This window comes from Palaemon carinicauda, chromosome 20 (genome assembly GCF_036898095.1).
Source record: "Palaemon carinicauda isolate YSFRI2023 chromosome 20, ASM3689809v2, whole genome shotgun sequence".
NCBI lineage: Eukaryota > Metazoa > Arthropoda > Malacostraca > Decapoda > Palaemonidae > Palaemon > Palaemon carinicauda.
Window position 1 is genome coordinate 12,959,991 of NC_090744.1, and position 66,652 is coordinate 13,026,642.

The 66,652-nt window shown below is 41.3% G+C and overlaps 1 long non-coding RNA gene across 2 annotated transcripts; it reads right to left on the reverse strand.

The window, feature by feature from the left end:
- Positions 1–15,961: 15,961 nt before the first annotated feature.
- On the reverse strand, positions 15,962–59,693 carry LOC137660154 (uncharacterized). Of its 2 annotated transcripts, none has more exons than XR_011047639.1 (6): positions 59,633–59,693; positions 52,721–52,909; positions 52,296–52,568; positions 39,387–39,582; positions 21,752–21,996; positions 15,962–18,705 (listed from the first exon to the last, which is right to left on the reverse strand). It is a non-coding gene; the product is annotated as an uncharacterized lncRNA (long non-coding RNA). The 2 variants fall into 2 exon arrangements; XR_011047640.1 differs by lacking the exon at positions 59,633–59,693 and adding an exon at positions 53,126–53,238.
- Positions 59,694–66,652: the final 6,959 nt, after the last annotated feature.

Here is a 66,652-nt window from a genome sequence, read left to right on the forward strand (position 1 = left end):
ATCTTCAGTCCTTTATCAGGCGCTGTGAAGAGCGAAACGTGGTACTGGGAACTGATAAACTCCAATTGAGACAAACGGGAGTTTCATTTATGGGTCATGTAGCAAGAGACAAAAGGATTAAAACCAGGACCTGAGAAAGTGAAAGCTTTAGTGGAGATGCCAGCACCTAAAGATGTTGCAGGGGTACAAAGGTTTCTTGGAATGGTGCAGTACCTAGCTAAAATTCTGCCAAAATTAGCTGAACTGACCACTCCTCTGAGGGATCTTTTACACAAGAACCCTGAATTTGTGTGGAAGGATGTTCAAGAAAAAGCTTTCAAAGCTGTTGAAGAGGCAGCCAGTAAAACACTTGTTCTACATTATTATAGTTTAATTTCAGAGGTTACTATTCAGTGTGATGCATCCCAGTATGGAATTGAAAAAGCCCTTTTGCAGAAAGGCCAGCCCGTGGCTTTTGCATCCAGAAGTTTGTCGGAGGCAGAGCAGCGTTATGCACAAATTGAAAAGGAATGTCTAGCTATTGTTTTTGCATGTGAGAGGTTTCCCCATTATGTATATGGACGGGACAAGGTCACGGTGCATTCTGACCACCAACCACTGGAGTTAATTTTCAAGAAACCATTAGCAGCAGCCCCAGCTAGATTTCAGAGGATGTTGCTACATCTGCAGTATTATGCTTTGGAGGTTAAGTATGTCAACGGAAAACACACGTACATTACTGACACATTAAGCCGTGCGTTCTTGCCTAATTGCTCTGAAAATTCTATATTGGTAAATTACCTTGAAACTGTGAAAAATGAGGCTAAAACACTGATTGGAGATACCTTGATGATCACAGATGACAGATTGCAAGAGATAAAAGCTCACAGTGGAAGTGACAGTAATCTTCAAGCAGTTGCAAAAATGATCAGAGAAGGATGGCCAGATGCTAGAAATAAAGCTCCTGAGTGTGCTAGAGCTTTTTATAATTATAGAGATGAACTGCATACTGAAGATGGTTTAGTGTTCAAAGGAAACCGTTTAATTGTTCCTAAGAGTCTCAGGAAACAGATGTTGGACATTGCACATCAAGGACACATTGGAGTGGAGGGTTGTCTAAGAAGGATGAGAGAAGCGCTGTTCTGGCCAGGAATGTCCTCGGATCTGAAAGCATTGGTTCAACAGTGTGATGCTTGTTTGTCAATTAGAGACCCTCCTCCTAAAGAACCGATGAAAAGTCATGAGTTTGCCCTTCGTCCATGGTCAAAAGAAGGAGCTGATCTATGTCATATTGATAATCGGATACTCCTTATAGTAGCTGATTATTCTAGCAGTTTTCTTGAAGTATCAAGAGTAAATAATACGACATCGACTGCCATCGTTAGAGAACTACAAATTATATTTTCTCGTCATGGAATACCGGACCAGTTAGTAACGGATAATGGGCCACAGTTTATCACACCAGAATTCCGTTCTTTTGCAAAGACATGGTCTTTCGAACACATTACTTCTAGTCCCAGGTATGCACAATCAAATGGAAAGGCTGAGAATGCCGTGAAAATAGTAAAGGAAATGTTCAAAAAGTGTAAACTGACTGGAGAATCGGAGTTTTTGGCTTTACTTAATTGAAATAACACGGCAACAGAAGGTATGTTGACTAGCCCAGCCCAAAGACTTATGGGTAGACGTTATAAAACTATCATGCCCTGCATGTCATCATTACTAAAGCCTAGATATCCTACACAGCAAGATTCTTCAGTTATCTTGGAAAAAAAGGACAAGCAGGCCCATTCTATAACAGAGGGACACGTGCATTGAAGCCTATACCCGCAGGAGAGGTGGTACGCCTCAGACTGCCAGGTAGTAAGATATGGACACCTGCGCTTTGCATGGGAGACGTCGCTCCTAGATCTTACAAAGTCAAAGTGGGAAATAGAGAGTATAGAAGAAATCGATGGCAGTTATTGGCTACAGGAGAGAGATGTTCGGATGTGTTGGAGAACACTGGGGTTGATACTGACGAGCAATTGGACGATAATGATCTGGAACAGATCTTACAAGAGCAGAGTTTGATACGGAGCTGTAGTCCACAACAGAAAGAAAAGAGTAAACCTCACCTGAGAAGCGAGGATACCTGTGAGCCGCTTGTCGTTAAAGAAGCCTATTTGGAGGACGATGTTCTAATTACATCCGAGCCTGAAATCCAAAATAGACATTCAATATCAAGAGTAAACCTAAATGTTATGGCATAGATGATTATTGATAGTACATATGTATTAACCCTTTTACCCCCGGGCTCTTTGGAAATTTCCAACCCTTAACCTCCAGGGGGTTATTTTTTCCCAGCACATTTTGCAGTATATTTTTTTCAAATTGCTCTAACAGCCTTAATTTTTGTCATAGAGAGGTCAGGTTGGTCTCATTCTCTTGGAAAATGCCTGAATTTTTCCAAAAAATTATCAAAAATAGGAAAAAAAAATTTCTTATAGCATTTTTTTTGCAAGGACGTACCGGTACGTCCATGGGGGTAAAGGGGTGGGTTTTGTGAAACGTACCAGTACGTCCTTTTGGGGGTAAAAGGGTTAGTTTATTTGTATATTAATGACTGTTTTCAGCATTGGTATTTATATGTAGTTATTTTATTGATTATAAAACTAATTTACTGTACATGCAAACTACTTTTGGAAGAAGGGGTGATGTAACGAGTTGTTGCTCGTTAAGTAGTTTAGCATCCTTTACTACCTAACTATTTATTTATGTAAATAGCTGTTATAATGATTATCTTATATAATGTTATACCTAAGGGCAGTATTCCTTTGGAGTTGGTAGCATTAGCTTACGTTCATGGCTCAACTGTATATTTGACTTATACTAATACAGTCTTGGATTATTATGAAGAAGGTTTACTCTCCAACCTATCACAGTCAAGTATAAGAAGGAGCTCCCCCGCCACTTCTGTCAGAAGCAGAAGGAGGTCCCGAAACCATTCTGCATGGAGCCACATCGGCGCTATTAATGTCATAGATAGGTTACTTGAAAATCTCATCCTGTTGAGGATTCTCCTAAATATGAAGTGTGGGGGAACGCATAATCATCTAGGTGATCCCACAGATGTTGAAAGGCATCTTGAAAGACCGCCTGCGGATTCGGTACTGGAGAGCAGTAAACCGGGAGATTCCGGTTCTAGGACGCTGCTAACAGGTTTATTGTCAGCAAACCCCACAAAGTCAAGACTTTTTTCACTATCCGATGGAAGCTACAATCTGAGCCTGTCTACTCAGCTTGCCTGCCACGACATTAAACTTGGCTGACAGGGGATATTGAGCTGTCTTCTGTTCATCGCAATACTTCTAAAGTCAGCTGGCAAAGTTAACATGAAATAGTACCTCCTTGTTTGTTTAGATATGCCACTATGGCAGTGTTATCACTCATCAACACTACCGAGTGGCTTGAAAGGAGCTGCTAGAAATTTTGAAGGACAAGGAAGGTTGTCCTCAACTCCATGAGCTTTATGTAGCATTTATGTGGGCTAACTCGGACTATAGTTCAGAGACCACATGGTGCAATAAGAGTGTATCACACCCCTCTCTTGATTCTCCCATGAGGAGCATCAATTCGGGCGGAAGAGGAAGAAGATCTACATCACTGAAAAGCTTCGTGTCTGAGACCCACCAACTCGATTCTTCCTTTTGCTCTGGGATCCCTGTTTTGAAACCATAAAGTCTTCAGTTGCCACTGAAGTGACCACATATAAAGACAACTGTCGCGGACCAAGTGTTCTAACAAAGCCAGTGTTCCAGCCGCTGTTGCCACAGGTGAGTTTATGGTGAAGGACAAGCCAGAAAATTGCGTGCCCCTTCCTTGAGTCTTTCCCAACATTCTGAGCAATGGGGGCATGTAGGAGTGTCCTCCTAGGACATCAATGTGCCTGGGCAAATGTGAAAGCTGCACCTGAAAAGACAAACTGGAAAGATTTTAACGTTTAGCTAAAGTCAGTTTACGTGGAAGAAGGAATCTATCTTCGACCACGGCTGGGATCAAAGTAAGAAATGTATGAATGAGCAAGGAGACGGTGCTTCTCCCCGCTACCATTGGTTAACAAACGGGCGGTCGCTTACCCCTTGTTAAGAGTTTTTATAGCTGTATGTCAGCTAGTTTTGTAGGAACAAATCACCTGCAAATATTCGCTCAGGAATGTCAAATATCAAAACAAAATACTTGTAAAGACATCAAATAATTGGCCTAACGATGCATTACAAAATCTTTAAATTCAAGATAAAAAACTTATCCCATAAGCAATGACACCCTTAAGGGGTCTCCCTTTGAAACAATAAAATACCAGACTTATGTCAAAAGAACTTTTACAAAGTTATTTAAATATTAAGAAGTTCTCTTTAACAATAATTACATCATATTCAGTATGAAATTATACAACCTTTTCAACCTACACAAAATATATACTAAATAAACTAAATTGTAATATACTGCAGGAGTGGCCGAGGTCATAAATTTATCAAAATGTCTGATAATCATCTCTACATTAAATCAAAATCTACAATTTTGAATTAAAGTGCATGTGAACATTAATAATAAACCTTCAATTCGATAAATTGATTGAACCTGTTCTTATCATAGGCACATACAAAGGAACATTATATAATCAATCATAAAACCAAGATCTAAGTAACTCTCTTAAATGGAAAATTCTGTTATGTTTCATGAACACAAACTTTATCAAACATGTGATGGAAATTGTTCCATCTCAAATAATAAAGGCCTATGCTTCAACATTTTGCATTTTGAATAAAGGCCATTTCACACTATAGAAAAACAGAGAACTCTGAGCAAGAGGCAACATGTGACATTCAATTAAGATTACTGTACATTTTTTTAAAACAAACCTGATTCTTTTTATATTTCTAATAGGCTTAATGACCCCTATACTTCTTTGCACTACTCTGAGTATCATTCTTTCTCAGGGTTCTCTTGCTTGAGAGTACATTTGGGCACACTATTCTATCTTATTTCTCTTCCTCTTGTTTTGTTAAAGCTTTTATAGTTATATAGGAAATATTTATAATAATGTTGTTACAGTTCTTAAAATATTTCATTTTTCCTTGTTTTCTTTCCTCACTGGGCTATTTTCCCCGTTGGAGCCCCTGGGCTTATAGCATACTGCTTTTTCAACTAGGGTAATAGTTTAGCAAGTAATAATAATAATAATAATAATCAGAGGGAAATGAAAGAGGAACTTCCATATCGTACGGCAGGATTTAAACCGACATGTGGAACTGGCTCGTAAGAAACAATTTTGCCTGGCTCATCCAAAAGAGGAACCACTTCTAAGATGGTTTAGATCTTTCGTCGTCTTGGATCACCGATTAGGTTAGTCCATAAATAAACAACATATGGATGGGCTTAACCCATGAGGTCAAGCTATAGATTAGACCTCGACATGACAGAAAGAAGCCCTAAATATCATGTTGTTTACATTTGTTGACCCGTTAACCTTCCCACTATTGTAGGACCAATCAAAAGTTATCATAATACATTGCATAAGTATCATACAGCCAAGACAGTATGTGATGAGTGGCCACCGACATCTCCCTATATCTCTTTGACATTCAACAATAAACACGCTTGAAGCCAAAACACAAATAAAATCTTCTAAAAAGGTGAAAAGAGCGCCCGCAAAAATCAACCGCACTGTAGCCACCAGCTGCGTAAAAAGGAATAGCGAGGCGGGATCGTATAGGGGCACCTGAAGGTGATAGGATGTGTAACGGCTCCTTACTTATCCTACCCCTTAGACTGTACTTCGGCAAGAAAGGTACTGTACCGGAAAAGTTTACAGTACTCTGAATGTAAGGAATTGTGTGGCATTGGCAATTTGTGAGGTCAGATTAAAAACCAGAGAAAAAAAACATTGTATCATCAATGTAATAAAAAAAAACTCTGGAAAACTGTACTCACAAATTTCCAATGCCACACAATTCCTTAAATGAATCCCAAGTTTTATGGGCTGCCAGCCAAAGAGCCCCCACACACGGTGGGACAAACCTAACCGAAAACATCCCAAGTTATTACTAAGTGCTTGATTGGTGAGATTTGTTGAAAAGGCTCTTGATCTTAATAATAAACCTGGGTTTGTATGTTACACTGTATAACTGTCATCACTTTAGTTGATCAAAGAATCCGGCTGACCTAATAGCTAGAGGTTTACAAGCGGAAAATAAAACTTGTTGGAAATAACCTTTGGTTTGGTGGTACTAGTAATCTGTCGGATCCCACAACTCCGTTCAATGAATCCCCTTTGAAGATAATTTATCCTCTGGGTATAAAATACCTTAATAAAAGGATAAAAATTTCAAGCATGAGATCCCTCTGTGATGCAGTTTTTAAAAGTTTAGTAAGTCCCCTTCAAAACCTCTAAAGATGAGGCTACATTCTCATGGAAAGTATCTCATTCAACAAGGAAGCACTCGGTTTAAAGATATGCAAATTCTATAACTCTATTAACCTTTTCACCCCCAAAGGACGTACCGGTACGTTCCTGCAAAACACTGTTAATTACATATTTTCACATATTTTTGATAATTTTACGAGAAACTTCAGTCATTTTCCAAAAGAATGAGACCAAACTGACCTCTCTAGGACAAAAATTAAGCCTGTTAGAGCAATTTAAAAAAATTATATAGCAAAATGTGCTCAAAATTTAACCTTATGGTGGGGGTAAAATGGTTAAGTGTGTATATCAATATTTCATGTCTGACTGAAATAAAAATTTACTTCACAAACATGTTTGTTGTTCATCAGAGTACTTCAGATATGGGAAATATTATATATTGAGCTTAAAAATCTAATAATGAGGGTCTTCTTAGATTCTATGCCTCCCTACAATCATACAGATGTAGAAACTACAGTAGTAGTACCTCGGTTTACGAGTCATTTAGCATACAGTAAAAGCAAATTGGTATACAGGCACAAAGATTTAAATTAGCTTATGAGCATTGTATTGGTCTAAAAAGCAAAGATTTTACTTAATATTCACCTTTATAATGTTAGGGGTTATAATTTGTTCCCTCAATTCCATTACAAACCTTTAAAAATGAGTTTCTGGGCTCAATCCCTGTGCCGCGCAGTGAAATGCTCCTTAAGCACCATTTCAAAGGAATATAACTGCTAATATTACCAGAGAAAAAATGTAAAGGAATGCTAGGTTGAACTAGCTCGCTCACCTAATGGTGTCGGTATAGACTGGGGCGAAATACCAGAGGTCTCGTACCATTTAGATTTCTCCTCTTCGAAATCCCCCAATAGTGAGGTGCCGTTCAACCTCCCCTGCCTCGCAGACCAGTACTACTAACTCAACCCACGGTTGCCCATCACTCCTTTCAAGCACCTGTTTGATATAAGTCCAAGTTTTTTATTTCGTGTGTTTCATTGGATTTATCATCAACTTTCTCTCGATGGCCGATTCCCAAGATACCCCATCGAAGTTAAGTACCTTATCCATGAGTTTTTAACGAGATTGGGCAGTGTCATCTTTGTTTTTATTATTTAGAAGTGTTTATATATGAGCGGCGTCCCCGTTCTTTCTTTCGCCTCTGCCCTTTGTCTCGTTAGTTCGTCCGTCTTTTATATTCGTTCGATCCTTTAGGAGTTTTTTCCTTATATTCATTTAGTACACCAACTTTATGCTTTCATATAGCAATATTCATTTAGTACACCGACTTTATGCTTTCATATAGCATTTATTTTATGTTATCCTATGATATCGGTGTTAGCGTTTCATCAGGAGTAGGTTATGTTGGTATGCCTGCATTCGTGCATGTTGGTGGATAGCGTCAACATTGAGATTGTTTCGCTAGTTCTAGGAGCTTTAATTTCGACCATCTCACTTATTATTAGTAAAACCTTTTGTTTTATTACGCTCCACCTAGTTTTACGTTTGGTTCGAGTGGGACTCTCGCGTATTTTGTTGTTTTTACTGTTCGATCTACCGCTTCAGTAACTAGGTTGGTACCCCTGCTTTCCATCTGCTGATGGCGTCATGCTTCCTCCCCTACGACTCGCCCGAGTCCCTCTCTCGCCATATTTTTTCTGCATGCCTAACCTTACTTACGTGATTTCGCTTTTATTTCATTAATTATTTTTATGTATTTGTGCATTGATATTATATTTATTGCTTACTCCGTTATGATCATATTTTTGGGATTTTCATGTCATGATTAGGGGATCTCCAGTTGGTAGCCCTGTCTACCACTGCGCACTGGCGATTTCCCTGTACCATTACACCCCCCCCAACAAGTTGGGGAGGTTATTCCATCCCCCCCCCTTCAGTGTACACCCTTCCTCTCACTCGATGGTTGTTGGTTATGATTTACGGGTCAAGTATGCTTGTACCTCAGTCTTCCATCAACGTTCCGACATATTGAGGACTGAGTATACCAACGGGGTATGACTTAGTCTCATTCATTCATACCGGGCGGTTTCGTCTCCCCCCTCCCGTCGCCATCGGTCGGGGAGGGGGAAGGCCGGGACCACCGGGGACTATCACACGTGATTAGTCGGTATATCTGCACCTTGGTGTAACCTTGCTTTTAATTACGGTTGTTAGAATGAGCACTTATATTAGGAGTGTCCTCCCCTACGGTACCTCATGCTATTATCGTCCGTATAGGACTTATTATATCCCATATCATTATTTTATATTCTACATGAATCATTACCTTTGTCCCGGTACCTCAGGTAAGGTAAGGGGGGGTTCCACTGGCTCCCCCCGCGCTCTCCCGTTGTACCCTCCCGTCATCAGACATCGGAGCCGCCGAGCTCTTAACTACATGATCGGTTGACACTGACACGGTTTTGATATATATCCTCCCTCCGGGAGCCCTATTCATTACAGACATTAGTTTTTGATCATAATTGGCGTTTTCTATTTATGTACTTTAAGGATGTATCTTGGGTACTTTAAGTTTACTTTAAGTTACTTTAAGTTTACTTTAAGTTTACTTACCAACCCTGTTCCCCGGCCACGGGGGCCCCGGAACTAGTTATGATTATATATTAATCACTGTTTTTTGCATCCTTTTTCATACCCGGCTCTGCCGGATTGCTATTGGAATAGTCTCAGTTCTCTGCATGTTTAGTCTAAGGCTATACATTTATTTTATTAACTGGCAGGTCCCGGACCCTCCGGGACCCCTTATAGAGAAACTAGTAGATGCTCATGGACTATTCCTTTTACAGGTGGTCCGTTGCCGGATGACAGCCTGCGCGGCCGTCCTTCACCAGCCTTGCGGCCATGCTGTCTGTCGGTCCCACGCGGACTGTGGGATCCAGATGGACGATATTGTGGTATGGCACCCTGACAACTGCCTTATCTGTTATGACCTTATCTCCACCCTCGCTTCAGATTCGGTTAGCCTCTTTCAGTCATTTTTGTATTTACTTCCCTTCACTGGGCGACATCAATATGATAGATAATCATTGACTTCTGTTATGAATCTTCGGGTTCATTTATCATTTTGTCCTCGGGTTTGCTAACCTTATCCCCGTTCTTTCAGAGTTCCCAGGCGGTTAAAACTTCAGCAAGAGCCACTTTGAAATTGTGGGTAGGCGGCTTCGCCCGTAACGTAAAGGCCAGGAAGCCCTACGTCCTCTCAGAAGATTATTGTAGACTTATCTACCCGAACGCAAAATCTTCGGCAGCAGTGCCTAGGCAAGTGGCGGCTCCTATAATTGCTGACATTGCGGAAATCGTAGAACTCAATCTCGTCCAGGATACAGACATCCCTGACGACCCGGACCCCATTGAAGACAATGTTACGGCTCTGACCTTAGACATAGAGCCCATGGTTTTTGACGAACCTGACACAGGTAAGGTTGTAAGTGAGGCAGGTGGGTCTGGCGCTAAGACCTCTCTTCTTAGCCCCTCTTTTTCTCCAACTTCTAATAATTTTTCCTTTCTTGGTTTTGAAGGGAACCACGAATCCTCCCCAAGATCGCTCTCGGTTCCTGCCAAGGTCAAATCTCAGAAAAGACCTTTAGTGAGGACTCGTCAGAATCCTACACTACCTGGATCATCGAAGCCCAAGAAGGCTCCCCTCCCCGGAGCTCCTAGTGACTCGACTAGCACTGCCCCTATGTCTCAGGACCCGGGAGTGCAGTCATCCCCCTTAATTACCACAACCAACCTCGACCCGGAGACCCTCACGAATATGTTGTCGAGGGTCGTTACAGAGCAGATTAGTTCTATACTTTCTGCCGTCACCAGAAGACTAGATACCCTGGAAACTGGACTGCCTCAACAACAGCAGTTCCTCATCCCGGACGCCTCAAAACTTCCACCCTTCACGAAGAACAACCCGTGGAAAATGGCGCTCCACTGTCCTTTCACGGACGGAATGTTGACCATCGAGGGTTTTGGGACCAGGCCCATTGAAGATTTTGAGTTCTTCCCTCCCGGTCTTCAATTTCCTTTCCCCGGCTTCGCCCGGCTTACGGAAGAGGCTCTTGTCCGACTAGATAAGGTCCCTAAAGAGACCGTTATCTTTCCGAAGGAACAGGCTCAGTCTGTTTGGGTTCGAACCTTAAATGAGTGGGGTTGTACAAACACCATGCTGACCCCCCACAAGAGTACTTACACCATGTTTCTTGTGGACGAACAGACCCCCACTCCTTGCGTCACCAAAATGGTTGAATTAGCCCTTCAGGCAGTGACCGAAGATAAGCCTTTGCCACAACTCCGGGAGACAGATCCTACATCTCTGCTGTTCCCATCAGATAATGAATGTTGGCTTAACATTCAATCGACATTCACTTCTGGTAAGCTGTCCGCGGACTGTGCATCGACGCAATTCAGTGAACGCCTCCCAAGACTACCTGAAACCTTAATCCGACTCGAGTTCGAGTCCCGGTCTAGGTTTAGCCGGAGCCTCAACATCTCGACTATGGCGGAGATGTTTTCTCTTACTTATGACGAGGAACACTCTTTTAAAGTTATGACTAAAGCCACCCTGCAATCTTTGTTAGCAGACTGCTACGACTTCTTGGTGACCAAAAGACGTTGCCGTAAGCATGTCTTATCTGAAGCCACTATCCGCCATGAGCCAAATAAGCTCATTAAAGCCTCTGCTTGGGGTCCGGACCTTTTCCCGGAGGACATGGTCAACTCGGTATTGAGCGAAGCTGCCAGAGTGAACCAGAGCCTCAAAGTCCGTTGGGGTCTCACTCCCAAACGGAAGTTCGAACAATCGAGCATTCACTCCCGGGGCAGAAAAAGGCTACGCCCTTATAGCTCTACCCAATTCCGCCAACCTATTCAAGTAGTCCAGTCGGCCCCGGTCTCTCAGGGCATCCAACCCTCCACCTCCAAGTCTCAGCCCCAAGTGAAGTATGTCCTCGTCCCTGAAAACCAAGTGGCTTCGAACTCGTTTACCTCTCCTGTTTATAACCCGGTCTATGAGTCCCGGTTTTCCTCCCAAGGATACCAACGAGGCAGGGGCCCCGGTTCGAGGGGTTCTTTTCAGAACAGAAGCAAAGGGAGATATTTCTCCCGTGGAAAAGGGTCACGTGGTGGCCGAGGCGGTAAAACCTCCAACTACTGACGGTCTTCAGGTAGGAGGGAGACTTTGTGTTCCGGAGTCGCTGGAAATTCAGTCCTTGGGCCTTCAGCATAATCTCCAAGGGCCTGGGGTGGAGTTGGATAGAAGGGCCTCCTCCACCGAACAGATTCCATCAACCCTCGACACCGGACCTACTTTTGTTTACCCAAGATCTTCTTCGCAAGAACGCGATCAAGGAAACGAAATATCTGAAGTTTCAAGGTCGCTTATTCAGCGTTCCGAAGAAAGACTCCGACAGCCGAAGGGTCATCCTCGATCTGTCTCGACTAAACTTGTCCATTCAATGCGACAGGTTTCACATGCTTACCGTCTCGCAGGTGCGAACCTTGCTTCCCCGTGGGGCCGTCACCACCTCCATCGATCTTACCGATGCTTACTATCACGTTCCAATAGCGAGACACTTCCGCCCATTCCTAGGATTCAGACTGGACGACAAGGCTTACACGTTCAAAGTGATGCCTTTCGGGCTCAACATCGCGCCCAGAATCTTCACGAAACTGGCGGAATCGGTCATTCAGGAACTCCGATCCCACGGAATCCAAGTCGTCGCATACCTGGACGATTGGCTAATCTGGTCAGACAACGTCGAGGATTGTCTCAAGGCAACAAACAAGGTGATCCAATATCTTCAGTTTCTGGGATTCCAGATAAACTTCGGAAAGTCTCGTCTGACACCAAAGACCAAATTTCAGTGGCTGGGATTACGGTGGGACCTACGTTCTCACACTCTATGTCTCCCCAGGTCCAAGAGGATAGAGATTGCGAAAAATACCAAACGCTTTCTCGGGGAAAAGGTAACTTCCAGAAGGAACCAGGAGAGGATTCTAGGGTCCCTACAATTCGCTTCAGTGACAGACCTCCTTCTGAAAGCGAAATTGAAAGACATCAACCGAGTTTGGCGCTCCAGAGCGAACACCAAACGTCGGGACAAGAAGACACGCCTTCCTCCCATTCTTCGGAAGAGGCTTCTCCCATGGACAACCGCCAAGAGCCTATCAAAATCGGTTCCGTTGCAGTACCCCCCTCCAAGGATAGTCATCCACACGGATGCCTCCCTATCAGGTTGGGGAGGCTACTCCCAACACAGGAAAGTTCAGGGCCTTTGGTCTACAATGTTCCAGCAATTTCACATAAACGTCCTGGAGGCCATGGCTGTCTTACTAACCTTGAAACGTCTTTCTCCGGCCAAGAAACAACATCTGAGGATAGTCCTCGACAACGAAGTCATAGTCCGTTGTCTAAACAGAGGAGGCTCCAAGTCAGGTCCCATCAATCACGTGATGGTGGCAATCTTCTCCCTGGCGGCCTCAAACCAATGGCACCTATCCGCCGTTCATCTGGCTGGAGTTCGGAACGTTGTGGCAGACGCACTCTCCAGGACGGTACCGTTGGAGTCAGAATGGTCACTAGATCGCAAATCCTTTCAATGGATCCTCTTCCAAGTGCCGGATCTCCAGGTAGACCTCTTCGCGACGGAATCCAACCACAAGCTGAAATGTTATGTGGCCCCCAACCTGGACCCTCGGGCTTACGCCACGGATGCCATGTCTCTCGACTGGAACGCCTGGGAAAGGATTTACCTTTTCCCACCGGTGAACCTACTGATGAAAGTGCGGGACAAACTTCGAACCTTCAAAGGTCAAGTAGCCCTGGTGGCCCCCAATTGGCCCAAGAGCAATTGGTTTCCTCTTTTACTGGAGCTGAATCTCCACCCTCACCAGATTCCCAACCCGACTTTGACCCAGATAGTACAAACGTGCACTGTGTTCGCTTCCTCAAACATTCAGACCACCCTAACTTTATGGACTTCATGAAGTTTGCGGCACACAAAGGGGCTAACATAGACCCCCAGAATACTTTATTTTTAGAATCTGACAAGAGAGACTCCACTCTTCGTCAATATGACTCAGCGGTCAAAAAACTAGCTAAGTTTTTGAAAGATTCTAGTACTGACTTTATGACACTAAACCTAACGGTAACCTTTTTCAGAACCTTGTTTGAGTCGGGCTTAGCAGCCAACACTATTACTACCATCAAGTCTGCCTTGAAGAAGATTTTTCTAATCGGCTTTAATATAGATCTAACAGATTCATTGCTAGCTTCGATCCCAAGAGCCTGTGCCAGACTGAGACCATCTTCTCGTCCTAGCCCGATTTCCTGGTTTCTCAATGATGTTCTTAAACTAGCGTCAGAAACCGTCAACGATTCATGTGAGTATATCCCTCTACTCAGGAAAACTCTCTTTCTCGTGAGTTTGGCATCTGGCGCCAGGATTTCGGAATTAGCTGCCTTATCAAGGGATCCAGGCCACATAGAGTTCCTTCCGTCAGGAGAGGTCCTCCTCTCCCCAGACAAGGTCTTCTTGGCCAAAAATGAAGACCCTCAGAATAGATGGTCCTCCTGGAAAATCATCCCTCTCCTTCAGGATCCTTCCCTATGCCCGGTTACCACTCTAAAGTCCTTTCTATCAAGGACTTCCTATAAGACCTCGGGACCCTTGTTCATCAGGGAGCGGGGAGGGACTATAACTTTGAAAGGGATCAGACAACAGATCTTGTATTTTATTAAACAGGCCAATCCAGAGTCTTTTCCTCACGTCCACGACATTCGGGCGGTAGCGACCTCAATAAATTTTTTCCATCATATGAACTTTACAGATATCTCTAAATATACCGGATGGAAATCCCCCTCAGTGTTCAAGCGGCACTATCTTAAACAATTAGAGGCCCTTCAACTCGCTACCGTAGCTGCAGGGAGCGTGGTATCCCCCGGACAAATTCCTTCTAACTAATCCCTGAATCCTATATCTTCCACCTTCTTCCTCTTACCTGCCTCACTTACAGTTCCTACCTGAGTTCGGTTTGTTGTATCACACCCATGGGTGTTCCTAGTTCGTAACATTGCCATTTTATTATCATTGTTCAATTTATTCTTCCATACGAACTGTATTTCTTTAGTGTTCAAGTGTATGTAATTTGTTCCAGTGTTTGACCTTAATTGGTTTTGTTTTAAGTTAATGTTCTTTTGTCTTCCCTTCCTGGGATATTATACCTTATCATGCTGATGTTATTAAAGACGTCCGTCTTCTACGTTAACTTTTGATTAAACCACTGTTTGTTATGTTGTTTTTTATTCGTTCCCGTATAGTTAATAAAGTTTGGGTTCGTTTTCTCTGGTACTATTTCACTGCGCGGCACAGGGATTGAGCCCAGAAAAGGGATTTTGACGAAGGAAAAATCTATTTCTGGGCGAGAGACCTGTGCCGCCCAGTGAACCCACCCTATTTGCTCCCCCCCTGTTCAGACCCCAAACTTAAGGGTGCTGTAAGGAGTGATGGGCAAGCGTGGGTTGAGTTAGTAGTACTGGTCTGCGAGGCAGGGGAGGTTGAACGGCACCTCACTATTGGGGGATTTCGAAGAGGAGAAATCTAAATGGTACGAGACCTCTGGTATTTCGCCCCAGTCTATACCGACACCATTAGGTGAGCGAGCTAGTTCAACCTAGCATTCCTTTACATTTTTTCTCTGGTAATATTAGCAGTTATATTCCTTTGAAATGGTGCTTAAGGAGCATTTCACTGGGCGGCACAGGTCTCTCGCCCAGAAATAGATTTTTCCTTCGTCAAAATCCCTTTTTTATCTGTATTTATGGAATACATGAGTGAATTTCCTTTATTTCTTATGGGAAAAAATTTCTAAAACATGATTATTTAATATTACGAGCTTGCTCTTGGAATAAAAATTAAAACTCGTACACTGGGGTACTACTGCAATCTGTAATAAAGAATCCTCTCCTTTCTACTTAGGGAAATAAGCACGAATGTGTTCTCATTCCAGGAATACATACAAACTTACGAGAAACTTAGAAATTCATCCAACAGCGTTCAAACCTCTCTCCCTATGAACTAATCATGAAAGACCTTCAAAGAAATCTTGATTACAAGCCTTTTCTTCTATACACACTTCTCAACTGATTGAACTCTTTGGAAGGATCTGACTAGGTCTCTATTCCAGTGGGGATTTTAAAGTCTCTGACTTGTCCTGATACAGAAGGGCCCCCCAACTCACAGTCGACTTGAAAACACTCGATTTAAAAACATTTAAGAGATACAAACAAATCAAACTGAAACTAATACAAATAAGATACAGAAATGACTGTAATAAAACAATATATCATTTGATACAGTATGTAAAAAGACATTTGTAGTAACCTGATATCTATTTCCTAAGAACACGACTATTTGTTGACTTATGTTACCTGGAAATCATAGGCACGGGTTTCAGGTTAAGCCTACCCTAGGACAGAATTTAACATAATTTGACTTATAAACAGCCCTTTTGGAACCAATTAAGTTTGTAAGTTAAGGACCTGTAATGGCAATCTGTGAAGCCAGATTAAAAAACCAGAGGGAAAAACAGTTATCACCGCTATGTAATAACCGTACATACAAACTGTCACAACATATAAATCAGAACGACTTCCAAGCTATTACTGAATAAAATTTCAGTTGTGGAATATATATAAACTTGCATAACAAGATTTATACAAAAAGAAAGTCTGGTATATGATAACAAACTACTGTATCAGCATATACTCCGAGAAAAACTATACCGACATATTTTGTGCCGATCAGTTAGTTTAAACGTGTTTAGAACCGAATTTACAATCGCAAGCTGCTTAGAGACTGAGTGGTACCTTTATCCTCTCTGACAAATCATTAATACAGGGAAAAATTAAAACCTTAGCAGACATTAATGATGGGCTAAAAGACACCCAAAATAGATGTATAAATATCATTTGAGGAAAATACTTTGACTTTTTTATATAAACCTATGATGGATAGTCAATGTTCTTATGGAAGGGATTTTGACGAAGGAAAAATCTATTTCTGGGCTCAACCTGTGTCGCTCCGTGAAATGCTCCTTATAAAGCACCATTTCTAAGGTATAAATACTGCTAAATATACCAGAGAAAAAAGTTGCATGGAATGCCAGGAATATACCCTGCTCGCTCACCCTTATAGGGTGTCGGTATAGTAACTGGGGCGAGTTAAAACCACTATAAGAGGTCCCTTACCAATTGGTCTATACACTTCACAGGTGACATCATCCTCTTACAAGCAAATACAGTACGGAAAACAGTGAGAAAATTAATAAATCAATATTGCCAATAACTGTGATACAGAGGCCATGACTATAAAATAAGTTTAGGGACCTTTTCAATTGAGCGAGGTGTTACCACTTCTGCAGTATATGTACAATATCAGACCCTATTAGAATCATTAACAGGCAAAATACATTTAAAAGTATTTTAGCAAAAGAGAAAAAACATTATCTATTTATACAGGTGAAAATATTTTTACAAAAGTCATTTATCACAGCTGAAGAGACTAAAAACCATTATCTATTTTCTACAAAATCTCCTTTCACATAAAAAGTATTCCTTCTAAGATTGAATTCATTCCAAAATTAAAACAGCAGTATTTTTAAAAGGGAAATTTCATAAAAACCTAAATGTATTCTGCCTATTAATAATGTTATAAAAATACCTAGTAAGCCCTAAAAATCAGATACAATTTGAATACACCTGAGGAACAGAATGCCAGGATGTCTGCTTAACATGGAGTACATAAATGCATGGAACTATAGGTGCTTGATGAGAATAATTCTTCATCTGTGACTAAGCCTGCATTCGTAAGTAAAGTGACCTTTGCAGATAAATTCTAAGTTCAATATACTGTTCTAAAGGTACTTTTTGCTCCTAAGTTCCTTTCAACAATACTGAACACATTAAACTTTAGAAAAATTCAACCGCGACGGCAACGAAACCTGAGCAGGTACTACGGAAACTCAATTAGAATTCTCCCTTCTGAAAATAATGACTTTTGCTATCCCTTCCCTTCAGCGTGTTTCTTGTTACTGAACGCGTTAAATCGTGGAGAAATTCAACTACGACCCTAATGAAACCTGAACAAGTACAGTACTACAGAAACTTTATGGAAAGTCTTCCTTCTAAAAATGACAATTATTGAAATAATTTGTATTTTTTCCTAACGATATAACCCTTTAGCTATTTATAGCAAAAGGTTTGTATCCCACATACGGAACTAACAATGATTTCACCAATCCCTGTATTTTATGACGCCTATAAAGTTATCTGTGATATATCATAACATAAAGCTCTTTTAGGTTTAAGTGTTTCTTACAGAGCTCAGACTAAAAGCATTGAAGGCTTTTATACATTTACGTAAACGGTCAAGTTTGACTTTACCCTTCTGATGAAAAACTGATAATCTCAAAAAGCTAAAACTTTTTATGAAAGAGTAATAACCTTTTGTTAATCCCTACAATTATGGACATCTAAGTCTAAATTCATCAAATAGAATTAGAACGAGATCGAATACCTTCAAGTTCACATACTGTATCTAAATAATATAAGTTAATTCATACAGTACATATCTTTCTGTATCTCCTATCTTCAGCGGATAAAACAAATGCTTTTCTACACATTCCCTTACAGGTCCTCAACTTGCAAAATTAATTGATCCCAAGAAGCTGTTTGTAAGACAAATTGTTTTTAAGTCCAATTCTTTTACATTTTGGACTAGTTTAGAGCTAACCTGAATTCCATACCTATGATTTCCAGCTACAAAACTCAACAAATAGTCAGGTTTCATATGAAATAAATATCAGGATATTACAAATGATATCTTGCTTACTGTATTAAATGATAAAATATTGTTTGATTGTAAGTTGAGGACCTATATATGAAGAGTTTGATTTAACTATACTGTACAGTATATAACATAAAAAATAGTTTACTCTTCACCACAAATGTACAGACTAAAGCTACAGACACCTGTTCCTCATTCTAATATACTTCTAAACAATACCTAATATTTCTCATACAGAGAATGATACATTCAATACAACTTTACGACTTTCCAAGTATTACGCTATTCTTTTCAATATGGCTTCTCTTTCCAAGGAGAAGGATCTGATGCGAGTTCTCGATGAAATTCTCGTCCTTGGGGATGCTGGAATTGGTGGGAATCTCTTCGGTGGATTCTCTTCATGCGGTCGTAACGCACCAACATCTGTAAGAGAAAATTACGATTTTAACATGTTATTCATTAACTGATTTAAAGTGATTATTATTATTATTATTATTATTATTATTATTAACTAAGCTACAACCTCTGTTGGAAAAGCAAGATACTATAAGCTCAAGGCCTCCAACAGGGAAGAATAGCCCAATGAGGAAAGGAAATAAGGAGATAAATAAACAATATAAGAAGCAATGAACAACCAAAATACAACACTTTAAAAACAATAATAATTTATTCCATGACTTTTCATACTACAAAAGGTCCTCAACTTTCAAAAATTCGGAGATACAGAGAAAAATACAACTGAAAATAACAAAGCTAAAGAAATACAGTAATAAGATATATCATTTAATACAGTTAGCAAAACGACATGTGTGATAACCTAATATCTATTTTATATGAAACGTGACTATTTGTTGAATTTTGTAGCTGGAACTCATAGGGATGGGGTTCAGGTTAGGTCTAAATTTCTCAAAAATTCAACTTACGGCAATTTGACTTTTACAAACAGTTTCTTGGCATCATTTAAATTTGTGTACTTGAATAGGTTAACCCTTTTACCCCAAAGCTCTTTGGAAATTTCCAACCCTTAACCCCCAGGCGGTTATTTTTTTCCCAGTACATTTTGCAGTATATTTTTTTTAAATTGCTCTAACAGCCTTAATTTTTGTCATAGAGAGGTCAAGTTGGTCTCAATCTCTTGAGAAATGCCTGAATTTTCTCAAAAAATTATCAAAAATATGAAAAAAAAAATTAAATAGCATTTTTATGCAAGGACGTACCGGTACATCCATGGGGGTAAAAGGGTGGGTTTTGTGAAACGTACCAGTACGTCCTTTGGGGGTAAAAGGGTTAAGTTTGTGTACTTGAATAGGTTAAAGTATGAAGACTAATGAGGTGAAAAATATCACACTAAAATAGCTCGTCATTTCAAAACATTGTAATAAAAACTGTGTTGATAAATTACTCAATAATATGAAAAACAGAATGAAGGACTCTTGGCAACATTAACAGTTACATTTAGGTGCTATTATATTATGCTATCTACCGTCAAATTTCTACTATAGTATGGTATCTACCACAAAGTATGTTATCTGCCGTCAATGTTAATCCTCCTGTTTGATGAGGATTATCAAACAGATTACTTACCACCTGTATGTTATCCTCATTGGACTTTAATGATAGTTTAATAATATTTATTGGATGGATAACATGGATGCTTAATTATAAACAGTTTGTAGGTTGGGTTAGGTTAGGTTAGATTAGGACATGGGTGCATAATTATAAGCAGTTTGTAAGTTAGGTTAGGTTGGGTTAGGTTAAGTTGGGTTAGGTTAGGTTAGGTTAGGTTAGGTTATCAAGTCAGTAGTGATCCTCCTTATTAGAGGCGGATTAGCAAGTAGACCGTACCCTTAGGGACTGATGGTGGGTATCATACTATAGTCAGAGAAGGGTGGTAGATAGCAAAATCGACGGTAGATAGCATACTATAATAACACCTACATTTACTCTGCTCAACTGTTACTGTTCACTTGCTTTTTATACAAAAACAACAAATGCAGCCATTTCTAGTCCACTTCAGAACAAAGGCATCAGTCATGTTAATTTATATCTGGGATTTGGCATGTTCTTATCACTGCATTGACCAGTGCGGATTGGTGACGGTGGGAGATTTTCATCTGATTGTTCACTGTAAACCAACCTAGTATGGGTGGCCCAGACTAGTACAGCTTTGCTGATCATGGCGATACCTAAACCCTTTCACGACATCAAGCTATTCCCACTCAGAAAGGGCTTTTTATAGTCATGAGCTAAAAAATTTCTTCTTACAATTTCATTATTATTCTTAAAATATAATTATTTCACTACAAACCAATTGCTCTACATTAACCCAATTTTCTAAGATTTCACCAGTCGTTTTTATCTCGAGCTTTTAAATCAATACTTCTCCATTCATCAGCTCCTGCTTAACAACACATAGTCCTCAGCCATGTAGGCCTGGGTCTTTCAACTCTTCTATTACTTATCCTAAAATATTTCATGTATCTTTATTCATTACTTATATACTGTATAGTTTACTTGCTATTCCCTTATTTCCTTTCATCACTAGACTACCTACCCTGATGGAGCCCATAGGCTTGTAGCATTTTGCTTTTCCATCCAGGGTCATAGCTTGGCTAGTAAGGGATAATGATTTCTGTGTAAAAACAAATACTCTAAAAGGCTGATTTAATCAATTTTTTTATTCCTTACCTAACAGATTTTTATATTTCTTAACCCTTTTACCCCCGGGGTATTTGGAAATTTCCAACCCTTAACCCCCAAGGGGTTATTTTTTTCCCAGCACATTTTGCAGTATATTTTTTTTTAAATGGCTCTAACAGCCTTAGTTTTTGTCATAGAGAGGTCAGGTTGGTCTCATTCTCTTGAAAATGCCTGAATTTTCTCAAAAAATTATCAAGATTATGAAAAAAATAATTTTTATAGCATTTTTTTGCAAGGACGTACCGGTACGTCCATGGGGGTAAAGGGATGGGTTTTGTGAAATGTACCAGTACGTCCTTTAGGGGTAAAAGGTTTAACGGATATGCCGGCTGAGGTCTGAAACGTTCATGAATGCAAGACGCGTGAGAAAAATGCAAACCTACACAATACAGTACCTTTAAAAATACCAGACTTAATAGAATTCATTTTTATAATCACATTTACAAAACTTAGCAGTCTAGAAATTAATCCTTTACAAAAAGAATGATATCTCTTAGGAACAAAATTACAGGAGAGGGGGGTTCCCAGTTCCCTCGTCCTGTCCCTTTTAGTCGCCTCTTACGACACGCAGGGATACGTCGACGTTATTCTAATTTATGTTATGCCCCTGGGGCCACAGGGGACATAACCCGGCTGAATCCCTGGAAAAGTTCCCTTTTGTTCCTTTTTCGATATCCACTACCCCCCAAAATTGGGGGGAAGGACTTGGTAAACAGACATAAAGAATTATCATTAGTCTACTGTTCATTAGTATTCAAATCCTTCTTACCTTTATTAGAGCGATGTAGATTGGTGTCTTGATATTTATCCAAAGACTGAACAACACAATGGTCTCGGCATTGGCCAATTGTAGAAGTCATGTTACATCAAGTCTTACACGTGTCAGAAAGGCCATCACACTGTGGAGTTGAGTGGGGAAATGATGAGCCACAGTGCCCCCGAGATGTGTTCATAACCATACAAACAGGCTTTCAGCTTCCTTCCTTTGCAGACATCCATCGTAGAGTTCAAAATCTGTGAAGAAAAGTATGAATTTTAGCATTTCTTGCATTAACTACTCTGAAGTCATTCAAATAATAATTTCATAATACTACTTATTCCTTAAATTCTTCTACTTAACATGAAGACTCATGAAGTTTTTAAGTGGAGATTCTCACAATCAAATACCCATCGCTTCGAAGTACTAATAAAAACTCTAGGTTGATAAATTACAACTCAATAACGTGAAAATTAAAATTAAGGATTCAGAAAAAGATAAGCTCACATATATCCAGCTTAACCCTTTTACCCCAAGGCTAATTGGAATTTTCCAACCCTTAACCCCCAGGGGTTATTTTTTTTTCAAGCACATTTTGCAGTATACTTTTTTAAATTGCTCTAATAGCCTTAATTTTTGTCCTAAAGAGGTCAGGTTGGTCTCATTCTCTTGGAAAATGCCTGAAGTTTCTCAAAAAAATTATCAAAAATATGCAAAAAAAAAAATGTAAATAGCATTTTTTTGCAAGGACGTACCGGTACGTCCATGGGGGTAAAGAGATGGGTTTTGAGAAACGTACCAGTACGTCCTTTGGGGGTAAAAGGGGTTAATAGTCTAAAGATTTTCTCCTTAAAATCACAATATCATTCTTAATGTATAATTATTTCACTAAAGACCAATTGCTTTACATTAACCCAATCTGGGGTAGCGGAAATATCCACATGCTAGAACTGCATAGAAGTCCAGTTTTCGAAGATCTAAGTATGTACTCAATACCCTGAGAACCTCTAGCGGTGAAACTGATCCTTCTCTACTCCAGAAATGAAATGCCATATGACATTAACCAACTATTACAGTACTACCGTAATACAACGGAAATACGCAAAATTACTCGGCACGCCATTGTATACAGGTGAAACAAAGGTGCAGAGTATGTACTTTAAACTACCTGACTTGAATAAGCTAATGCATGAAGAGTACATAGGTTTATTACTGAATTACTCACACACAATCAAATACAGACATATCAATGAGACCTGGACCAATATTCAGATATCATATCATTATCATCTCCTCTTAAGCCTATTGATGCAAAAGGCCTCGGTTAGATCTAGCCAGTTGTCTCTATCTTGAGCTTTTAATTCAATACTTCTCCATTCATCATCTCCTACTTCACGCTTCATAGTCCTCAGCAATGTAGGCCTGGGTTTCCAACTCTTCTAGTGTCTTGTGGAGCCCAGCTGAACGTTTGGTGAACTAACCTCTCTTGATGAGTGCGAGGAGCATGCCCAAACCATCTCCATCTACCCCTCATCATGATCTCATCCACAGATAGACTGGACTCAATTTAGATTCCTATCTGACTCCCATCTCAAAGGTTCTCTTGAGAGACACGAGAACTCGAGTGACGTCCCACGCCGGCGATTTGCATTCCCTAGGCAGAAAAGATTATTCGAAGCTCCCCATGAGCATAGACAATTCCCAAGAAGGGGAAACGTTTAATCCTATCCGTCTGAAGACTTGGCTTAAGGCTGAGAGGACGACTTTCCCCCTGGAGACTAGGATGAGCCTTTCCCGACAAACGCAAAGCAGGAAATCAGTCACAGAAGAAGGTCCACTTCCCCTGGTAGACTGCTACTGATGATCCTCACAAGTATCCAGACCTCTGTGCTGTGCCTCACAAAAACCCTTTCACTCGGACGACATGCTGGGTAGTTGCCAACCGCGATGAACGATAAAAGATACTGAGATGTGGTACCAATGCAGGTTGGGCTGACAGAGGAGGGTGGACCATAGGGGTAGTTCTCGCCATACCAAGATGCGGAGCATCAGAAAGTCTGGATAACAGTCGGCGTGTGCCCATCGGGATCATCCTTTCATACAATGTCGTCAATAGTCTCTTAATTGGTCAGCAAATCCAAAAGAAAAGTGGGAAGGCGAACGCATTCATGTTATTCAAGGGATATCCAAAAGTATCCTCTAATGATGCCGACAAGTCTAGATTTGACAAGAAAAATACTTGTAGCTTCTTGTTCATCAGTGTAGCAAGCCCCAAAGTTCAAGAAGCCTTACCACCGAGCAGAAATGTGAAAACTATTCCGATACTACCATATGTCCCTGGGGAATAAGCGTCTCTTCAAGCACAGGAATGAACCTAGCTGACAGCTCTACTGCGTCGTCAGCCTCGCAAACGTTAATCTGCTTTCCTAACTTGCAAAGGGTTTGAAACAGTGTCCCCTTGTTTGTTTAAGTAGGCCACTACAGTAGTGTTGTCGTCCATCAGCACCACTGAATACCCAATCAAACACTATTATTAACCTTGCAATAGTAGCAGTGCTGCTTCCATTTTCATATCTCCAAGGTAGTGTAGATCCTGAGGTGTGTACAGCCCCTCCATCCTTGGATGCATCTGTGAACATCAGTGTTTCCAAAGGTGAGGAATCTAGTGGAGTTTTCCTAATGAGTTTCTCGTCCTTCAGCCACCAGACTGCATCGTCCCGTACTTCCAAGCAGCCCAACCAATTCTGACCATTGTCACTTAATGGATGTCAATTCTCCCTTGATGGGAGCCTCAGTTGCCTTCCGAAGGTCACTGTACTCGCTGTCGGCAAAACTTACAGAGATGATGACTGCTTGTACAGAATACTGCCACAGTTACAACCAGGTTTACCAGGACAAATCTGCCCGTCACCTTGTACAGTCTCCCTACAATCAGACGCACAAATCAAAGAGCTCTGCTCCACATGGGCTTGGACTGAATCTTTTTTGTAAATCTTTTGTATGTAGATATTTTTTTGTCCAATAAACATCATTACCATTATTATTATAATTATTATTATTACAGTATATTATCATTATTTTTAAAAAATGAGAAAACAGTTTATGGAGCAGCAGAGTACATCTGTACTGTGAGTACTTGGTTGCCTTTTGTTTGGGTGGAGCTTACCCTCCACCTGCCAGAAACAACTACTGCCTTGTTTTAAAATGTTATTTTCATTAGTAAAATAAATTTTTGAATATACTTACCCGGTGATCATGTAGCTGTCAGGTCTGCTGCCCGACAGAAAAAACCTACGGGCGAAATACGCCAGCGATCGCTATACAGGTGGGGGTGTACATCAACAGCGCCATCTGTCGAGCAGGTACTCAAGTACTTCATGTCAACACAGAACCAATTTTCTCCTCGGTCCACTGGGTCTCTATTGGGGAGGAAGGGTGGGTCCTTTAATTCATGATCACCGGGTAAGTATATTCAAAAATTTATTTTACTAATGAAAATAACATTTTTCAATATTAAACTTACCCGGTGATCATGTAGCTGATTCACACCCAGGGGGGTGGGTAGAGACCAGCATACATGTTAACATTAAAAGCTAAGTATTTCGTATTTCATTTTAGCAGTTATTCAAAATAACAAACATAAAATTAATAAGTACCTGGTAAGGAAGTCGACTTGAACAATTACTCTGCCTTTTTAAGTACGTCTTCCTTACTGAGCCTCGCGATCCTCATAGGATGCTGAGCGACTCCTAGGAGCTGAAGTATGAAGGGTTGCAACCCATACTAAAGGACCTCATCAAAACCTCTAATCTAGGCGCTTCTCAAGAAAAGAATTTGACCACCCGCCAAATCAACCAGGATGCGAAAGGCTTCTTAGCCTTCCGTACAACCCAAAAACAACAATAAAAAACATTTCAAGAGAAAGATTAAAAAAGGTTATGGGATTATGGGAATGTAGTGGTTGAGCCCTCACCTACTACTGCACTCGCTGCTACGAATGGTCCCAGGGTGTAGCAGTTCTCGTAAAGAGACTGGACATCTTTAAGGTAAAATGATGCGAACACTGACTTGCTTCTCCAATAGGTTGCATCCATTACACTCTGCAGAGATCTGTTTTGTTTGAAGGCTACTGAAGTTGCGACAGCTCTAACTTCATGTGTCCTTACCTTCAGCAAAGCATGGTCTTCCTCATTCAGATGAGAATGAGCTTCTCGAATCAAAAGTCTGATATAATAAGAAACTGCGTTCTTCGACATCGGTAAAGAAGGTTTCTTAATAGAGCACCATAAAGCTTCTGATTGTCCTCGTAATGGTTTAGTACGTCTTAAATAGTACTTAAGAGCTCTTACTGGGCATAGGACTCTTTCTTGTTCATTTCCAACCAAATTGGACAGGCTTGGAATCTCGAACGATTTGGGCCAAGGACGAGAAGGGAGTTCGTTTTTGGCTAAAAAACCAAGCTGTAAGGAACATGTAGCCGTCTCAGATGTAAATCCAATGTTCCTGCTGAAGGCGTGTATCTCACTGACTCTTTTAGCTGTTGCTAAGCAGACGAGGAAAAGAGTCTTCAAAGTGAGATCTTCAAGAGAGGCTGATTGAAGCGGTTCGAACCTTGCTGACATAAGGAATCTTAGTACCACGTCTAAGTTCCAACCTGGTGTGGCCAACCGACGCTCCTTCGAGGTCTCAAAAGACTTAAGGAGGTCCTGTAGATCTTTGTTGTTGGAAAGATCTAAGCCTCTGTGATGGAAGACTGCTGCCAACATGCTTCTGTAACCCTTGATCGTGGGAGCTGAAAGGGATCTTTCCTTCCTTAGGTATAAAAGGAAGTCAGCTATCTGAGTTACAGAGGTACTGGTTGAGGATACTGATTTCGACTTGCACTAGCTTCGGAAGACTTCCCACTTCGACTGGTAGACTTTGAGAGTGGATGTCCTCCTTGCTCTAGCAATCGCTCTGGCTGCCTCCTTCGAAAAGCCTCTAGCTCTCGAGAGTCTTTCGATAGTCTGAAGGCAGTCAGACGAAGAGCGTGGAGGCTTGGGTGTACCTTCTTTACATGCGGCTGACACAGAAGGTCCACTCTTAGAGGAAGTGTTCTGGGAACGTCTACTAGCCATTGCAGTACCTCGGTGAACCATTCTCTCGCGGGCCAGAGGGGAGCAACCAACGTCAAACTTGTCCCTTCGTGAGAGGCGAACTTCTGCAGTACTCTGTTGACAATTTTGAACGGGGGGAACGCATAAAGGTCTAAATGGGACCAATCCAGAAGAAAGGCATCTATGTGAACTGCTGCTGGGTCCGGAATCGGTGAGCAATAATTTGGGAGCCTCTTGGTCATCGAGGTTGCGAACAGATCTATGGTAGGCTGACCCCACAAGGCCCATAGTCTGTTGCATACATTCTTGTGAAGGGTCCACTCTGTTGGGATGATTTGACCCTTCCGGCTAAGGCGGTCTGCCATGACATTCATGTCGCCTTGAATGAACCTCGTTACTAGGGATATGTTTCGATCTCTTGACCAGGTGAGGAGGTCCCTTGCGATCTCGTACAACGTCATCCAATGAGTCCCTCCTTGCTTGGAGATGTACGCCAAGGCTGTGGTGTTGTCGGAGTTCACCTCCACCACCTTGCCTAGAAGGAGGGACTTGAAGCTTCTCAAGGCCAGATGAACTGCCAGTAGCTCCTTGCAGTTGATGTGCAACGTTCTTTGATCCGTATTCCACGTGCCCGAGCATTCCCGACCGTCCAATGTCGCACCCCAGCCCGTGTCCGATGCGTCCGAGAAGAGAAGGTGGTCGGGGGTCTGAACAGCCAGTGGCAGACCCTCCCTGAGGAGAATGTTGTTCTTCCACCAAGTCAGTGAAGACTTCATCTTCTCGGAAATAGGAACCGAGACCGCTTCTAGCGTCTTGTCCTTTCTCCAGTGAACAGCTAGGTGAAATTGAAGGGGTCGGAGGTGGAGTCTCCCTAACGCGATGAACTGGTCCAGTGATGAAAGCGTCCCTATCAGACTCATCCACTGTCTGACTGAACATCGGTCCTTCTTCAGCATGTTCTGGATGCATTCTTGGGCTTGACTGATTCTGGGGGCCGACGGAAAAGCCCGAAAAGCTTGACTCTGAATCTCCATTCCTAGGTATACTATAGTTTGGGATGGGACGAGTTGGGACTTTTCCATATTGACCAGGAGACCCAATTCCTCGGTCAGATCCAGAATCCACTTTAGATTCTCCAGACAGCGACGACTTGACGCAGCTCTTAAAAGCCAGTCGTCCAAATAGAGGGAAGCTCTGATGTCTGCTAAATGCAGGAATTTGGCAATATTCCTCATCAGTTTGGTAAAAACTAGAGGTGCCGTGCTTAGGCCAAAGCACAGGGCTTGGAACTGGTATACAACCTTCCCGAAAACGAACCTTAGAAAAGGTTGGGAATCTGGGTGGATGGGGACGTGAAAGTAAGCGTCCTTTAGGCCTAACGAGACCATCCAGTCTTCCTTCCTGACCGATGCTAGAACCGACTTTGTCGTCTCCATGGTGAACGTCTGCTTTGTGACAAAGACATTCAGAGCACTGACGTCTAGCACCGGTCTCCATCCTCCTGTCTTCTTCGCCACTAAGAAGAGACGGTTGTAGAAGCCCGGGGATTGATGGTCCCGGACTATGACTACCGCTCCCTTTTGAAGTAAGAGAGACACCTCTTGCTGTAAAGCTAGCCTCTTGTCCTCCTCTCTGTACCTGGGAGAGAGGTCGATGGGAGTTGTTGCTAGAGGGGGCTTGCGCAAGAATGGAATCCTGTACCCCTCCCTGAGTAACTTCACAGACTGTGCGTCTGCGCCCCTGTTCTCCCAGGCCTGCCAGTAGTTCTTGAGCCTGGCTCCCACTGCTGTCTGAAGAAGGTGGCAGTCAGACTCTGCCTCTAGAGGACTTGGAACCCTTCTTCTTGCTCCCACGTTGACTTTCGGCACGAGCACCTCCTCTGCTGGAGGCTCTGCCACGAAAGGGCGGAATGAACCTTGACGCTGGAGTGTCCATCCTGGGTCTAGGCACGGATGGCAAAGGGGTGGCTTTGCGTGCGGATGACGCCACCAGGTCATGAGTGTCTTTCTGTATCAAGGAGGCGGCAATCTCCTTGATCAACTCTTCAGGGAAGAGACACTTCGAGAGCGGAGCAAACATAAGTTCCGACTTTTGACATGGGGTGACTCCAGCAGACAAGAAGGAGCAAAGGTGATCCCGCTTCTTGAGGACCCCGGACACGAAAGAAGCCGCAAGCTCACTAGAACCATCCCGTATGGCTTTGTCCATGCAGGACATAATGAGCATGGAAGTTTCCTTATCAGAAGGAGAGGTCTTCCTGCTCAACGCTCCCAAACACCAGTCCAAGAAGTTAAAGACTTCGAATGCACGGAAAACTCCTTTCATAAGATGGTCCATATGCGAAGGAGTCCAGCAAATCTTGGAGCGTCTCATAGCCAGCCTGCGGGGAGAGTCTACCAGACTTGAGAAGTCGCCCTGGGCAGAGGCAGGAACTCCCAAGCCGAGAACTTCTCCCGTGGCATACCAGACGCTAGATCTGGAAGCAAGCTTGGCCGGGGGAAACATGAAGGTTGTCTTCCCAAGTTGCTTTTTGGACTGCAACCACTCTCCCAGTACCCTTAAAGCTCTCTTGGACGAGCGCGCGAGTACGAGCTTCGTAAAGGCAGGTGCTGCTGACTGCATGCCTAAAGCGAACTCAGAGGGAGGCGAGCGTGGTGCTGCAGACACAAACTGATCCGGATATAAATCCTTGAACAGCGCAAGCACTTTCCTAAAGTCTAAGGAGGGAGGCGTGGTCTTGGGTTCGTCGATGTCCGAGTGTTGGTCGTCAAGATGTGCAGCTTCGTCATCATCAGAGAGTCCATCGTCTGAATGTTGAGGAGGAAGCGGCAAAGGAGTAGGTAAAAGCTGGACGGCTGAGTCCGGCAGCACGGGTGCATGCGTGACTGCACTGGACCCAACGTCATGCAACTGTTGGTCAGTCTGAGAACTGGCAACAACCATAGCTGAGTGGGGACGCAAAGCGTCTACTCCTGACTGTGGTCGGATAGCGGAGACCACCGTGGGTTGCGGAGGCTGACGCACCGCGTCAAAACACGGCAACTTAACTCCACCCTCCTGTTGTTGTGGTAGCACACGAACGTCAACGGAGGGTTCCGTGCGTCGGTGAATGTCAACATGCGTCTGGCAGGGTCGACTGCGCATGGGTGGAGGAGCTCTCACAGCTGGAGTGAGGGAGCAGGCAGCCTCAGCGTCTGCTGGGCGCACAACCGTGGTAGGTTGTAGGCTAACGGGTGCAGCGTCAACCTTCTCCGCACGATACTCCTGCATAAAGGAAGCTAACTGAGTCTGCATAGACTGTAGCAAAGACCACTTAGGGTCTACAGCAGCTGGTGCGGCAACAGACGGAGTTACTGCCTGTTGCGGTACCACTTTGCCTCTCTTAGGAGGTGTGCAGTCATCGGAGGACTGCAGCGAGTCCGAACTGACCCAGTGGCTACACCTGGGCCGTTGGACTTGCTCGGAAGGGACCTTGCGTTTAAGAGGCCGTGAGACCTTAGTTCATCGTTTCTGGCGAGAAACCTCTTCCGCAGACGAGGAATGAACGGGCTCACTCGTCTTCTAGTGGGTGGGACGATCTAGGCAAGATACGTCCGAAACCACGGAGGGAACGTCTGTCCGCTGATTAAAGCCTGTCGAACCCTTTGGTCGTACGACATTGCTTCTCCCCTGGGCTTGGGAGCTTGCAAGAGGTCCCGGACTGGGAGGACGACAGGCACGAACAGACGCACCCTCATGCGTAACACTGACACTATTCACTGCACAAACACTCACTTCACTTCCCACTGCACTCTTACCTTTCAACTCCCTGACGTCAGCCATGAGTTGATTGCGGTCATTCGCCAATGACTCGACTCTCTCACCCAGAGCCTGGATGGCACGCATCATATCTGCCATCGAAGGTTGATGAGAGCTAGCAGGGGGGTCGGGTGCAACCACTACAGGGGAAGGAAAAGGTTGTGGGGCATGGGGAGAGGAAAAATCTACTGAGCGAGACGAACTCCTCCTGATTCTATCCTTCTCTAGCCTACGTGCATATTTTAGGAATTCTTGAAAATCGAATTCCGAAAGCCCAACGCATTCCTCACATCGATCTTCCAATTCACAGGCTTTACCCCTACAATTGGAACAAATGGTGTGCGGATCGATAGAGGCCTTCGGAAGACGCCTTGAACAGTCCCTAGCGCTACACTTCCTGTACTTGGGGACTTGAGAAGGGTCAGACATCTTGAATGTCAAAGGGGGGAATTCAAAATCTATCCAAGTCGTCAACAAATAATCCAAAATTCAATAAAAGAATGCAAGGAAGTATTGAAGATAACTTCTGCACAGCGATAGCTAATAACCAGAAATGAATACTTCACCAAATAACGTGAAAATCAATCCAGAAAACAACAGCGTATTTAGTAGGTCTTGCCGGTGGCACGACAGAGAGAAAATTGGTTCTGTGTTGACATGGAGTACTTGAGTACCTGCTCGACAGATGGCGCTGTTGATGTACACCCCCACCTGTATAGCGATCGCTGGCGTATTTCGTCCTTAGGTTTTTCTGTCGGGCAGCAGAGCTGACAGCTATATGATCACCGGGTAAGTTTAATATTGAAAAAAATATTTTTTTTTCTTGTTTTTTATAATACTGCATCTCATTCCAGTTCCTTAAACCACTGAGTTCCCCTACTCAGCCACTGTCTTTTTAATCTTTCAAGTAACTTATAATAATCCCTTTCACCTAATGTTCTTATACCTTTATTTATAATCCCGCTAGCCCAATGAAGGGTATGATAAAAACCAAAATTCAAGCTGGGTCCCCTTGCCCAGTATAAATCAAGGGGTGGTGCCCAGAGCTCCGTTCTCTTGACCTGTTACTTAGGTTTTTTAGGGTATTACACCATTGTATATTTGTTGTGTAGTGAACGTCGGGTTGTGGTCAGCATTCGGACACTAGGCAGTTCGGGTGCTACCTCTGGCCACAGTCCGCAAACCACTACAGCATGTTGCAAATACACTTTAATTAGTTAAAATAGTCGACGACTGCAAATAAGGTTGAACAATTTACAAGTGACACTTGGAGTTGCCTCGTGAGCTCGTGACTCCAAATGACTTCCTAACTTGCAGCTCGAACCTCAGCATATTTTTGTTTAAATTTCAAAAGTGTTTGATTTAAAAAATCACACATTCAGAATCACTCCTATGAAATTAAATCGTAAAAAATAAAATCACTTCCATGAAATTAAATCGTAAAAAATTAAACAATTACAAATAAAAAAAAATTTCTTTTCCTCTTTAAAATTTTCATGATTTTATTTGTAATTATAACTAAAACCATGAATTCTCTACATCCAGTATTCCTGTTCCCCTGGAGCCAGAATATGACAAATTCGTAGATAATTTGTATTTTTCCTACCATACAAATCTTAGATATTTAATAGGGGTATTACTTTTGGCGTAGCTAAAATGATGAGCCATTAAAATTTAACGAGGGTTTACTACCCACACTGCTAGTTAGCGGGGTAGGGGATGGTACCTTGCTACCAACCGCCTCACACACACCTGTGCTTGAGCTCACTTTGCTTGGAGGTAGGACTTCAAGGGAGATAGGGCTGGCGGGCAAGTTTGGTTAAGTAGCTAAGGTTTGTATAGTTAGGAAAAATAAAAATTATCTACAAATTTGTCATTTGTTCCGTAACTGGAATACAAACCACGCTATTTAATAGGGGGTGACTCACCCATTAGGAAAGGTGGACATCCCTGCCAGTCTGGCTTTTTGGCTTTGCCCGGGGGCTCGTTATTTGAGTGTGTAAGCACCCGAGAAATAAGGAGTGTCCGCACCTCGCTAGAACCTTGCTACGCAAGGACTGCGGCCTACACAAGCTGTACAAGACATTTCATGTTCTCACAAGGTGACAGGAAAGACTAGTAATTATTAAGAACATGGTATTTCAATTGCCCTACTCTTGGTACTATCAAACTGTCTTTCCTGCCGTCCAGTCTTTAAAGATGGGTAGTTTGCTAACTCCTCCTTCCATATGCTTTACTCGAGCAAAAACGGCGACGAGGAGCCAGGCAGCCCGTCCGTCCGGCAGTCAGAGAGAGAGACACAAGAGAAGAGAGCAGAGACCTCACTCACCTGGGAAGGTTCCTACAATTTTGACTCGTACGACATGCCGGTCTTAGGCTAAAGGCTTTTATTGGGATACCTGGTCTATGTCACCCTCTTCTGAAAATCTGCCAAAATCCATCTGCAACGCCTTTGTGCATGGTTCGACAATGGTGAGTACCAAGAATATATAGGGCTTATTTTTAAGGTTATCATTGCGAACTCTCATTGCCTTGTGTTGCCCATTCAAGTTTTCCTGTCTGTCATTTTTAATCTCATGAAGATTCGTAATAGTTTTTTGTGGTCAATATGTTTTATACATCGTATTCTCTTGTCCTTTCAGGTGATTTAGCTCTCGGACTAGTAACTCTAGCTTATTCATAAATTCACGTTGTTAACACTTGGGTAAGAGAATCGTCTAATACATTAATGCTTCGAGTGGTTATATTTATGACGGATTGTCTCCCATATTACGACCGAGCAAATTTATATCAGATTTACCGTTCATTTCAGGATGATGTTTGGTTGCAATGTATCGGCCCTTTTATTTCCTTCCTGATACTAATGTAAACCTCAGTTGCTCAATTGTAAGGTAATTTTAAGTGGGTAATTATTCCTATGGGTATATTCTTCTACATAAATTATCATGACTTTTAGATACTAATCTTCCTGAATATTTCTTTACAGACAGCGAGCGAAGCAGAACGAAGGAAACGCCCTACAATCTACGTGAATTGCCTTGTTCTCCTACCAATTGTTTGTAACTACGGTACGTCATTTTAAAGGCTTATTTAATTATTTTTCCTTCCAACCTTTATTTCAAACCACAGATTTTAATAGTGTTCGGCTTAATTGGTGTCCAATATCATGCCTAGATATACCAGTCGCTGAGTTGGAAGCAGAGAAGACTTCTCGAGATTTACCATGATCCCTAGATCTTGGCAAAGTCCCAGAAGCTTGTCTCGGTGTCGAAGAAGGGTCGACTCCGAGTCTCCCAGGATCAGCCAGTCGTCCAGATAACGGAGGAGATGGATGCCGATCCTGTGAGCCCACGAAGAAATCAGAGTGAACACACTGGTGAATACCTGGGGTGCTGTGGAGAGACGGAAACACAGCACCTTGAACTGGTAGATCTTGTTGTCTAGGCTGAATCTTACGTACTTCCTTGAAGACGGATGGACTGGGATCTGGAAGTACGCGTCCTTCAGGTCCATTGTACAGATGAAGTCTTGTGGTCTCACTGCAAGTCTGACCGTGTCTGCCGTCTCCATGCTGAACGGGGTTTGTTTGACAAACCTGTTAAGAGCTGAGAGGTCGATGACTGGCTCCAGCCTCCAGACGCCTTCCTTACAAGAAAGAGTCGACTGAAGAAGCCTGGGGAACCGTCGACAACCTCTTGGAGAGAGCCCTTCTTTAACATGGCCTCGACTTCTGCCCGTAGGTCTTGGCCCCTTGCCGAACCCATGGCAAAGGAGCTCAATGACACTGGATCCGGTGTCAGGGGAAGTAGAGATGTTGTGAACGGGACGCGATATCCCTGACTGATTACGGAAGTTGTCCAGGAATCGGCCCCGAGTTGCTGCCACATGATTGCACAACTTTGTAGGCATCCCCCCACTGGTGGACATGCAGGGGGATTGCCAATTCTAGCGTTTGCGGCCTCGGCCACTCCCTCTAGGGTTTTTTCCTCCCCTGGATGACATTTTGCCTTTCTTGTCTCTGACAGGAAAGGGCTTCGCACCGTTACCTTTGCTGCCACTGCCGGTTTCGTCGTTTTGGACGGGCGAGGTTGTTTAAGTGCCGGAGGTTTATAGGGCTTTGATGTAAGAGCCCTATGTAGGAGAGAGTCCTGGTTGGACTTCCTCCACCTCTCAGCTGCCTGTTCCACGTCTTTAGGCTCAAACAGATTCTTTCCCAAAAGGAAAGAATGTCTGAGCCTGCTGACCTCGACGGCTGGGACCTTCGTGTGGAACCTCTCTGCCACCGCATCACGTCGTTTCAGGATGGAATTGGCCCACAAGTTCGAGACTTGGTGGGCCAGAAACTCAATGGTGCGATTGCCTAAAAGGAGGAAGGTCTCCAGGGCCTTCCTGGTGCTCTCCTTAGACAGGTCCTCGGATCGCAACAGGATGCCAAGAGACCCCAGCCAGACATCCAGTCACGAAGTAGCCTGCATGGCACACTTCGCAACCTTCTCCTGACATAGGATCTCTGTCGCCAAGAAAGACACTTGCCGGCTAGAGAGCCTCTCTAGAGGAACTCCCTTGGTGAGCTCTTCCACAGAATGGTGCAAGGGGAGAGCTAGACAAGACTCCTCAATGATCTCAAAGTACCTCCTCTGGTGGATACGAGGAGGAGGGAGGAGCTTGTTGCCAGCAGTGGAACGGCTGGAGGAGGCGAGTTCGGAGAGCTGGCCCTCAACCTTATCCCTGGCACTCTTCCCCCCTTGGGACCAGGGCAAATCCGCACTGGCCTTAGCGGGATTCTGAGTGCCAAAGACTCGGTCCAGGACTGTGTCTTTGCCCTCTCGAGGAGGAATCTCAGGGTCCGGGAACCCGTTGAGATGCCTCATCAGGGTCAGAACCTGCCAGAGGGCATGCTCTGACTCCTGTGGCTCCCCTCCTGGAGAACTGGCAGCAAAGTCTCCAGTCCCCAAAGGCTCTTCTTGGGGGGACACGTGGACGTTCTCTACGGGTCTTGTTGGCTCTGGTCGAATCCTTGAGGATGACTTGGGGATGGTCTTAGAGTCCTTAGGTTCCCTCCTGGGAGGAATACAGGACTCCAACAACGTCGTCTGTGGGCTCTTCTCCGCCCCAACCCGGGACGATTCTCCTGCACGAGGTGAGGTTACTCCCATTGGTGCGATGGGAGAACGTCTCACCTGGGTAGACTCCCCTGAGGACGGAAAATCCTCGTCCACAGGAGAGGGAGAGAGAGTCTGGGGGGGGGGAAAGAACCTTCCTCAAGGACTTCCGAGGAGCCAGCTTGGCCCTGGGAGAAGTTACCATGACTTCTACTCCTCTCTTCCTCTTCAGTGGGGTCGGAGCTGCCATTGATTTGAGGCCCAACTCAGAGAAGGCAGGTTTGAAAGCCTGCATGACGGCTGACAAGGGGCCCGAACCATGGCTGCTTACTGACAGCTATGCCGTCAGCGACTCCCTCTGGAGGGAAGGGGATCGGGTGATCCTTCGGAGTAGAAACTACAACTGGGCCTGTCTGAAAAGAAAGGGAAGAAGGATGGTTCCTGGACCTATCCGGAGTTTTCCTCTCCTTCTGCAGGAGCGCTGATCTGTGCTTGCGGGGGGGGGGGGGGGGGAGTGAAGATGACGACCTGGAGGCTCTCGTTCCTGATTCTTCGCGCGGGGGCTTGCACTGTGAATCCCGATGGGAATCGCGCTGGGGATCCCGTTGGGGGCGCTCGCACGATGGGATTTTCCCTGGTTTGCGCGCGCGGGCGCGCAGATGATGGCGAGGGCACACGGGCGAGCTCTGGCGTACAGTAGAGCGATGGCGCACTGGCGAGCGATGGCACGATGGCGCGCAGGCGAGCGTGGGTGCGCAGGCGATCTAAGACGCGTGGGCGAGTGGACGCGTTGGCGTGCTGGCGAGCGATGGCGTGCAGGTGATCGGCGGCGCGGAGGTGCGCGATCTGGCGAAAGCAGAGGGTGCACCAAAGGGTGTGCAAGCGCTTGCGCGCGCGGAAGTGATAGCTCAGCGCGCATGGGCGCGCAGGATCTCGCTGAGCTTTAGAAGGCGTGCGCGCACAAGCAGGGGAAATACCCCTAGCTCATGGGCGCGCAGGAGGGCGCACAGCAGGAGCTGGAACAGGTGCGGCGATAGAGACTGCGCGCGATGGCGCGTAGGCGAGGGCTGACGAGCAGGCGAGGTTCGAAGGCACGTAGGAGATTGCTGACGGGAAGGAGAATTCTTCCCTCCTGCGCCCAGATCCGGAGATCGTGGGAGCGCAGGTGAACGCTGGCGCGTAGGTGAAGAGCGCTGGTGAGCAGGAGATCGTGGGCGCGCGTGGCGCGCATCAGGATAAGGGCGCGCAGATGTGCGCTGGCGAGGAGAAGATCGCTAGCGTACAGGAGATCACTGGCACGCAGGTGAGCACTGGCGCGCAGGTAAGCGCTGGCGCGCAGGTGAGCACTGGCGAGCAGGAGAGCACTGGCGCGTAGTCTCAGCAACAGGAGATCGATGGCGCGTTGTCCCTGGAATAGGTGGTCTCTGAAGTGAAGTCTCAGGAACAACAGGAGAGTGCTTGCGCGCCATTGCGCGTGGGCGTGCAGGAGAACGTTGGCGCGCAGGGGATACCTGGCGCTTAAGGGACTTACTCACACTGTGAGAAAGCCCCTTTTGCCCCAAAAGGACCGATGCCCGTTGGATAACAGGGTGCGTGGGCGCCCACGGCGCGTCAGCGGCCAGGAACGGAGATGGGAGGTCAGGAGGTCTGGCAGGCGAAGGAGATCGTGAACGATCTGCAGAGAGGTCCAGGAATACAGCTGCAACGGTCAGTGCATGGCGAGGAGGATCCTCTGTGGGGGACTGCGAAGACGAAGAGGCGCCTCCTAACTCCCTTGTGGGGAGAAGGAAGGACTCTACGGCGAAGAGGAGGGCGAGCTTTCCGTCTGATACGTCCTCTGGGGGCAGCAGGCAGACCATCGGCAGTCCTCAGAAGAGGAGTCTCTATTAGTGAACTCCCCCGAGGGGGAGAATCACCTGCAGGAGAGACCGTTGGACTTAGCTCCTCCCTCGAAGGATGTTCGGAGGGGGGAGCTAAGCCTCAGCTGCATCAGGAACCATAGCAGGGGTTCGACCTAACTCGTCGGAAGCCCCTGCCACAACAACGTCAACGATAGACAGAGGATCAACCTCTGCTACCGTCGGCGACTGTTTGACAGCAGCCCCCAACCTGATTATGTCAAACAGGGCTTCCCTGAAGGGTGAACCCTGAAGCCCCAAGGAAGCCCAAAGCTGCAACAAATCATTGTTACAAACATTGTTATCAGAAATATCCTCCCCCGGGGGAGGAGGAGGAGCTGCCTCGCTATGGGAGGCAACTCCCTCTCCCGAACCCTGAGGTTGGTGAACGTAAGTATGGCCTACGCTACCACTCGAAGGCCTCTCGGGAGAGACCGATCGAGTGGGAGCTTCGGAGGAGGTTCGGGCTACGGAAGAAGAGTCCTTGGGATTTTATCTCTTCCAGAAAACCCCTGGAGGAGAAATATCCCGTTTGGACTTCTCCTTCCGGCGCCGGGAAAACCTCTCCCACTGGGAGGTAGACCACTCCCTACACTCACCACACTTTACTTCTTTTACACCGTTGGCCCCTGCAAAAAGGACACAAGGTGTGAGGGTGTGTCCACTGCCGACATATATGTTCCGCAAGGGCGGTCAGGTAAGCCTGGACACTTCCGCATGGTAGAGGCCAACTTCCAAACACACTGAAAAGAAAAAGCAAAAACAAAGATCAAAGGCTGTCAAAGTAAGCGAGGGTGGGAGCAGACACGTCTGATCGTCACCCGAGCCAAAAGCAAAGTGAGCTAATCACAGGTGTGTGAGGGGGGGAGGGGTAGCTTTCTAACCCCTCGCTAAAACCCTTGTTAAAATTCTGATGGCTCGTCATTTCAGCTACGCCGAAAGTAATACCCATATTAAATAGCGTGGTTTGTATTTCAGTTACGGAACAAATCAATGCTTGAGAGTGAATGTAAATATTAGGAGAGTAGCACATACTTGTTTTTTTTTTTTGTGGAAATTGTTCTTTGGAAAGTTTCTAGCAGCTTAATGGCATACCAAGTAGGTACAGTATATACAAGATATTAACTTGAAGCCAATCTACACTGCCGTAATTTATTTTTATTTACTTTAGTAAACAACCTGGAACTCTCTGTATTCCAAACCAAAGTTTGAATGGTTTATCAAAATATTCTAGACAAGAAACCTAAGCCTTACTTGTGCTTAAAATTATCCTTCCCTTTCCTTCAATTGAGTCCCACCTCCAACAGTGTGTGGTAGTCAACAATATGAACATCAGTGCAGAATCATGGAAATAATTGGACTTTTAATAATGACATTTTTTATTTCCATAGTCAACTGAAGTTCAAATACATATCCCTCCTCCCCACCACTGACTCATAGTATCAAAAAAAGGGATAATGAGAACTTCAAAAACTGAAGAATAGATTAAGAGCCGCGGGAAAATGGAAAAATTTTAAATTCTATTATTAATATCTGATCACCCTATCTTTTTTTACGCTGACGGCCTGATTTTGCTGGCTTATGGATTCAGCAACGATACAGTTTAATACCAAGAATGTCCAACTTACTTGTAGTATAAGTTACCTGCAGGGGTACAGAGAAACACATTGAAATAAATACAGTACGCATTCGACACGTCAATTGCGGACGACCGTACGTACACTGGAAAAGAACTCAAACTGCAGATCGTTACCTGATGTTTCCATCTTCGCATCCGTTGCCGATTGGAACGAGGCAGTTAATCTGTCCAGGATGGCCGGCATACCAATCGTTGTGAAAACCGAAGTCTCCCCACTTGAAGATGAACATGACCCCTTGGCCGGATCCCACCACAAGGCGGGAATCGTCGCGAACGAGGGTCATTGCAGTTAGCTCGCTTTCGTACATTTCTGACGGAAATGGAAAATGTTTATGAGTACGTACATACATATATCAAGGCACTTCCCCAATTTTGGGGGTAGTCCACATCAACCAAATGAAAAAAGGGGACCTTTTCTCTCTTACATTCCTCCCAGCCAGACAAGCATCATAAGTGGTGGATAAAAATGAATTTATGAATAAAAATAATTTATATTGCCAACACCAAAGATAAATCATTATTTCAAGTGATGATCTATACAGAAGGTGCTCAACTTACAAACATTCGTCATACAAACATAAAACCAAATGAAAATAACAAAGAAAAGAAAAGAAATACTGTAATAAAATGACAAATTCGTAGATAAATTGTATTTTTCCTAACCATACAAACCTTAGCTATTTAAATAGGGTATTACTTTCGGCGTAGCTGAATGACGAGCCATTAGATTTTTAACGAGGGTTAACTACCCCCTCGCTAGTTAGGATGCTGCTTTCCCCAAGAGAGGGGAGGATGAAGAAAGTAGTAAGGGCCAGACATACTTCTTTCATTCATGCAGTTTAAAACCGGGTAACAATGCCCTCAACCTTCTGCTACCTGTCCATTAAGGAGCCTGAGGTTAGACCAGCTGTTGTGTAGCCACCACAGGGCCGATAGAAAAACGTATCGAGGCTCCTGTGGGTCACGTCCTGCAGGTAGCGGGCTGTGAAGGTCGTTAGACGCTTCCAGACTCCAGCTTGTAGCACCTGCGTCACAGACTAGTTCCTCTTGAAGGCCAGGGACGTTGCGATGCCTCTGACATCGTGTGCTCTAAGGCGACGTGACGGAGGAGGGTCTGGATTCAGGGCGTGATGGATGACCCTTTGAATCCAGGCTGAAAAGGCATTCTTGATGACCCTCCTCTCCGTCCTCCCTGTGCTCCCAAAAGGGCTTGCACGTGAGGACGAACTGCAGCTGTCCTTTAAGATAACCCCTCCGACTCCTTACTGGGCATAGTAGGAGAAGGTCTGGGTTATCAGTTACAGAACGGGGACTCGAAATCCTGAAGGAGTCGAACCGAAGGTCCAGGACTCCAAGATTTTGAGTCTAGTAACCAACTCAGGGACGAACCTGAACGTTACCTTCACCTATCCTCTTGAATGGGCGACGTCGTACGAGAGACCATGAAGTTCGCTGACACGCTTGGCCGAGGCCATAAAGCTTGAAACTGGAAGACGTTTCCTCTGTATACGAACCTCAGATAACGTCTGCAACTTGGATGTATCGGACCATGAAAATAAGCGTCCTGGAGGTCCAATGATACCATCCAGTCGCCTTTCCTCACTGCTGCCAGCACAGTCCTCTGAGTCTCCATAGTGAATTTCGAGTTCTGGACGTAGCGGTTGAGGGCGCTCACATCCAGAACCGGTCTCCATTCCCCTGAACTCTGGGGAACTTGGAACAAGCGGTTGTAAAACCCTGGAGACTCCAAATCCTGCACCCTTTCTATAACTCTCTTTTTGAGTAGAAGCGACACTTGCAAGTGCATGGCTTGCCTCTTCGGTTCTCTCTTGTACTTGGGCGAAAGATCCACCGGATCTGCGACTAAAGGAGGCTTTAATACAAATGGAATTTTGTATCCTTCCTTTAGAAGACGTACCGACCAAGGATCCGCTCCCTTCTTCTCCCAGGCCTGTCAGAAGTTGTTCAGCCTGGCTCCCACTGCTTGAAAGGGAGAGCAGTCAGACCCTGCCCCGGGCTGGGCTTGGCTCCTCTTTTCCTTTGCTTCCTTGCCTCTGGCTTGAAAGTACTTCTCCCTGTAGGTTTACCCTGAAAGGGCTGAGCAGAATGAGAATATGACGCCCCTTCCTTAGTTCCACGAGAAGAGAAGAACGTAGGCAAAACCTTACTGGCTGTTTTAGTAACCAAATCCTGAGTAGCCTTCTGAGTCAGATTTGCAGCCACTTCCTTAACTAAATCCTGCGGAAATAGAGCCGAAGACATGGGCGCAAAAAGCAACTCCGATCTCTGACATGGAGTGACACCCATAGAGAGGAAAGAACATCAAGTAGCTCTTTTCTTTATAACTCCTGCAGTAAACAAAGCAGCCAGCTTATTAGAACCATCCCTGACTGCTCTGTCCATACATGACATAAGTTGGATAAGACTACTTGTGTCCGTGTCCTTCATCTCGGCCACTTTTCTGCTCAAGGCTCCCAGTGACCAGTCCAGTAAATTAAATACCTCAAATGCTCTAAACAATCCTTTTAAGAGGTGGTCAAACTCCGACATTGACCACCACACTTTAGTCTTTCTCATGGCCATGCGACTGGAAGAATCCACCAGGTTTGAGAAGTCTCCCTGCACAGACGCCAGAGCTCCCAAGCCTAAGACCTCTACCGTCTCATACCAAACGTTCGATTTAGAGGCTAACTTAGCTGGTGGAAAAGCGAAGCATGTCTTGCCCATAGCTTTTCTTGTATCCATCCATGCTCCCATTAATTTCAATGGTCTCTTAGAAGAGCAGGAAAGCACCATTCTTGTATAAAAAGAAGTCTTCACTATCTTGCCCAAGATAAACTCAGAAGGGGGAGATCGCGGAGTAACTGGTGCAAAATTGTCTGGAAATAATTCCGAAAAGACTAGCATTAACATTTTGAAATCCACCGCATGTTGAGGTGGTTTCTCCTCCTCTCCCTCCGAGATATCCTCCAACTGTTCCTCATGAGAGAACCTCATCCTGATCTTCTAATTCAGAGATTGGGGCTGCGTTTTGACCCAAACGCTGAACTCCTGTGCAGGTGCAACAGTGTCCACATGGGCGCGCTTGCGTTGTTCCATATCCGTTTCCAACTGAGTCACTCGACTTGCGTTTGCTGTCACGATTGATTCTATAATGGGATGAGTCTGGCTGGCACCGCTCTGCCGCCTCCTGGCACGCCGCATTCACGCGATGTTCGTGCTGCCGCTCCGAGGAGCCCTGGCGCGTCGCGCTCACGCGCTCTGCCCATTCATGGCTCGACTGGTGTGGGTCGTCACGCTGGCGCTGCTGGCGACGTTCAGCGCCTTCAACAATTAACTCCTGAGGCTCGCCATGTTGCCGCTCAGGCTCCGCTTGCTTCCATCCTGCCGCTTCGCGGCTCGCTCCGCCATTCGGCGAACGTTATCACGCTAGGACTGAATATCGGCTGAATGCTCCTTTAATATTTGTTGTGAAACAGAGCTCTGCCGAGACAAATCTACTCCCACCTTCCGCTGAACATTGAAACTGGGAGACCACCTGTGCGATATCACGTAAGTCCCAGAGACAACAGGCCGCCTGTGCGACAACGGGTCTACCACCGAAGACTGACGCCCAGCCTCACTGCCAACAACTGGTCGATAAGACTATCATCGACGAGAGCTGTTGTTTCATGTTCAACAACGTATTCCACTTTGGATTGTTTTGAGGATATAATTGTACAGCCTTTTCTATAGCGAATTTGTCCTCTTCATCGCTCTCCAATCCTTTACCCCTTTCGGGAAAAGAATCCCAGTCCAAAGGAAGAGGTGGAGCATGAATCGTCACACCAGAACCAGAAATTAACTCCGTATCCGAATCCATTACTCTATCCCCATCGGAACCCACATTCGAGCGCTTCGCAGGAGAACACTCGTCAAGGGACCGAAAACGTTCAGGTGTTTCCCAATGACTACAACCCGGCTGTTGCGGGGAGGAAACGTGCGGCTGTTCCACTGACTGAACTTTCCTCTTAATCGGTCTAGATTCTTTACGCCACCTATCATCACGTGACTCCTCATCTAAAGAGGGAGACAAAGCACTAACCTCACTTTTTCTATGGTGAGGGTGACCGCCCTGAGCTACGCCATCAGGATCACTCGAGGGAACGTCTACGCGACTGATGAAGCCTCTCGTTCCCTTTCGCCCTACGACATAACTTCTCCCCTGCCGGGACCTTGACAGAGGTCTTAGGCTAGGCGAACGACAGGATCGCGCAGGCGTGCCCTCCACTACACTGTAAACACATTCGTCGGACTTTTAACACTTGATCAATCCCTAGTCCAACCACTTTAAAGTAAATTAATTTCTGACATCATTTGTTTTTTGTCCGCTGCTAAAGATTCAACCCTCACACCAAGAGCTTGAATTGCGGATAACATCTCCCTCATCGTAGGTTCTTTCGGCTCTTGATCTACCACTACGGGGGAAGACATAGGATTAATTACATCAGACCTAGATAAATCCACAGAACGGGACGAACTACGTCTAATCCTTTCTTTCATAATTCTATCTTTCTCTAATTTCTGAGTATAACGCTCGTAAGCTACCCACTGACTTTCCGTTAACGAAGAACATTCTTCACACCGATCCCCATAAGCACACGATTTCCCTCTACATTTAACACAAATTGTGTGCGGATCAACAGAACCTTTAGGAAGTCGAGTCTGACAACCTTTACTACACTTCCTATATAAAGGGGAGGGGTCGGCCATATTGAAAAGTGACAAGAGAAAATTAAACAATAACAGAGGTCAAAATAACTAAATAACCTTACAATAATAAAGATTTCAAGAATATTTGAAAAGGAAAACACCAAAGCAAAAGCCAACAAAAACAAAAAGACAGAGTACATCACCAAATAAACCATCCAATTGAATGTAAACAGCGAGTGAATTTTCAACGTTCTGACCAGTACGACCGGCAGGAAAAATCTTAAGAAGTGGGATTAGTTCTACCTATAGTCCACCAGGGCGCTAGTGTACACCTGACATACCTGCGTTAGCCGCGAGTTTTTAAATACTTCTGCCAAGGCGTCGGGAACGCTAGCCATTCTTATATAACCAGCGGGTAAGTTTTATGTTTAAAATATAGGTATTGTGATATCCCCATATGTTGTACATATGCTAACATATCTTATTTGTCTGTTTATTTTCCATTTTCTTTGTAAATACATCACCTTATTTCAGCGCCATCTTCATTCTATTCTCATTATTTTTTGTTTACACTCACCTTCCTGCTGTAAATCATCCCTGTTTTCTTACCTTACATGTTATAAGGTAACCCCAAAATTATTGATTTGGTTAGAATACATTCTCACCACAAGATTCATCTACCTTGCTCACCCATTCACTTTGCATTGCTTATTGTTGTTGTTTTGAAGTGCTTTTTCATTATTTTATTTAATAACCTAAGATTAAAGTTTTGTTTATAACATAGTTTATTGTTCCTGTCCTCCCATTATCCTGCTGTTGATGCTTCGCTTGTTTGCAACCAGCTTTAAGAAGATACATTTGATCATAATCGACAATCTTATACACTCGTAATAAGAAACAAGTGAATTTGGAAGTCTACCCATATGACTTCTATTTTATTGTGTGAACAGAACTGCCGCCCATTGTAAAGGGGTAATTGTTTGCACAGTGGTTCGTCACAAAATTGTTGGGGGCCTGTCCGGGATATGATGTGCGATATGATTCATCAAATTTATATCGAGTGATTGAATCGTGAAAGAACAGTTCCAGTGATTATGAACAGTATCGAGTGTTGTGTTGTGGCGTACCAAGGATAAAGGACGACAGTAATAATTCCAAGGTAAGGTAGATGTCTCATCTCCCTCTCATTAGAAATTTATGTATAATATATGTCTGGGTAGTCATTTGGTTGTAAGAGGAACAAGTCACGCTTAATATAGTTAAGACTTAGGTATGCTGATTGTCCAGCTTCTAAACCACCCTTATTAATTGAAGATGCCTCCAGTAGGTAGCTTTTAAAGTTTCGCCTACTCAAATCTCGTATCCCAGAGATTTCTCATAAAAAAAAAAAAAACTGAAGCCCGAAGATTTTGCCATTTTTTAAAATCGCCATTCAAAAGTGATATTTGGGAAATAAGTCAAATTTCATTATACAGTATGTGATTTATTAAATTAAGTTTCTTTATGAGTGAAATTTCCTCCATCTCGATTTCATTATAAAGTGATTTATTTTGTTATATAAATTTCTTAAGTGAAATTAGCCAATTTCCAATTTCGGAGATTTTCTTAATTCTAATCGTTATCTCTAGTCAGGAAATTAATTTATATATTGTTTGGTGTTAAAAGTACTATTTTGGTGTACAAATAACATTTACGTGTCGGTAAATGAATATTTAAATACTTGTGCAAAATCTAAAGTGTTAAATTACTCCTGTTATATTTTTAAAGCGCATGCTACGTATTTTGTCCAGTTTGCGCATTACAGTATTCTGATAATCAATTACTTTAAACTAGGTGTTGATTATTAACTAGATACTTTATCATAACGAGAATAATATAGTATTTATATAAATTAAAAGGTAACATTGTAAAGTTATCGTATTAAGCTGGTATAAATTAAAAGGAAATGTAAACTAGAACGTGCTAATTAGGTATGTTTAAAGTAAAAAATACCTTTGCGTTTTAAAGCCTTGTTTACTGATTCAGTAAAATTGTTGTAAAAGTTTGTGATGTTAAGCGCGTTGATTGAGTAATTATGAAGTAGTTAGCCCCGTGTTCAAGATCTCGAGCGAAAAAAAAAAGAAAGAAAGAAAAAAAAAGAAAGAAAAAAAAATTGGTCAGTCTTTAACGGTGAATAAAAGTTTTATAGTATTATCATAAGTTTCGCGAGACTTAATTTTGTATTTAAGCTATTTTTGTGTAATGTGATTTAATCATATAATTTTTTAATTTTGTGATCTCTCGATCTTGTAATTTTGTGATCATTATTTTGTATTTCTGTGATCGAAAGATTGTTATTTTGCGAACGTATGATCTTATACTTATTCTTATAAAGTTTGGATATTTATTTTAGTTTGTACTTATCTTGCGCCACGGGCGACATTCAAAATGCCTTTCAACTTGCAACAATTTATTGTATCACCACGGGATCATGTGGAATCTCTCACAGTTGCCACAAAAACTAACCTAAAGAATCTAGCTCGCCATTATGATGTACAGGTTCCCGCAACTGCTGTAAAATGTGTAATTCTCAGTCATATTTTGAACTTCCTTGTAGATGAAGATATTGTTCCAGAAGAAGAATTGGCTGACGTTCGAGCTCTAACCGTTACCAATCCAAATGGTGACTTAGATAAACTACGTCTGCAGCTGGAGTTGGAAAAGATGAAGATGCAAGCCGCAACTGCCGCTGCTGATGTAGAAGAGAGGAAAGCCGCTGCTGCTGAACGAGACGCAACTGCCACAACTCGGGTAGAACGAGAGAAAGTTGCCACAACGAGAAAGAGCCGCTGCTGCTGAACGAGCCGCAACTGCCACCGCTGAGTTAGAAGAGAGGAAAGCTGCTGCTGCTGAGCGCATGGCTGCTGCCGCTGCTTCCCTAGAACGTATCAAGGTGGAAACTGCTGCAACTCCTTTGGAGCAACAAGAAAAAGAAAGTGAACAGAAATTGAAGCAGGAACAGGCTCTATGGGCAGTAAAACCGCAAATGAAGAACCAGGACGTAGCCATAGAAAACGAAGCTCTCCGTGCTAGGCTGCAGATTGAGAGAGAAGCGGCCACATTAACAGAACAGGATCTGGCATTTATAAGAATGAAAGAAAAGGAAGGTGGTAAGCTAATTCCCAAACCCTTTGATATGGGCAAGGTGCCGAAATTGCTGCCCACATTTGAAGAACGGGAACCTGATAACTACTTTTCTGTGTTCGAAGACACAGCCAAGAATCTCAACTGGCCTTAGGACAAATGGTATTTGATCATCCGGAACTCATTTAAAGGTAAAGCATTATCTGTATGTGCCACTATGTTAGAAGAACATGATTATTTCATAATTAAGCAGGCAATCCTTGATGCTTATTCTATTACTGCAGAGGGATATAGGCAAATATTTCGTAATAGTCAGAAGCAAGTTCAGCAGACCTTTTTAGAATTTATGAATGGAAAGATTAAACAGTTTCAGAAGTGGGTCGACAAAGTAGATGTCAAAACTTTTGCGCAGTTGAAAGATTTAATAATAATGGAGGAGTTCTTAAGGAAAATACCAGGTAGCATTAATGTGTATCTAAGAGAGCAGAATGAATCTGACCCTAAGAAAGCCGCTTTAAAGGCAGATGACTATGCTCTTATTCATAAAGTAGGTAAAGCTCCATATAGAGAAACTAGACCTAAGGAAACTTGTACATACTGCAAACAAGAAGGACATCATATTTAAGAATGTCCTGATCCCCATTGTGCAGCTTCATACTTAAAGAGAAAACCTAATTCCCCTCAATTCTCTCCTAAGCAAATGAATCTGCCCAAACAGGAACCAAAACCTAAGGTGGAGAAGAAAAAGACCTTCCATTGTGCATCACACGAGTCCCAAGCGTTTGCACCCTTCACTTGCTCAGGCAAAATAAATGGTAAACCTGTAACCCCATACTCAAAGACACTGGATCCTCTCAAACGATCGTCTCTCCTAAAGTAATACAATCTAAAGGTGAAACTCACAGGTATGTTGCAGTTAATGACCTAACCAGTAAGTCTATGTTGCCTCTCAATAATGTAAACCTTCATTGTCCTTATTTCTCTGGAACTACTGAAGTAGCTGTAAATCCAGAACTGTTACCATGCAAGAATGTAGATGTAATCCTGGGTAATGACATAGCTAACTCTGTTGTCTTAACAAACTTAATAGCAGTATCTCCAGGTGATGTTGTACAGGAGGAATGCTTAGCAGTGACACGAAGCAGTAAAAAGGACACCCCTACTGAATCATCATCAAACCCGTTGTAAGTCTCTGAACCTATGGATTTCAACAAGTTGATGAGTACATATAAGACCCAGCCTGATTCCTTTAGCTATCAACAAAGGAAAGATGTCACTCTACAGCAGTGTTTCAACCAAGTGAAACCAAAGGATACCAACAAGTGTTCTTATTTTTATATTAATAATAATGTACTGATGAGAAAATTCAGGTCCAGCAAGAACAGTCATCTAGAAAACTGGAAAGATCTACTCCAGGTAGTTGTTCCTAAGGATATAAGACCTCTGATCCTAGAATTGTCTCACTCTCCTGACTCTCATATTGGTATCACTAAAACATATGAATGCATCAGTCAAGACTTTTATTGGCCAAACATGAAGAATGACATTAAAGAGTACGTAAAAATATGTACAACATGTCAAAAAGTAAGTAGTCCTAATGTGAAAGTACCAGTTGTACCATTAAAACCTATACTTGTGCCTAAAGAACCTTACAAGTAAGATCATAGTAGATTGTGTAGGCCCTTTGCCTAAGACAAAAAGGGGACATGAATACTTGCTTATGGCCTTATGCCCAACTACCCGTTATCCATTTGCAGTACCCTTAAGAAACATTTCAGCCAAGAACATCATAAAGTCACTAGTGTCCATATTTACTATTGTAGGATTTCCAACTGAACTACAATGTGATCAAGGAACCAATTTCATGAGTCATGCATTTAAAACAGCTATGAAAGATTACCATATAACCCAAGTATCTTCCTCAGCTTACCATTCACAGACCAATGGAGCATTAGAACGCACTCACCAGACCATTAAAAATCCACTCCGGAAATACATCCATAGTTCAGGTAACGAGTGGGATTGCGATTTGAAACTGATCATGTACATCATACAAGGAGTTCGAAATCAGTCTACTGGTATGTCACCTTTTGAACTACTCTTCGGTCGACGGCCACGAACTATCCTCAGTTCAGTCAAAGAACGCATCCTGAAGTTGGGAGATAATGAGGTACCTCTTTCCCAATATATTTCAGAACTCAACAAGAAACTTTCAGATCTTCACTCCATTGCCAAAACTAACTTGATAACAGCTCAAGAGAAGGTGAAGATTAACAATCATAAAAAGGCTAAAACCAGAAGTTTCAAAGTAGGAGATGCAGTGCTGCTATACCATCCGATTGCAGGCTCTCCCCTACGAGAGAAATACCAGTGACCATATACCATCACTCAACGTATCTCGCCAAGCAACTATAACATCGCCACTCCAGATAAGCGTAAGTCTACTCAATTAGTCCACATAAACCTCTTAAAGGCCTATTTGTCTCCCTCAACAGCTGAAAGTAAAACGGTAATGATTACTAGTGCCATACCATACATAGATTGTCCTATGGATCAATTTACAGATGATCCAATAACTGCATCTTGGCAGGATTCTCAAAACTCAAAGATCTTGGAAAACTTATCAGACTATCTACAACCCTTATCTGCATCAAAATGTAAATCTTTAGTAGCTCTATTCCATGAATTTCCAAGTATAACTTCAGATAAACCAGGCAGATGCACCATGCTAGAGCATGACATCAAACTACAATCAGGTGCTGCACCCATTAAACAAGCTTTCTATCGAACATCACAAAAGAAATTGGGTATCATGAAAGACGAAGTGAACTACTTGATAAGAGAAGGATTGGCAGAACCCAGTGCGTCACCGTGGGCTTCCCCATGTCTCCTAGTAGGAAAGAAAAATGGTAAATTTCGTCTTTGTACCGATTACAGGGAGATTAATAATTTAACAATTAAAGATTCGTATCCTCTACCAAGAATACAAGATATCATTGACTAAGCAAGTAATTCGACCTACTTAACCCAAATAGATTTGTTGAAGGGTTATTACCAAATTAAATTAACAGAAACAGCAAAGGAAATTTCTTCATTTATCACTCCATTTGGATTATTTAGTTATAACGTAATGCCATTCGGATTAGCCAACTCACCTGCCACCTTCCAAAGAGTAATGTCTTTAATTTTAATTTGAATACAGATTATTACCAATAATTCTTAAGATATAACGATGAAAAAACTTAGTAATGTTCTCAATAAATGTGAATATTAATATTATTGCCTCTGTAAACAAGTGTGAATATGTAAATAAAAATATTCTTAAAAGTAATATTCATTTCAGAATTATCATTTACGTGTTCAGGGACTTCCACAGAAAGATTCTTTAAACCAAGGTTCAAGTGAGCATTGATCTCCAAATCATGAAGTCTTTGTATTGATCTGTTAACAATACCTTTCCTAGTTTTTACATCAACACTGCGAATCAACCCATCCCTTCCAGGGTATACATTTACAATAACTCCAATAGGCCACTGTAATCTGGGCATATGATCTTCTTTAACAAGCACAGTGCTACCAACATTCAATCTACATTTTTGGTTAAACCCCTTAACTACAGGGGGTAGATTTGCTATGTAATCTTTCCTCCACACACTCCAAAACTGTTCCAACCTTTTATTTACAATTTCTTCTCTATCACGTAGATCATCTGGAGTTACAACATACGCTTCAATGTCAACAGGGGGTTTAGAAGTTATATTCCACCAAGAATAAAATGAGAAGGGGTAAGATAATGTTCAAAGTCTGGCTCATCACTCACAAAGGTCAGAGGTCGAGAGTTTATGCATGCCTCAATTTCTACAAGAGTAGTCTCTAATTCATTCTTACTTACATATCTAATTCCCAAAGTCTTTTTCAAGGCTACTTTAACTGACCCCACAAGTCTCTCAAACCAACCTCCCCACCATGGTGATCTTGGTACGTTAAACCTCCATTTAGGTGCTAAGTGTCCAAATACCTTCTGCACTTCCGAGGAGGCTGCGACAAAGGTTTTGGCATTATCGGAATAAATTACGCTCGGAATACCTCGACGAGCAGCAAATTTCCGTAAAGCCTGCATAAAATCGACCAATGACATGGACTCCGTGAGTTCCAGATGCAATGCTCTAACTAGCACAAGTAAAAAGCAACATATATAATTTCTTTCCTGGATAATCAGCACTAAATACTGGCCCTGCAAAATCTATACCTGTAACTGCAAAGGGAGGTGCTGGAGTAACCCTCAAATCAGGCAATGGGACAGCAGGTTGACTACAAGGACGGCTATTGTGCTGGCAACAATCTAGACATTCCCGTACAACAGTCTTAGCCATTCTTCTTACACCAGTTACATGAAAACTAGATCTTAATGATGAAACAATGCTGTTTACACCAGCATGTTTTAGAAACTTATGTTGGAACTGTACTAAAAGCTTGGAGAAATGTCCTTTAGGAAGAATGATTGGGTGTTTTGACTCATAACTCAAGTCAGAAAACTGAAGTCTACCCTTTATCATCAATAAATGGATACAGTTTTCTTAATTTAGAATTTTTAGGAATCAACCTTTGATCAGACAAAGCTTGGATTTCACTGGGGAAAGCTTCTCTTTGCACTACATAAATCAACCTTGCTTTAGCCTTATCTAATTCTTCAGTAGTAAAACCACCAGTATTCACAGCAACCCCTGAACCTTTTGCTTTACAATTGCTCATAAACCTTTGAACATACCCAACAATTCTTATTGACTTATTAAGATTATTGTATTTTTCAACATCAAACATGGGAGTTCCAGTCTGGACACTTAAGCATACTAGATGGTCTTCAGATTCATAATTTACAGTCTCATTAACAATAATGGAGTTATCAACGTCCTGAATACTAAATGTAGGATCCGACAGATTACAAGGACCACTAAACCAAAGGTTATTTCCAATAAGCTTATCCGCTAATAACCCTCTAGTCATCAAGTCAGCGGGATTATTTGATCCACTACAGTGATGCCAGTGACTGGGAGGTGTCAAGTGCTAAATTTCTCTAACTCTGTTGTTAACAAACACATCCCTTGTCACTGAATCACTCTTTATCCATCCTAAAGTTATAGTGGAATCTGTCCAACATACAATCCCAGGTTTGATCTTAAAATCCAGAGCCCTTTCGACAAATCTTACCAATCTAGCACACAATAAGGCTCCCATTAATTCCAGGGCGGAGACGTCTCCTGAGAGCTGGTTATCTTCCTCCAGAGGGATAGCCGCCCTGATAGCTTCAATCATGGGAGCGGCTAGGGCTGAAGGTACCGCCGCTGAGGAGGAGCCTGGAAAAAGACGGGAGGCCATGTCACCATCAAGGAGATAAGGGCAGCCGGTGGGGGCGTTTCTTCCAAACCCTGACACCCAGGGCCGGAGGCTGGATTTGGCGGCCCGGAGAGCATCCTCATCAGCCTGGAAGTGGTAAAATACATTAGAACTAAGGAAAAAATTAACGTATTTCCAAATATAAAACAGTTAGATACATCTCAAAATTTGATAATAGAACACTGAATTGAAATTCAATATTATAATCATAGAAGAAACAGTAGAAAGAGAAATCTTACATCATCATTAAGCAAGACCGTTGAGAGATCGTAGCACAAGGTGCAAGCCTCCGGGAACCAGACCATGTAGGGGGCCTGGCCCGGTTCACAGATGAAGGAGATCGCACAGTGGGCGTGGGATCGGCAGACATCGTGGCCTATCGGATCCGTAAAGGAGGCGGAGCAACCCTTGACGGCACAACGGACTTTCTGTAACAAAAAGGTTAAATAAATTAAGACGCTCCCGGAGACTCTAAAATAACATGAAAATTATAGAGAGTTAGGGAGGAATATGGTATGCATGTAAGGTTCGTACTAAAAAAAGGGCCGGAGCCCCATTGTAATTACTAAACTGGTGAGATTTAAACTACTCCGTAGTGCACCGGAGCAAAAAGTATATATGTGCTGGAGCCTCTGGGTAATTACAGCTAACATGTAGGCTAGTGCGTGCAAGAGCGCCGGAACGAGCCGGAGATCTTGGGTAAGGTCCCTTTTCACCGGGCGTCACAGGTATCTCCCCAGAAATAGATTTTTCCTTTGTCAAAATCCATTTTCCATTGAACATCACTGCATTATTAAGTTCATTATTTGCATAAAAAAAACTATCAGAAAACAATGGAATACTGTATGGGACTTTGAAATTTATAACTCAATTTTGTTTCAAAACATTTCTGGTGCATCCCGCTAAACGTTTTCCATGTTCTATCATCGTCTCTAATAATTCCCCTTACGTTATGTGAGACCAAAAAACCTACTGTGAATGCTCTATGTGACATCACTGTCGAGTTGACCTAACACCACTTCAATTTTACCCTTTTAAGTGTCAAAAATACCATATATACTGGACATCCTTTCTAAAAACTATATCTACATGAGTTATTCTAAATTGTAAATTAGGGTTTTCATATGTATTTCAACATAAAAAAGGCAACCCCTTACAATGCCCTACCTTTGGATATCAGTAACAGGAGACCTCAGGGGGAAACTAGTCTCAGGGTAAAGATGAATTTGTCCTTTATGGATACTGATAAAAAAGTTAAGATTTAGGGCACTATATAGTAGGTCAGGTTCACCGTGCCTGGTCAAAAACTCCGCAGGATCCGAGCTGGGAGATACTAATATGCAAATAGTTTAAGATTAAGGAATGTTACATTATCTAATTCACAGTGCTCCGAGTTAAGTTAGGTTAGGTAGGGAGGGCATCCAACACCAGATCAGATGAGGTAGGCACATTCCGTCAGGTCAAATTAGAGGTCTTTTGTAGAAGAGCGGTCCCATTTGGCAAGGGGGCTGTTAACCTTTAAAGGGGGCAAATCTGGTACACTACTGTTTGAAAGGTTATATAGTTCTTGAATTAGAACATTCATTAACAATGTTGCTGTTGGTGATGGTTATTTGACCTTCATTGAAGTTATCGTCAATCACCGATATGACCCACTTTTATTGTCTCTACTTTGGAAAACAAATCTTTAACACACTGCCAACTATACTGTATGTATAAATGGCTTTTGTTGCTCATCTTAAAAGTCAAAAACACTACTAGGACCACTTTCCATCATAAGCTCCAAAATTAAGATACATCTCTGTATTTCACAATTAGATTCATGGGGGCCTTGATCGAGCACCGCATGATACCTTATGTTAAAGTTGAGGTTACGATACATATTCCCATATATTTTATTTATTTGTTTTGGTTAATTACTGTAGTGTATACAAAATACCATACTGTACTTAGATACATGCCATGTATTTAGGTAACAAGATGGTAGGGTTGTGAGTCAACCTGCCGTAGACACTGACCACTTATGAGATGTGCTGTCCCACCTTTGCTAATCAAGCTGTACTGTAGTGATATTACAGTACATACATTACAGTAATACTGTACTGTCTTTATTGCACTATCGGTGGGTATTGTTACATAAAAACAAGGGTTTTCTTGTTACTTATATGTAGGGTGTCGTGGCGAAGACTTGGGCGTTGAGTCGTCTCGCCTTGTAGTAAAGCCGCTAAGGCATTGAGTCATCTTGCTATGTAGGAAAGCTCCTTAAGCGTCGAGTCATCTTGCCTTGAAGAAAAGCCACACAGGCATTGAGTCGTTGTGCCTTGTAGCAAAGACTATTAGGCGTTACATCATCTTGCCTTGTAGAATAACCGCCTAGGCGTTGACTTGTTTTGCCCTACAGAAAAGCCGCTTAGCGTTAAGTTGCCTTGCCTTATAGAAGCCGCTTAGGCGTCAAGTTTTCTTGCCTTGTAATAAAGCTGCTTAGGCGTTGAGTTGTCTTGTCTTCTAGGAAAGCCTCTTAGGCGTTGAGTTATCTTGCCGTGTGATGAAGCCGCTTAGGCGTTGAGTCGTCTTGCCAAGTTGGAAAGCCACTTAGGCGTCGAGTCGTCTTGCCTTGTAGGAAAGCCGCATAGGCGTTGAATCATTGGGCCTTGTAGGAAAGACGCTTAGGCATTGAGTCATCTTGCCTTGTAGGAATGCTGCTTAGGCGTTGATTTGTCTTGCCTTGTAGGAAAGCCACGTAGGTGTTGAGTCGTTGTGCTTTGTAGGAAAGCCACTTAAACGTTGAGTTGTCTTGTCATGTAGGAAAGCAGTATAAGCATCAAGTCATTGAGACTTGTAGGAAAGCCGCTTAGGAGTTAAGTCATCTTGCTTTGTAGGAATGCCGCTTAGGCATCGAGTTGTCTTGCCTTGTACGAATTGAGTCATCTTTCCTTAACAGTAAAGTAGTGTCCATGCATTGTAATAAACAAATTGATATGAACTAAAATACCATGATAGAAACCATGTGAAAACAATGTATTACAGTTACTTCACGGTGTTAGTCGACCGAGCATAGACAGTGGTCAGCTATTTTAGCGGTTTACGTGTAGAATCATCCTGGAGCTAAATATTACGTGATTTTTCGCTCTTCGCAAAGGTCTATGTTACCAAAGCCCCAACAATGAAAGAGGACTGACTATACGTGAATAATTGGTGTTAGTTCCGCATACCATACACTGGAGCCTTTGTATAACAATGGACAGGAAACCCCTGCTTGCAGAGAACACCACCTAGCCATGTCAGAGCCTTTGTAATTTATGGGGACAGCCCTTGGACCGGCCGAAAATCGAGTAAAAAATAGTCCAAAATCGACTCTTTTTCACCGGGAATAATCACGGAATGAAATAATGTTAAAGTCACTAGTTTTGTAAATGCTTGTCCCAACAACTACAGTACATACTAGGACCACTCTGGTCATGGATGTCGGAAACGTGCGAGAAAAATGGACAACTAACCCAAAATTCCCCTCCTAACCTGGCCTACAAGCCATATCCTTACCTTCCTCGTGACCTAGCCGGGGGGCTAACGCCCCCTGCGACCCCCCAACCACTGTCGCTAACATACGAATCCCACAAACCCAACCTAACCGAACCTAGTAGTTCCCAGGTCACTACCCCTACTCGGGGGCAAGCCCCCGGACACACTTCGTAAGTCTCTCTCCTACACAAAAAAAAAGGTATGGGCAGCACCCAAAATTATATCTTAACCACATTGTCATAGTAAAAGAGTTACTCAGGCTTACCTTAACCGTTTTACCCCCACCAAAAGGTTAAATTTTGAGCACATTTTGCTATATATTTTTTTTAAATTGCTCTAACAGCCTTAATTTTTGTCATAGAGAGGTCAGGTTGGTCTCATTCTTTTGGAAAATGCCTGAAGTTTCTCATAAAGTTATCAAAAACATGTAAATAACAGTGTTTTGCAAGAATGTACCGGTACGACCTTTGGGGGCGAAAGGGTTAATATTCGATGTCGCTAAAACCAAAATCCTCGGGTTCTTGCGCCACCAATCTTACACTTCTCACATGGACCCCTAAAATCACCTAAGAGCCCTTTTCGAAATAAATAATGAAAAAATTTGGGGCAACTCGAGTAAAGTCCCGTAGGTTTAAATACCTTATTTTCTTCAACGAATCAATTTGATCAATATGAGTGATAAACTCAACAACATCGCTCAAAGAGTAACTATGCGCAACACGTCTATCCATTACGGCGGTTAGAGTTGGAAAGGGTCGACTCCAGGTCAATCTCGGGTCGTGTGGGGGGGGGGTATTAAAAATTTGAAATCATGCGGCCAACGAAAGGGTTAGTTCAGTTGGTTTGTTTGACACTGGCTTTATTTACCAAAATATCTTTAACTAGATGTTGGCTAACCTAACCTTTGGTTGTATATATAACAAATTAGTATTCGACATAATTTCAGGACGTGTCACAATGAAATAACAATCTCAATAAGAGGTTAAAAATTACATTGTTGGAATTAGCGAAAACATAAGTCCTAACATTGATAACTGTTCAAGCTTGCGCCACCAGCTGATAGCCAATCAGCCCGCCGCCCAACGGGTGTTATTATAGTCAGGCAGGAAACAATGCTTGGAGGAAATTTTACGACCGATTAACTTGGCCGTGGCTTCAGCGGACGACGCATTGTAACGACCTTTCCCTAACCTAAGTGAGTAGTGGAATAAAGCAAGGCTGTACTGGCTCTACAACATTATTCAAATGAATTACTTATCAGATTATAAAACAAGTAGAAAAGGAAGGTAATGGTTTTAAAAATGATATTATAAAGCTAGTGTTATTATATTTTGCTGATGATGTCCTAGTGCTTGCTGAGAATATAGAGGATGCTGAATTGAACATAAGGAAAGTGATAGATATAGGAAAGCAGTGTGGTTTAGACAAAAGTAGCGTACTTATATATAATATGTAGGAGAAACCAGATAATATAGAGGGAATAAGAGTAGTAAGCAATATTAAATACCTAGGTATCAAGGTAGATGATAGTAGGAATATGTTCAAAACACAGAAAAGTGAAATGATAGTTAAGGCGCAAAAGGTAGCTAATCTTACATAGAAAAAAGTTGTAATAAGATAATGATAGGGAAAGCATACTGGAAAAGTGTAGCACTACCTTCTATATTTTATGGAACAAATGTAATTAACTTAACTTAAGGGAAACGGAAATAGAAAAGTTGCAAAGAATAGAGAATGGAGTGTATAGAAGGATGTTAGGGGGCGTAAAGAATACAGCAATTGTAGCCTTGAGAGGGGATTTAGGAGCATCTGCTATGAAAACAAGGGTAATAGATGGAAAGCTGAGGTACCTTAATAGCATTTATAAGGGAGAAAAGGACTTACTATCAGCAATAGCCAATGATATGGAAGAAAAAGAGAGGAAGTGGTGGATGCATGTGAAGAAGTATGCTGAGGAATGTGGGTTGGCGAGGATAGAAGTCAAGAGATGTACGAAAGAGGACATAAAGAAGAGAACAAAAGAATGGGACACAAGCAAATGGAAGAGTGAAATGAGTGCAAGGAGAGAGTCTAATTTTGTATAAAAACTGGAAAAGTGAAATCAAGGAGGAGGAAGTGTATGACAACACATTTTCGTCAATTTTATTATTCAGAGCAAGGACAAACTCACTGGGCTTGAATATAAAAAACAGACACCAAGATGGAAATATAAACTGTGTATTCTGTGATGTAGAAGAAAATGCTAACCACTTCATGTTATATTGTCCACAGTTTAGTGATTTAAGAATAAAAAGCAACTGAGCTCCAACAACCATACGAAGAAGATAGTGCACAAACAGTTGGAAAATTCCTTTTTTGTGAAGAAAAATATTGAAAATAAGAAAAGAGTACTACAACAAATGCGGATGAAAAGAGAAAAACTAGTGAAAATAAGGAACACACAAAACTAAAAGACACAGAGGCGCCGTTGAAAAGGCAAAGCCTCAACCTGAATCTGATCTGATCTTAAACAGAGTGGTTTGTATTTCAGTTATGGAACAAATGATATATATAACAAACGACATTATATTGGGTTTGTGACCTGGGAACTTCTAGGTTAGGTTAGGTGGGTTTGTTAGGTTCTGTACCCTTTTTGTACCTTTTTATATATTGTGTGAAGGGTATACAGAAACATTCTTTAAAATACACATGATAATATTATCGTAGCATTGCTAATGTTAGCAATGCCACCATAACGTTGGTAACGCTGTGTATCATTGATAACGTTGCTAATGTTATCGTTCGCAGTACATACGTGAGTGAAGTGACACGGAATTTTAACAAGTCATTACATCTAAACATTTTAACAAAATATATATAATAAAAGACATTATATTTAAACATTTGAACAGAAAATATGTTTTCCTGTAGTAAATAACGTGATTTGACCAAAATTGACCTTCATTTCATCCGTAATAACAGCAACCAGTTCGGCTACTTAAAGTTAGTCGAATTGGTTGTTCTGTTGGTTTGCGGTTGAAATTCGGTCAAATCACGTTATTTACTACAGGAAAACATATATTTTCTGTTCGAAATGAGAATCTGTAATACAGTAAAACTTTACCAAAACTTTATTGAATTATTTTATACTTTTACCAGAAGACCAAGTGATTACATTGATGTTCATTCGGGAGATCAATCTAACCGTATAGACGTTCGATTAAATACGGGAGTAGGGATTTATAGCACGAAATACATGGGTACATACGTCCTAGGACATGGGAAATTTAATTAAAGTAAGATTTCCGTACCGCAAATGCACGTAAAGGCTTTGTCCGTCCTTCTACAAAGGCTTAAGCTTCCTTATTTCTTATAAAATATATTCTAATGGGGGAAATATTGTTTATAATGATCTAAAATAGTACTTACATAAGATATTATATACGTAATAATAAGAATTTATCGTTAAATTACGACTGGCTTAACCAGTATTTTCCTCTCAATGCTTCCGATGGACAATTTAAACTAGCGTCTTTAGACACTTTTCACTCATATTTACCATTTATATTCAACAAGTTATTCTCCCAGATTGCTCACAGTTATCCTGCTGATATATAAGATATGAAATAACGTTAAAAATATTAATAATTTACCTTAAAACAAGACAAATTGATGACCACCAGACACAAAGTCACTATTTGTTTACAATTGTAAACACAAGGCCAGCGTCAGGGTTGCCAGTTTGGCCTTTTTTCCGGCCAAAAAAAACTCAAATTTGACCTTTTGTATTTAAATAGGTTGGCCTTTAGTAATATGAAAAATGCCGAGCCTTAAATACTATATTTTTGACCTTTTTCTATTAATGGGTTGACCTTTTAAAGCCTCTGTTGATTAGAAATTGACCTTTTCTCATTTAGAAAACCTGGCAACCCTGGCCAGCGTTACCAGATTATTCCCACTGGATTATCGTACATAAACCTTAAAATTATCGTTTTTTAAACCAAAATTATCGTACACAATTTGAACAAGATTATTAAGGAGTAACATATATAGCTTATTTCAAGGTATTTTAGTATAATTGCTTAATCAAACACACACACATACATTGCATATACCCAAGGTATGTATCGTACATCGTACCGGACCCCAAATAATCGTACATGTACGATAATTATCGTACGTATGGCAACCCTGCAGGATTTTGGATTTTCTAAATAAAGAAACTTTTTATTTTCTAAAATTAAACTGTAATTACACTGTAATATACAAAATTGATGGTGTATGCATATATAAATAATATATGTGAGATATATTAGAATAGAGGCTGTAATATTTATAATCATAAAATGTAGACTATAACAGTACTGCTAGACATCTGAAAGACTGAAGATATTATGACTTTCAAGAAAAAACTTTAGACTTAGAAAACAATCAAGTTTTAAGTAATACTTATTATTATTATTATTATTATTATTATTATTATTATTATCATTACAAGCTAAGCCACAACCCGTAGTTGGAAAAGCAAGACGCTATAAGCCCAAGGGCTCCAGAAGGGAAAAATAGCCCAGTGAGGAAAGGAAATGAGGAAATAAGTAGTTACTGTCAAGAGATAGGGCTATTGGTAGATTACGTACTTTATAAGAGATATCGATACAATGTTATTATTTATGCTTATTTGAATATCGTTCGAGTTTACTAAACAGTTTTTACAGTTTTTCTTTCCCACTATGTATGGATTGTGTTAGTGTTTTAAGGATAGGCTTAGATAGAAATTAGCAAAATGTCAAATACACACACACACACACACACATATATATATGTATGTTTATATATATATATATATATATATATATATATATATATATATATATTCTACATAATACATTATATTCTATATATATTATATTTTAAAAAGATAAATATTATATATAGAATATAATACACAGAACATATGTATATATATATATATATATATATATATATATATATATATATATATGTGTGTGTGTGTGTGTGTGTGTGTGTGTGCATTATATATATATATATATATATATATATATATATATATATATATATATATATATATATATATATATATATATACATATATATAATACATTATATTTTATACATTTTATATATTATATCTTATACATAATATCTATCTTTTTTATCTAATTCTTATTATATACTATTTTAAATAACATATAATTTATATATTTTAAATATTTCATTTTTATATTTCATTTTATGTCATACCATATTCTATCATTTATTATCTTTAATATTTCAAATATCTATTGGTATATTTTTTGGTATATCGTATATTATATAATATATCGTATACAATATTATATTTTATAATACATTATATTCTATATATTATTCCATACTTCTCTTTTATTTTTTAATATTCTTCTCTTATAGCCTATTTCCTTATTTCCTTTCCTCACTGAGCTGTTTTTCCTTGTTGGGGCCCTTGGGCTTATAGCATCCTGCTTTTCCAACTAGGGTAGTAGCTTAACAGGTAGTAATAATAATAATAATAATAATAATAATAATAATAATAATAATAATAATAATAATAATAATAATAATATATCCTTCAATTTTTCTCTTATATACTTTTTAAAACCTTTTTCTTATGATATATATATATATTTTCTAATTCTTCTATCACGATATATATATATATATATATATATATATATATATATATATATATATATATATATATATATATATATATATATATATATAATTTTCAATTTCTGATCGAAATTCACCCTAAAGACATATCCAACTATATACAATTCAAAGAGTTTGTTTTTCGAAAGGAAATTAATTTTTTTTTCTTTTTTGAAAATGTCCAATGAATTTCCTGACGTCGGAATTGTGCTATAGAAGATAATGGCTCTTCCATTTTTGCTCCTTGCAATTGTGGCATAGAAAGACAGCATATTATTCAGTTTATATATTTCTGGATCTGTTCTCCAGGCGTGGGGATACACACACACACACACACACACACACACACACACACACACACACACATATATATATATATATATATATATATATATATATATATATATATATATATATATATATATATATATATATATATATATATATATATATATATATGTATATATATATATATATGTATATATATATATATATATATATATATATATATATATATATATATATATATATATATATATATATATATATATATATATATATATATAGTTTAGTGTAATTTTATAAATCCATACTTCTTAACCTTCAATGTTTAAATTCACCTATTTCCCAATTAAGTAATTAATTTTCCATTATGTATTTGATATCAAATAAAATTACCCATTTATTCAATTCCTTCACACCAATGACAGACTGAAATTGAAAGACTGAAATTGAAAGACTGAAATTGAAAGACTGAAATTTAATCAGTTTCCTTTGAGAAAAAAAAATTCTATTTTCGAGTAGAATTTGAAATCGAATTTCGTGTTTCATAGAATTCCTTTAATATCTACTGTTATTATTATTAATATTTTATTAACATTATTATTAACACTATTCTAACAAGAAGGTATGAGGATGGACTAGATAAGCTTTATCTTTCTGTATAAAATGAGATAAAAAGATAATTATTAACGTAAATGTGAAAAATGTCTAAAAATAAAAGTCTTGTGTGACAATTGTAAATAACCGCTTCAACATTCGATAGAAATTTGTCTGAATTTTCATAAATTTCCGATTGTTATTATCTATTGCCGACTATAAATAATATTTAAAAACATTTAAATATAAGATGTTTGTTTGAAAACTTAATGAATAATTAATATCGTGACGTAATAAATCCAAATAATTGGGATAAAATGTTGAAATTATGCTTATGTTTCTCTGTTCTTTCTCGACGCTATCGGCTGACAAAAATTATATTGAACTAAGACGTTATTTTGATGTTTGAATAATATTTTATATCTATTAAAGTAATTTTATGAATTCTTTAGTTTCAAATTAATTGTTTTTATTATGTATTTTATTATTTATTGTCTAAAATAGAAATTTTGTAAAGTTTATCTTAGATAAATAGTTTGTGTGTGCGTGCGTGTGTTTGTGTTTATTCATTTAGCACAATCATTCGAAACCATCATTTCGACTTCGACTTAAGTTTGACATAAGTAGTTATCAAGTCATTCGTTTCTTATGCAAATAGCCAAAAATTAGGAATTATCACACATTAATTACACATTACTTATATGATTCAAGAATTACATTTTTTATAATATTCATTACACAAGGTACGTTATGGATTAAGTCGAAGTCAAGGCCAATTGATCTAAGCGGGAGGAGGGCGGGTCTACTGTGCCTTTTCAAGCATTTGCTGAAGGAGACGAAAATAAATGGAAAAGTTTTATTCCAGTGGAAAATGCTGACTAAACCTTTAAATGTTTCTCACAATGTTTCGTTCAAAACCATAAATGTTCAATCGTAAAACTCGGCTAAGCACTCAACATTCTTCGAACATACCAAAGGGCGAAGCTATATGAAACTATCGCTCAATTCCGAAGTAAATTAATCCATCTATTGGGCGAAATAATATGAGAATATCGCTCAACTCAGATGCAGAACATAACAGAGGCTCTTTTAGTCTGAGTGTGCTTATGAAATAACAGTGAAGATGGATTAATAGCTTCTATGGAATCTCTCTCTCTCTCTCTCTCTCTCTCTCTCTCTCTCTCTCTCTCTCTCTCTCTCTCTCTCTCCAATTTCAAAATAAGAACAAGGAAATCGAACTGTATTTATGAATTTAATTAAACAACAAATGCAGCCGTTTCTAGTCCACAGCAGGACAACAGCCTCAAACATGTCCTTTTTACCACCACGCTGGCCACTACAAATTGGTGATGGTAGGAGCCTATGGTCTGATCGCTCACAGCAAACCAACCTAGTAAGGGTGGCCCTAAATAATAGCCTTACAGCTTTACTGATCATATTGATAGGCAAACCTTTTCACTACGTCAAGGCATCACCTCTCAGAAAGGGATATATATATATATATATATATATATATATATATATATATATATATATATATATATATATATATAGTTTCTTGTAGTGTCCGCAACCTCACCATCCTTGTGAGCTAAGGATGTGGTTTTGGGGGAGCCAATAGGTCTATCTGTTGAGACATCAGCAGCCACTGCCTGGCCCTCCTTGGTCCTAGCTTGGGTGGAGAGGGGGCTTGGCCGCTGATCTTATGTTATATAAGGTCAGTCTCTAGGGCATTGTCCTGCTCAATAGGGCTATGTCACTGTCCCTTGCCTCTGCCATTCATGAGTTACCTTTAAACCTTTAAAACAACGAAGGAAAATTCTTTTCAAAACCATGGCTTCGCTACATACGTACATCGGGCCAATCTCAGTCTTAAAAAACGAAATGAAAAGAAATAATCGAATCACAACGAAATTTCATATTTGAATCCATTGTTTCCCAGAATGTTTCGTTCTAAATTCTAATCGTTTGATCACGAAACTCCCGAGATGATGTTGTTGACTTCGCCACATAAAAACTTGAAATTTAATATACTGAAATTATATATATATATATATATATATATATATATATATATATATATATATATATATATATATATATATATATATATATATATATATATATATATCACTAACATCCAATTGCCATATCATGCAACTTGGAGCCAAAATCTTTCCTTAAGCCTCTACCTCATTCCAAAGGACGAAGCAATATGAAACTATCGCTCAATCAGAAGAGAATCACTCACTCGACCGGACGAAATAATATGAGAATATCGCTCAATTCAGAGGAAGAACAGAGAGGGTTCCCAGTCCGAGTGTTTTTTTAAGTAAAACTACTAATAATAACTCTCTCTCTCTCTCTCTCTCTCTCTCTCTCTCTCTCTCCTCTCTCTCTCTCTCTCTCTCTCTCTCTCTCAATACATCTACCCAAAGAGAATTTGTGAAAGAAAGTTAGAAACTCGAAATGTAGCCTACACCGAAAATGTAGGCCTACACCTAACATCTAGGTCTCTTTTAAAACCTAATACAGGTTATATATAATGAATCTCAGAAGCCACATGCAAAACGTGTCATGTATTATAATTGGTATCGCAATAAAAAATAGGACATTTACACATTCATCAAATAAGTACAGATTGACCGCTGAAATTGAAACGCCATCAGACACACACACACACACACACACACATACAAACACACACAAGGCCATGCAACTTCCCGCCAATTTCCTAGACTGGTCCCTCCAACTTTTTTTTCTATTGTTAATCCATATTTATTTGTATTTGCTTCTTATATATATATATATATATATATATATATATATATATATATATATATATATATAGATGGATAGATAGATAGATAGATAGATAAAATTAACCAAATGTTAAAATACTATTATAACAAATAAACATCTTTTTCGTACTACAAAATATCATGTGAATATTGTAATTCTAAGATAGTAATAAATGAATATGATTACGTAATATTCTATGTAGCAATATGCTATAGATTTTATCAAAAACTTTTGAATCTATTCAAACGACAATTGTTCAGTGGCTACTTTCCATTTGGTAAGGGTAAAAGAGACTATAACTGTGATAAGCAGCTCTTCTAGGAGAAGGACACTCCATAATCAAACCATTGTTCTCTAGTCTTAGGTAGTGCCATAGCCTTTGTACTATGGTCTTCCACTGTCTTGGGTTAGAGATTTCTTGCTTGAGGGTACACTCGGGCACACTCTTCTTTCTTGTTTCTCTTCCTCGTGTTATTTTATTTCAATGTTGTTATTATTCTTGAACTTCTTGTAGTTTGTCCTTATTTCCTTTCCTCACTGTGCTATTTTTCCTGTTGGAGCCTTTGGGATTGTAGCATCTTTCTTTTCCCACTAGGGTTGTAGCTTAGCTTCTAATAATAATAATAATAATAATAATAATAATAATAATAATAATAATAATAATAATAATAATAATAAGCGCGCGAAATTGGATGGTGTGTGGCTCAGTAAGAGGGGGAAATTAAACCGATGACGGTTGATTGGCGTTTCAATTTTTGCGGTCAAATTTTAATTATTTGTTGAGCCTGTAAATAACACATTTTAATGTGATACCGATTATAATACATCGCAAGTATTGCATGTTGGTAAAATGTTCTTCCTAACTGTGTAGCTGAATCGGTGGAACTTCGAATGTTCAAACTTGCAACGAATGTTTTTATGTTGAACAGGCGGACATAATAATTATTATTATTACTTGCTAAGCTACAACCCTAGTTGGAAAAGCAGGATGCTATAAGCCCAAGGGCTTAAACAAGGAAAATAGCTCAGTGAGGAAAGGAAACAAGGAAAAATAAAATATTTCAAGAATAGTAACAATATTGGAATAAATATTTCCTATACAAACTATAAAAACTTTAACAAAACAATAGGAAGAGAAACTAGATAGAACAGTGTGCCCAAGTGTACTCTCAAGCAAGAGAACTCTAACCCAAGACAGTGGAAGACCATGGTACTGAGGCTATGGCAGTACCCAAGACTAGAGAACAATGGTTTGATTTTGGAGTGTCCCTCTCCTAGAAGAGCTGCTTACCATAACTAAA